Here is a 56,039-nt window from a genome sequence, read left to right as displayed (position 1 = left end):
TTTAAATGGGACAGCAGATATAACATGGAAAGCACAAAGTGCCAGAAGTTCTAGGTTTCTTCAGATGCAACAAAATGATTTTGAAGTTTCTCTTGGCTCTTGAACTGTTCTTTCCCTTAGTGTTTATAACCAATACATTGAAAGGAGCTTTGATCTTTAAAAAATAACAGTAGCCACCCTAAATTGTAGCTGCACAATCCTGAAGGCAGGTTTTTACTGTAGATTACTATAAAGCCTCTACTTAAAACAGTATCAAGAGTGAACTGACATGGCGGTCTTCTGGTTAGGTGAATCTATTTAATAAATAACAGCTATAAATAGACATTCAGTAAAATTTCATATAAAGGCTTAGCCCTTCCCAGGGCAGAGGCAAGGAGGTAGTTGTAATGTTGACAACTGACACAGTGTCTGATGTTTTTACCATTTACTGGTGAGACGGCTCAGTTTCAGTGCAGATCTGAGAGAATTCAGAGTAGCTAGGCATTGTTTGTTTGTTTGTTTTTGTGGTTTTTTTACCTCAGTGTATGTAATTTAAACGTGGAATTCTTCTCTACTAAAAGGCACATCAGTCATTTCCAGGCAATGCAGAAGCATCTATGCAAGATTATCCATCACATCCCCAAAGGAGTGTCTAGGAGGGGTAGGATTGTCCTCCCATGTGTTTATTTTTTGCACTAATTACAGAGGGAGAGTAGAAGATCAGTTTGCATTAGATATCAAACATTTAGGTGGGCAAAATTAGATAATCTCATCCTTGAAAGTCCTTCTATGAACAACAGGGAGAGATCATCAGAACTCCTTTTATGAGGGCAGGTATCATAGTGAGACCTCACATGTAGCTTACTAGAGGTTTGTGGAAAGCCTTTGCCTGCTCTGGCTTAAAAAAATCCAAGTATTTCACGTGGTGAGAACAGAGTGAAGCCCACCAGGTCCTGCTCTGCATTTCCACGGGAAAGAACCACACTGTGCCATCCAAAGGGTGCTGTCCTCCAGCATTTTTGTCACAGCTGGGAAACCATGGGCTGTGGCTGGGACTGCTAGGCATGACCTCAGAACAAATTAAAAGTCAGGATTCAATTAGCTGTAGGTTCCAAGTATCTCGTAAAACAATGAAGCATTACTTTAATAAAATATGAAAAATAAAGAAAACCCCCAGTGATTACACTAATGTTTGTTTGTGCCTGTATTGCTACTGCCAAGAAAAGACAGAATCTGACTGAATGAGGCTGCCAGATGTTGGACTGTTTTGTCTTTGTGCATCGGGGAAGTGTGTGATTTTTTTGTGTCCTTCATAAAGCTTGAGTTTATGCTCAAAAAATCCCAAGCCTGTTTCAGTTGCTCTTGTAAGTGCAGTACTGCCCACCACTCAGGAAAAGATAGGTAAGTTCTGTGTATTGACCATAAAAAGACATAAGTAAAGAGAAAAAATAATAAATTTTTACTTGGACAAAATCAGACTAAGACATCCCTGTATCTTATCTGAAGTTGTAAAGAAGAACTTTCTTAACTCTTCAAACATGATGAACAAATTTGAACAAAAAAGAATGGCAGTTTGGTAATTTGTGATGTGTAATTTGTGATGTGTAATTTGTGATGTGTAGTGTTTTAGGAAGAGTCTACAGACAACTTATCAAAAAAATTTGACAATATAATTAGTTTCTTAAGTAGAATTTGTTTTAATATCTGTTTCCTTTACAGTGTGTTAAACACTGGACTCTAATCCACTGGCAAAAAAAAAAAAAGTCACAAAAACCCCTCAGTAAAATTCAAGCATAGTAAGAATCCAAAGAGCCATATTAAAATTAAAGGTGGACATGAACTGAAATCTTGGATCTGTATGTAGTGAACTATAAATATTTTTACTATTTACATAGAGAAACATCAGAGAAAATATTCTGAAATTTTAATTCCTTGATCTAAATATGTTGGAAAAACTCTCATATTTCAGACACTTAGAATAAAGAAAATTTGTGTTTAGGATCATAAAATGATAGAATCATTCAGGTCAGAAAAGACCTCTAGGATCATTCAGTCCAACCATCAACCCAGAACTGCCAAATCCACCACTAAACCATGTCCCCACATGCCACATCGACACGTTTTTTAAATCTCTCCACTACTTCTCTGGGCAGCCTGTTCCAATGCTTGATTATTGAAGAAATTCTTCTTAATATCCAGTCTAAACTTCCCCTGGCAAAACTTCAGACCATTTCCTCTCCTACTGTCATTAGTTACCTGGGAGAAGAAACAGACCCCCATCTCACTACAACCTCCTTTCAGAGAGTTGTAGAGAGTAACAAGGTGACTTTTTAAAAGGGGTGGCCACACTTTGATTTTGAGAGGAGCCTGATCTTTCCAGGATGATGGTCTTGCTGGCACAGAAAATGAAACTGGACCCTCAGGGGACAGAGCCAGTGCCCAGTATGGTTTCAAAGCTGAGTGAACATGGGGATAAGGTGGCTGATTGCTTGGATAGGGCAGCTGAGTGCATGTGCAGAAGCTGATCAGTAGTCTGATTAACTGGGTGATGATTGAGGATTATTGAACATCCACAGCTGCCAAAGTCCTGTTGTATATATCTCCATCTCTTTTTGCCAAAGGACCATACAAAAATTTTAGGTGCAGTGTTTTGAGTGTAATCTTGAAGCAGTCCAAGCCTAAAACGAGAGTATGACTGAGATTAAGGCTAGAATTGACTGACTGGGGCATGTAAAAACATTTCATTTGAGTGTCTGAGAGTTGCACAAAAACACAGGGAATAAACAATTTGCACTGAAGGATTAAGACGACCCTAGGATCCAACAAATGCCTGACAAGATTAAATTTGATTTTTCTTTCCTGATGTCAAGCTGTTCTTTGTTCCAGTAAATTTATTTAACCATATTCACCTCCTCAGAGATGTGTTTTATGTACACTCTCCATGCATTGCAGCTAAACCCAAGTCATCCTTTAATATTGTATTATGAATGGACAACTCCTTGTTTGACCAGTGAATGACCTCTCACTCCACCCCAAATAAGTATGAAGTATTCTTCTCTGTGGCAAGAGCACTTACTATTATTAGTGCCTCAGAAATATTGCTTTAGTTGTATATTTATGTATGGTGCAGGCAGAAGGGTGTAGCACGTACGTGTGCGTACTCATGTGTGTGCATGCAAGAGAACTCTTAAAATTAATTGCCTTGGCTCACAAAACCTTCTGGATCTGTTTACATTCCTGAGGCAAATTCCTTAATATATCTGTAGTTAAAGTGTTCCACAGCCTCTAAATGCATGGCTTTGGTATGCTACCCACCTTCCCTATGCAGGGAATCGCTGGGAACATTTAGTTCCTGCTGAGAATAAATGTGCCCCTGATATAAGCACAGCAGCAATGTGTTAATATGCTCTGCTGATGCTACTTAATCCTGAGGATAATGTATTGGATTTTCTGCATATTACCTTAATATAGCATGGGAAAGGGAAATTTTTTTAGTTTGGAGTATGGAGAAGTGGGCAGGAGGAGGAGGGAAGGGAGTAGAAAGTGTATAAATAGCTTCAGTAATGACCTCGGTGCTGATGTGACTCCCAGTCACATCAGGGTTTATGCTTAGTGTTTGAATTGAGGAAGGTTTGCCCAGTAATGTCAGATAATATGTAGTGTTATGGGTTGGGCAATGCTCATTCAAGATAGCAGTAAGAAGTGATTGCACTCCTACAGGAGAGAGGGAGGGGGGTTCCTTCCCCAGCCCTCAAGGCCATATCAGTACCATTCCCAGTGACCTTTCAAGGCCAAGAATATTAGCTGAAAGATAAAGGTTTGGAAATCAGCCTTACTAATGCAGTCCTGATTTTCTCCCAGCAACCTGAGAGCTGACCATCTTCCATATGGGTTTGTGATTCAGGATAGGGCAGTTCCATGAGTGCTATGCTGTTCTGTGGCCTTAGATGACTGAAATGGGGACCATCTGCATAGCTGGTAAGTGTGGAGCATTTGAGAAAGGTGCTTGAGTGTTCTCCTGGCTCTGCTGCACGAGAAAAAAAAGAAAGATCTGGAGAAGATGAAATAGAAGCAGATCTACAGCTCCAAACATAGTGGCTCAAAGAAATGCGGGAGACAGATGCTTTTGGGCAGAGTGCTGGAAAGGCAATCATGGGTCTGCACCCCTTCTTTTCTGACTCCTCTTACTTTGGTCTGCAGGATCACCTCTGAGTAATATCTTTTTCCACCACCACTTTGGTAGAGCACATCCTCCATTTGGCCTAACTCCTCAGTAAAGTCAGTAGCAGCATGTTACAACTTCTCAACAGAATGTATGTATGCATGGTGTTTTCTTTTCCAGAGTAAAGATCCCATCAAAAGAGTCAGCTATGCAAGGGATGTTTCAAATGGTGTAGCACAGTGCTGCTACAAATTAACTTATTCAGTTTACCAATCTTCTAGTGTTGGATGCTAGTATTTGGGAATGTGATGTTCACCAAGATGGTGAGTTTATGCAAGTGCTTTATATAATACCTTGCCTGTTTTTTTTAAGTGCAAGGTAAAGAAATAAGAAATCACTTTAGCATGATGGAAGTATATATTTGTTTTCGGGAGCAAAGGTCACATGTCTGAAATTCCTTTTATTTTGAGTTTTTGTAAGACTAACACTTTTTTATTTGGTGTCAATTATTTTCATACAGGCAGAGCTCAGAAACTCCCTCACTGCTGAGGGTTCCAGGGTGGAAACTGCAGAGAGGGCTCTACAACATCTCTCCATCTCCTTTCTGGTTGCCCCACTCACCATTGCAAATCCACAGTCCCGTCTTCTCAAGCAGTAACAAGTCCTGGGGTTTCTGCTTGTGATTACAGCCCTAAGCTGCTTACAGCAGCTCCCTGTGCCTCCTTGACCCCAGCCTGGCGCTCTTTCCCCTATATCATGATGAAAATGGAGACAGATTGAATGTTACCTGTTTACAATGATTACAGCTTGGAATAACACCATGGGAAGAGTGATGGGTCAGAGAAAAAGTACCACAAGGAAAACAAGCAACCAAGTCTTCATCAATCATGGAAATCAAAAGCTCTGATGGACTCTAAATGTACCCTATGCACCACCTAAGGGAGGAAACCTCTTTCACAAGATGCGTGTTTGTAGCCACAACTCAAAGTGCCAAAGGAATAGGAGTTGACCGAGGTCATTACTGAACCTATGAGGGATACAGTGCTAACTACAGACCTGTGCCTCCTCCTTTCGGGATCGATGTCTGCTCGTTTCATCTTGCACACCTCCAAAATTAGCACTACCATACTGATTCCAACAAAGAGATAAACTACTGCTCCTGGAGACACTACTGTTCTGGAGACACTATTTATTAGCATACTTGGACTCACTCCCTTGTATGTGTTTATTCAGAGCAGTCATGTGCTTGAGCACAGATCAGTGGTGATTTGTGATGTCTGCTGAAAACCCCCTGAAAATCAGTTATTGATTAAATTCTCATTATCATTTGTAATATATTACTGTGCTAAGGGAGCTCTCAACACACTCAATGGGATTTGCCGGGGGATATGGCAAAGCTTGGTCAACACCATCCTGAAATTAAGTACTGCTTTACTGTACTTTGCTTTCTGCTCAGCAGGCATTTATGAGAGTTCAAAATGTAAACATGAAGCTTTGACTTCAGATAAGAATGCTTATCCAGAAATACGTGTTAATTACTCAGTTGTTTGCATTCATCTGCCTTTCTGTTCCTTTGTTGCTTTGAGACACGTCTTTATCTCTCCTTTATGTTTTAATAGTGGCCATAATAGTAACCACCCAGCTTACTACAGGGGTGTGTAACTGCAACAATGACAGGGATGAACAAGATAGGAGAAAAATAAAGCTTGCTTGATAAAAGTACCACAACCCAGCTGTTGGTGCAGCAACTTGAACCTGTCACCCTGGGGCCTCAGTGGGAAGGGATGAGGGAGTAAACAAGGTCAGATGGACTCCAATCTGAGCAGAAGCCAGGTTTGTGTCGGTCAGTGTCCCTGCTCCATACAAACAAATATCAGCCTGTATTCGAAAGCCTGCACTGTTTACCCAACCAAACTGCTCATCTGCACCAGTACTGGAGCAGCTCTGCTTCCAAGGGCCACACCATCCTGTCCAAACTGTCAGAGTCTGACCAAAGATAACCTTTCCTGAAGGACGCTAGTATTTTGAAACCTCAGACAGCTACTCAGTCTGCCCACTGACCTTTACTGAGAGGCCGGCCGGGAGCAGATACACATTTATCGAGACCTTGCACTGCATTTCTCAGAAGCTAAAATGCCTTCTAACACGATTCACTATTCTTTAAAATGCTGCCTCAGTTAAGGGGAAGTATTATTTCCCCCACATAACTTGTAATCAAAACAATGAACATTATTATACTGTGTGAATGTGAGTGGGAGAAAGGGAGTCACAAGTTTTACTTACTAGACGAATTGTTTGATTGCCTCTTAAAAACATCCCTAAATCTAGGACAGCAAAGCTGCAGCCACAGCTAGCTTTCAGGTTTTGCATTCCTCTAGAAAAGGATTTATCACTTGAACTGATGGCAGATACATGTCTCACCACTGAGTCACAGAGATTTACTCCTTTTACCTTGTTTCCCACAAATGTACAGGATGCTTTGTATTTTCAACTGTGCCTCTGCCATTTGATTTTTCAGGTGTATTTTAGTGTTTAAAAATAAATAAATTAAAACAGAATGTGGGAAGCAAACAAACCAGTTGAAGACTTCACATGCTGGAGCACCCATTAAAGGGTAGGGGAAGTGTTCTTAGAACTTTCTGTGGCTATGAATGTCAGAGTGTCATTTCAGAAGTGATGTGACATCTATGCAAATCTCTAAATGTGATGGAGACAAAGTCTGCATGAAGAGGTTATATTTCTACCTACTGCAGTTGGGTAAACCAACTTGGAGAAGGGTTTGCAGTCCAGAAGCACCTTCTGCCTTTTCCAGCTGTGTCAAATAAACTGATAAAGGTCATCTCCCCTTAACCTCCTTGTCTCACGATCTAGTTTTGCTGTTCCAGCATCCTTTAAACACAGCTGCAAGGCTGATCTTCTCTGTTTACTGCTCCCTGACCTCTCCCATCATCCCTCACCCCATCTTCGTGCTCCTGCCCAGAGATGCCTGATCCACAGGGCAGGGCAAGCTGGGACAGGACATCACCATGGCATCAGTGGCAACCCTGTCTCTGCTCCTCCTTCAGCTCCTCACTGATTGCCTGCTCACTCTTGCTAGTTCTGTGCTCACAGGCTGCAAAAAACTTCTCTTCCTCTCTCATCTGACACAAGTTTCTACCCACAGGTCCCCCAGGCTAGAAAGTCTCTGCTAAAGTCTCAATGCTGAGATGTTGTCCAAAATCCATCAGGTGTAAAGGTCCCTGGATCTCCTGAGACCTGAGTCCCTTGATCTTTGAGGGCTCCTGCCTGCCCAGGTGCTGCACAAAGCAACCCCAGCTCCACAAAGGAACTCTGAATTATGAAAGAAAAGGCCATTTGTAAGTTAGAGTCCTGATTTTTTGCATTGGAAAAGAGAACAGAACTTTCCACTTGAGGTGATGATTAAGTGAGTTGTTTCTTTCTTGGCACTTCTGTCTGAAATGACAAATTCTTTAATCATTCTTTCCTAGGATACATTTTGAATTTATTTGCATCTGCATTTCCCCATGAAAGATGAAGATTTCTCAGAAGATTACCAGCAGGGTGTAAACACAACCCCACATTACCTGAGGTCTGCTGCAGGTGCAGAGTATATGTAGAATTCCCACAGCATGCACACACATACACACTTCTCCCTTCCCCCCCAGCCCCCAAAAAGGATATTTCTCCTATACACTACAGATAAATAATTAATATTAATATATTATTCATTAACAATAATTAATATTTAATATAATGACCCTGTGAGGATGGGACTAGACTTAAAAAAACCCTGGGCAGACTGCTTCTGGCAGGCTGGATTAGAAGTCTGTGGAGGTGGGCACATCCCACTGCAGTGGGACTCACCGGGAGAAGTCACTGGAGAGAGGCATTACTGTAGGTAATATGGCACCACCAGCACCTTCCTGGCTGTGTTCAAAGAGTAGGAAACCCCAGATAAGGCAAGAGAGGAAGGCACGGGGCAGTACCCTACAGATAACATGCCAGATAACACTGGAATCCTTTACATATTCAAACAGGATGGACCCCAGGATAAGTGATCCACCGAACAACTATTTCAGGAATGCACTTGGGATCCTGCAGGGAATAGCCCAGCCCTCAGCAGATGAGGCCCAACCTACTTTTAATGGGAAAAAAATCCTGAGACAGTTCCCTGGGTGTGAGGCCAAGGCACTGGAGCCTGAAGGAAACATTATACTGAATTGCAAGGACTTGCTCTTTGCAAATAAATCCTGTAAGGTCTGATAGAAGATTATACACCTGAAAGGAAGATTTGAGATGTCCTCTAGGAATTTACCCTTTTGCTATATATTTTACAAAAGTCAGGGTAGGGTACAGCATTCTTGCTTCACTGCAGAAAGCTAAATGCTTATGAAGTTTTTTGGAGTTTTGACAGGGAGGAAAAAAAACCAGGATTTTGTATCACAGTATAATTTCCAGGGCAATACATGATGTCCACAGAAGCGGACTGCTCTGTCACAGCTGTTCTGTCACAGCTGGGCATGGTAGGATGCTCCATGCTAGAAGGAGTGGTAGGACCTGCCTGCTGTTGCGGAGTAGAAGGGAGGTGTGGGGGATTTCTAAGAGCCTGGATGGAAAGCAGACCCACAGAGGAGGGTGGGGAAGGAAGGTTTCTGCTTCTCCTGACACAAACTTTCAATTTCTTTGGGTGGAGCTCTCAGGAGGGATGAAAATAGCACAGCTGCCAGAAAACTTGTGAGAAAGCCTGTTGTAGGCTAGACTTGTTTACTGGATAACATCTAGTGCAGGTAACTTGCAGCCTGCCTTACACTGAAGGTTAAACATTTCTCTGTCTGTCACTGAAATTCAATTTACAGGTATGCTAATTATCCTATCTGGGATTGTCAGTGAGACTTGGGGCCATATTTTATTCCTTTTTACCTCCTAGAGAGTCTTTACATTACAGAAAGATCAGGCTTCTAACAACTACCACTGGGGAATTGCATTTCTGAAGTATTTGAATAGTGCTATTCTAGCCCATTTACTGCAGGTTTTCTTTTCACAAAAATGACATAATCATCATAAATAGCATTTTTTGTATTGCATTGTGCATGCCGTGAATTCATATGGTAATTCCCTGAAGCATCTGTTCTTCCATATTCATAGGTCCTTTAAAGGATCCCAGTCTACTATAGATCTTTGCATCTTAACATTTCCTGAATTCTACCATAGACTAAGAGCATATTTCTTGTATGCATGCCAGTGAAATATGGAATATGTTAAAGACACCTCAGATAGAGGTTGTCTGAAAGATCTTCCTAACTCTGTCCTCTTGAAAGGACTTTTTGGAGGACAGGGCAGAAGGAGTGTGTAAAGTACTTTGTGAAGAGGTAGGTGGTATTGAATCTGCAGCTGTCTTGGGAAAATCTGGCATCAAGAAGCAGTGTTGGCAATGCTGACACAGACTGATGCTCTCTAGAACTTGGTTAAAGTGTTTTCCTCTATAGAAAACCATTTTCCAGGCATAATTTTCACTAGAACTCCTTACACATTTAAAAGAAATCACACTGCTGTGTAACACTGATCTTCCTGATACCAGTTTTCTATGTCACTGCTGTTTTACAGACTTTGGTAGGTTTTGTATGGTCAGGCAGCTGGTCTGAGTTGGGCCCTGCAGTGCTTTAGTGAAGAAACAAAAGGAAAGAAAACACTTAACAACTGACAAGCTCCTCAGAAATCAATTGTTAAACCCCCAAGTTTTATGCCAATAGCTTCGTCATCCTGGGCTTGACTGAGTTTAGCTCTTCTTTGATGGAGTTGGTGCTATCCTTATGTGTTTGGGCACTTGTATAGCAAAGGGAAGACCTGGGCATCAACCTGGACTCCACTGACTGCTATTCAATTTTATATTGCCATTTCTGAATTGCAGCAACATCCAGTCACTCACCTAGTCTGATCCCATCCCAACTTACATAGGATCTCTGCTTTTCAGCAAAAAAGATTCTTAGTGCGGGACAGTAGGACAAGTGGTAACAACATGAATTTCATCTGGAGAACATCTGTTTCCCTTTCAGGATGCAAAGATATAGAGCTGGGCATGTGAGAACAGACACATCCTCATGGTCTGTGTCTGGAGCACCATTAATCTTGTTGCACTCTGTTTGGGGATGGAGAGTATTCGAGACCTGGAGAAGCCAGGAAGGTATTTTCTTTGTACAGCGTATTACAGCTGATTCATCATGAACTCAGAGAGCCCCAGTTTAAAGTTCTAAAATCAAATCTACAGTGTGTTAATAATTCCTCAGGCTCTTCATAAATTCCTTACTCCTCTGCCATACTCAGTCTCCCCACTACTAACACAAGACCCTCCTCTTAGTGATAACCCATGAGGATGCACTGTTTGCATGGGGAGTTCATGTCACCATTCTCTCCTTTTTACTGTTCTGTGAAGATGGTGCCAAAAAGAACAGTTAACCTATTCTATGTTGCTTTACTGCTTTTCTACCAAGTGATCAATTTTAATTCTTGTGAACCCACAGCAGGGATTTCCCATTCAAATCCTGGGCAGGTCCAAGCCTAGTTCCTATTAGCAGGAGTGTTCAGACCATTAAATATAAGAGTTTATTTGCTTTTTTTGATACTAAAAATAGCAGTAAAATTGAGATGGTACTGCTACCTCTGTGTGTGAAGTGTGATACCGTTGGCACCTGTACAGTCCCTGTGTGACTAAGAGAGACCTATATCCTGGTCCACACTCATTTCCTCGAGGTCATCACCTCTGTTCCCTTTTGTCATATGCTTAGGCTGATTTTTTTTCTCTTCTGACCCCGGGCCTGCTGACTTCAAAGGAAGGATTTTGCAAAGTGACCTAAAAGAGTTTATGTCTTGAATAACCCTGACTCTCTTAATCTCTCAGCTCTGAACTGAGACATGCTGTGCTGTTTGAATATCAGCACATTTGCACCACACAGATTACAGGCATGATTCTGGTATGACGAAGCTGATGTGCAAATCAAGATTTTTTCTTTGTAGCCATCCTTGATGACAAAAGAGTGTCTCACCTTTCGTAGAGGAGCAAGGTGAGTCATCAAATCTGATGACTTCATCCTACCCACACACGAGGCAGGGTGAAGTTCATGTCTTTTCCTTCCCTTATGTGCTGGAGGGCATTTTGGAGGGTGAAATGTCTCCGACACAAGCTCAGGGAAATACAGGATGTTTTAAAACAGAAGAGAGGTGGAACTTGCCAAGATTCACAGAAACCACTTAGCAGGAGGGGGAAGAGATGGAAATTGTTTTATCAAGATGAAGAACTAATATCACAGAAGGAGAAAGGCACCTGAGAATTCAGAGAACTGCCACAGAGGACATGATTGGAAGCGCTTAATTTTTTATTTTTTGGGGGGTCTTAGTTTGTTATTATATTGATACATGAAGAGAAATGATGAATTCAGAAACCTAGTGTGAAACTCCCATGTGTTGGTGTCTGTGCATGTCTGTGTGTTGCATACTGCCCTTGTGCACCTCCCAGAATGGCAGTGGTGGTAAAAGCTGCACTGACTGTACAGGGAAATCTGAGATCTGCTCACCAGGCACAGGAGGGGGTGTATGTACAAATGCTAAGATTATGTTAGGCCTTTCCAGGTTACCTGGAGTCCAAGACAAGACTAATGTTGAATTTCGTCTGAGAATCCCCATTGGCTTAAATGAAACTGAGCCTTGGGAATGCCTTGGATCTTATGAGTGTCTGCTCTGGGGAGGAGGATGAAAATTTGACCTAGAAATGCCCTCTGGGTAGTTATCAGGAGCAGTCATCTCCAGCCTCCTGCTCTTGGACTTCTAGTCCTTGTACATGTAAACACACAGTTAGGAAGTTCTGTGTCTGGCATTGGCAGGAACTGGAATATTATTGCTTGATTGGTCACTTTTCCCTATGTCTGGTTTCAACTTTCCAGAAATAAAACAACGATTAGTTGCAGAGGACAGAAGTGGAGGCAAAGTTGAAAGTTAGCAGATTATAAATCTTGCTAGATTTGGTGAGTTTCAGGCTGAGCTGTGTAGTGTTAGGAAAGTAAAGTAAAATTTTAACTCAGACAAAAATCCCAGTGGTGAATCAGCAACTGATTCTCTAAAATCACGTCCCTGCAAGCACGTCCATAATGTCTCAAAGGAGTGGGTGATACCTTTTCCTGGGACATACACCTTCCATGTGATATTTCTGAGTCTAGTGCTAAAAGAAGAACAATGCTGCCTGGCATGTTTTGACCTGTGTGAGCACTGAGCACGTCATTGCCTCTAATGAACTGTTCTCTTTCATCCTCCCTCTTCCATTCTTAATTGTTTTTGAGAATTAAGGTCGTGGCCATAAAAAGTGCTTCTGCTCGTATCTGTTGACTTCAGGTCTGGTGTGATTTTTTTCCATCTCAATATATTGTTATGTTTCTGAAAGATAATGCCTTTTCTCACAATGCAGATAAAAAGAGTATCTGTCTTCAGGCAAGATAAACTGTGAAGAAAAGCTTTCCAAGCACAGCAAACTAGCTTTCCTGATTTACAGGTCATATGTGCCTGTAATACCTGGTTCTGCCATGAGCAGTGTTTATCAGAAGATTTCAGAAGAGATTACAATGTAAGGGCATCTACTTGGGAAAACTTAATGGGAAATAAGTGGGAAACTAAGGGAATTTACTGTCTTGCCCCTTGTCTGTTGCAGCCATCCAGTCATCTCCTACAGGCCTACAGCCTGTGTGTGCTTCTCTCACCTGCAATCATTTGACTGAAGGTACCCACCAGAAATGATGACATGCCACTGACTGAGCAGAAAAGATAAATTGGTTGCACAAGCAGTAGCTGAATGTAGACAGAAATGTACAAATTTGTTACTGACTTGTTAACAAACATTGAATGGGGCAACATGGTTGTGGCTTGGTCACAGGTTTTCTTGGCATGTTCTGTGGAGGCTGATTTCTGTTCGTGCTGCAGAGCATGGACCTCTGCTTGTTTTTATTGTTCTGTTCTTTGAGATCAAACTACTACTCTATCTCCAGCAAATGGCAAATGGAAAATTACTGACCCCCTTTTTTGTGAGATCTCTCCCTCCTTTGCTATTCCTTTCTTTTACCTCTTTCACCTCACTGCATATAACTGACAGAGTTAATAAAAAAATTGGTAACACAAAAATATTGTTTCCTCTTATCTCACTAGGGAGCTGGGGCTTTTCAGGCAGTTTAATAAATAGTACCACGAATGTAGGGCTGTTTTTGCAATAGATGACTTTATTTAGTGTTTAATTTAGGCTGGAAAGAGAGAAGAGAAGAGAACTTCAGAATCAATGCTAGGGAGCTGGTAACATCATTGCCAGGTCAAGAGAGTTTCTTCTCTCAAAAACAACCATGAAATTTGCCCAGCACAGTTCTGGATTTGTTGTTTCTGACTGTCTGTGGTTAGACTTTTCCAGCTTACAAGAAGAATATGCCCATCAATCCATCCTTCTTTTCCCAGTACCACTTCTTTAAACTCAGCCTGGGCTGCTGGCATCCAGCTCTGTGCTTTCAGGCTCGGCCAGCATCACCAGGAGTACACACTGCAGAAGCATTGCTGCCTTCATTTGCATATGTGCTTTTGTTTTGGGTGAGCTCAGGCCCGTGTTCACAGCCCGCTCTGCTGGATGTCATGTGACTGAGCAGAGGCTCTGGGGAAGACAGCCCCACCAGGAAAGTGGAATTAAGTTAAAGAGAGAGCTGTAGCACTTCTGCTGAGCAAAGAGGAGTTAAACCCGGACTGTTGCATGTCATTATCAGTAGTGAGAAAAGTGCATTATGAATATACACAAAGCTTTGACACCATGAACTTTTTAACAGTTGATTTAAAAGCTGTATTTTGAAGAAAGAGAGAGAGAGAAAAGCAGCCAAGAACAGTGAGGACTTGGGGAGAAATGAAACACAAGAAGGAATCAGAATGATAGAGTGGAAAGAGGCATGGCGATATCAACCCATTCTTCAGGAAGAATTGCATAAAAAATGCATAATATTGCTTATTGCTGCCTTAACACACTTTTATAAATGTTAAAAACCTTCATGCTCAGCTGATTTACCATTGCAGTGCTCCTGGACCACATTGCTTCAGGTTACATATGAGCAGGCAGAGTTCTTGATTTGCAGCCCTTCACACACGTAGCAATAGCAAAACTGGGAATAACAGGTCCTCCTCTATAGAAAGCACCTAATCCAAAATTTACTCTACAATAAAATTTTTCACCTCCTTGCTCCTGTCCCAGTAAATGAAAACACTGACATAGAGCAGAGGGAAGATGTGGGCCACAAAACCTCTGGAGATCTCTCTGCTCCACAGATTTCTGTGGTTCTGTGTGAACAGATGGAAAGGAAAGAACAACAGCAGATGTTGAGAGAATATATAATGGAGAAGTCATACTGGGGTGTGCATGGAGATTCATGTCTACAAAACAGCACTGAACTAGGAAGTTGCCAGACTAGACAGTGGAACAGGCTGATCTGTACTGAAGAGACTCAACTCTTTTTTTCTCTAGAAACACTTGAATTTTCCTTTCCATGTATTAATGAATGTGGGATACAGCTGCTTACAGTCAAAATGGCCACCACTAAAAGTCCCAATATGTTGAGAGAACAGGTGTATTTAATCCCCTTCTTAGTAGTTACTCATTAAATGAAGGCAGAATAACCCAAACCAGCAGGTATTGCAATTGAGGAAAAAAATAGTTAAACATGCAAGTGAAAAACATCTGAGTTACTGATTAACTCCTGGCTTTTGTAACCCCAGCAGTTCTTCAGTTGGTTTACTAGGAGACCAAAACACAGAACTGTGCCACTTTAATAACTCATCGTGCACTTTATCTCTCCTTGGCACAGGTGTCCCTGGGCTGTGACAGTGAGAACAGCACTGCCCTCTCTTGATGGAAAGAGTTCAGACCTTTTTCAACGCCTGCAGAGCCTTTCAACGTGAGTCAAAACAGCAAGAGAAGTCCACGTAGGACAGAATGGATTGAAGTATAACCCCTTCTTTGGTGTGTCAACTGCCAGAAGTTGAGAGAATAGAAGGAATAATTGACTTGCTGTGTGTGCACATTCTCAGGCATCTGCTCCAGGATGTCCATTGCAGATGGGATGCTGGGGCAGCTGAGCCTTTTGTCTGTCCCTCTGTGGCCAAACTTAAGCTCTCAGGGAAAAATCTGGGCAGGAAGGGAACATGGAGGCTTAAGACATTTCTGGAGCAATCAGAGTAAAAGCAATGCAACATGCTTGGCAGGATGGAAAACAGGCTGATGCTCACTGTGAGGAAGAAAAGGGTGATTTGATATGTCTTCTTCCACCTGCAGTGTCTTGTTTGCCCTCCTGCTTCCAAGCAACTCCATTCAGTCCGGAGTGTTGCCTCAAGCAATATCTCTCCCTCACTGTTACTCCTGATGTATTCACTTGTTATTGCAGCCTGTCACTCGGTTTAACTGAGCACATGCTGTTTGCCATCTGGAGGAAAGTCTGAGAAGTGAGGTGGCAATACTCACTGTGATCAGGGGTTAAGCTGAGTCTCCTCAGAAGTTGGCTCTTCCATATCTTGACTGACTGGAACATCCTGAGCCCTTGCAGGGTGTGAGGAAACTCCTGAAGACGTATGACCCTGAAATGGGACAGCCTTGCCCTGTGGTGCAGAGGAAATTCTTCCAAAGTTTAATAACTGTGTTTTTCACTAATACAACTTGTGCTTAAGCAAAGTTGCTCTGGAAAGGAACTGATCCTGCAACACCACAATCTCTGTTTCACTCAGAGGAGGTAAATTTGAAGAAACAAGCAGAAGCACTCAGCACCCTCAGCACAGATGGACATAGGATTCCTGGATGAGCAAGATGTCCAGCAGTGGTGGAAGTCAGGGGCCTGGCAGGCTGGGAGTGGATGCTAGATTGTGGTGAGCTAACCCAAGGAGGGTCTAGCTGTGTCTGTGGGGACAAAGACTGCCCTGTGAAATGAGCCTGAAAAGATGCAAGCCTAGTTTGTGTTCTGTCTTACTTCTGCTCAGACTCTTATAAAACCCCTCATCTCTAAGCAAAAAATAACAATAGCCACTAAAAACCCCAAATTCTTGTTTGTCACCATCAGCTGTCACAGAAGGCAAAAATGGCCATTTGCTGGACCAGCTCATTCTGCTGCTTGACCTGCCTTTGGTATGCTCAGTTTTAATCTTTTTCACTTAAAATTTCACAGTAAGGCTCCATTTTCCTGGTCCCAAACAAGCAGCAGGGTGCACGCTGAACAATAGCAAAGGGTTTGGCAGAGTGCGGATTCCTTGTCTGTGCCAGAAAAGCTTCTCTGATAGCTCTGAGTTCCTCTTCACCCCCCTCTACCAGGGGCTGACATCAGGGAAAGAGAAAATACAATTGAATACCATCAAGAGTAGTGTCCTGTTTATTTTCCTGCTAACAGAATTATTTTCAGGACATCTCAGAAGTCAGAAATGGGAGCAAGGAGAGGGGTGAGAAAATCAGAACAAGCCCACACTGGGATTTCATTAGCTGTTACCAGAGAAGAGACTACAATCAGGACCAAAATGCAGGTCAGGGACAGAATAAATGAAGCTGTACATATGCCACATGTCCTTGCCTACCCTTCTGGAAGAAGACCACAAAGAACTGGAGAGGTTTCTCTGCCAGAAGCAGGACAGTCTAATCTGTTAATTATGCTTGTTGGTTATTGCTGGTTCCTATAGCTGTGTGGGACAGCCAATCCAGAGCAGCACTGGCACAAATATGGATTTACTAAGGGAAAAAAATCCAGTAGATATGGGCTCTTCATGAGCAGTGGCTGCTGCTGTTTGCTCCTGTGTACAGAGATGTGGTTATGCAGCTGCACAGCCTCTTCCTTGTGACACGAAAAGGGAGTCTGGCAAGAGTCTGGCATCTCTTGGATCTTGAAAGGGAAGATTTCACTCTCTCTTTTCACATTCCCTCCTTCCCTTGCCCACGGTTGCAACATTACACTCCTGCTGCCTTGAACAAGCTCTGGTTCTAATTAGATGGGAAGGGTTAAAAATCAAGCATCAGTTGGTTGGAGCTCTACCAGCTTCTGTAAAACAATTTTTTTTTTTGTTCAGTAAGACTGCTGTGTGAAAACCTGTTTTTTTAGCTCTTAACAGTGGAGGTCCTAGTCTGTTCTTCTTCAGAAAAAGTGTTCTGACTTAAAACCTGCTTATTTATCCCTTAAAATGAACGATCTTAGGATTCTGAGCTCTCTTATCCAGCACAGAGCAGAAGGACACATGGACTACCCAGATCATCTTAGGGTTAGTGGAATGTGCTGCATGTCTTCTTGCATGAGCAGGGGCTTCTTGTCCAAAAGCTATGTGGCTGTCAGAGATGCTCAGTTCTGCCTTCCAGGCTTTTGAACAGTCCTTAGGAGTTCAAGTGATCTGTTTCTTTTCAGGCCAGGAGAAATGAGGTGAGACATACATGCAATGAGGTGTGGGTTGAGGAAAATGGGATGACCTGCATGGTTTGAAAAGTGGAAATCAGAGACCAATTATACTGCTCCTGACCACACAGTCTCTGGATCAGCTCTGCCCACTCCTGCATGAGAGATGTGCCTCTTCTGGAAACCACCACAGGTTACGCTGTTCCCACTGCTCTAATTGTGATTCCCATCTCTGCAATTACAACTGCTGTAAGTGACATGGATCAATAACAAACTGATGAGCCAGAGACTTTCCTGAGGCTACTGCATGGAGCAGGGGATGAGGAATGGAATAGGAGGCTTTGCAGCTTTCAGTTCACTCCCTCCTGTCTCAGCAAGGTCAGTAACAACTCTAAATCAGGTGGAGTGAAGGGCTGATTCAGCAGGACATCCTGATGGGGCTGCTGCCTGCTTACCTCTGAGCTGACCACACTGCAGATGATGGGGAGGGGATGTTGGACCTGTCACCTTCTCATGGCAGGCTGGTATCAGCCGTGGTCTTAACTGAGGATGGGATCATGTGTAGAATAGGAATACCTGATGTCTCTCTCTCTTTCTCCATTCCCCAGGTCAGTTCAGGGTTAGGGTTAGGGTTAGTTCAGAGATGTCTTTCCACAGCTAAATGTGCAATGAAATGAACAGACTATTTTCTAAAAGAAGTAATTCTTTCCATAGGAAAGAGTGAATGAAGCCGTGAAATGACATTTCTGTCCTTTATACATCATCGAGACCTACACCTCAATTAACCTTCCAACCTGGACAATCTTTACTAATCTGTGTAGTGTGAACTCCCTTCCCTTACCCATTCCCATTTTGGTAGAGACTACATTCATGGCATCTTTTTCTTCCTGCAACTGTTTTTCAGCATAAATCTCTTTTCACTGTTCCAGCCCAACCACATAGTGGAAAAAAAAAAACATGTATGGGCTTTGATTTTCATCTGTCTTGCTAGTAAAGGAGAAATGCCAAATCCGGTCTCTGAGTGGATCTAACAGTGAGATCTAACAGAGCCAGCACCTGCTCTGCAGTGGGGAGGAATGGTGATGGTGATGGCAAAGAACATGGGGGTGGCTCTTCCTGCCCCTGGCAGAGTGGCACTTCCCACAGCTTAGTAGTGCATTGGTGGGACTTGGGTTTGAGCTCGAATTGAGCCCATAGTGATAAATAAAAGAAAACACAGACTAAAACCCTGCTCACAGTTGTCCCTGCTGCTTGGTTGCTTGTGCACTTTCTGGACTGGTTTTGGGGGCCTTTCCCATGAGGAAACACCTGGTATGTGGATCTAAATGCAGCTGGGTGGACGTGAGCTGTGCTGTTTCATAGAAGCAACAGCAGGGAAAGTTCTGTGGATTATGACACAGACATCACCTGCAGTCCTTATCCAAATGTGTCACGTCCTAAACTGAATTCAGGCCAACATGGGATCAGACCAACCTCACATAAGCAGCTTTAGGGTGATGTCAGCAAAGCGGTTGGTATGAATTCCCAGCAGCAGCAGGGTCAGTGCTGAGGGGTGAGGGCTTCCTGAAAGCTGGGAGAGATGCTAGGGGTCCCATCCATGAATTTACAACTGTGAGCATGACACAGTCCAGTCAGGGTACGTTTTAGAAGAGTGGCCTGGATAAGGGTTAATGACTGCTCTACAGAATAAATTATTTCAGGTGAAATGCATTAACCCCATGCTTAAAGCAGCCTCGTGCTCTCCCTCCACAGAGGAGGGTTCTTTTAAAAGGGAATGGGACTTCACAAATGATTATTTTTTCCAGGGAAAATTTTCTCTTTGCTCCGGTGCTTTTTTCTATGTTGTAAAAACTGGTGGTTTTTACTCATTTCTCTGACCCTCAAAATTATTCCACAACTCCTAAAAATTTGGAATGGGGAAAAAAAAGGATTAGGACAACATGTTAAACAAAATTAAAACTCAGGCTTAAAGGATAGGTGAACTTTTGTTGTGTAAATACATATGTATTTTCATGCATCTCACTCTCTATATACAAAGAAGATGAGTTTTAAGAAAATTTTGAAAATTATCTAGTCATTAATTCTTTTCTTGATTATTCATGGTAGAATGGTAGATATATTAAATACTTATCTGGCCTGTGTATCTTGGGGATAGGAATATTTCTTTGTTCTGAGTTTGTACCTCTTCTGGTACTAGGGACAGACACTACATTACTGAAGGCTCTCAACGCCTGTGGTGCAGCAAGAAGGACTCACCATGTCGCTATCATTTCAGTGACCACCTGTGACCCTGCTGCATGCCATTAAGTGATAGGATTTTTAGGAACCTGTTGAGGTGCAACATAACATTTGACTGGCCGGGTTTTGCCCGGTATTTTTTTTCATGGCTACTGAGTAGATCAAAACTGTCTGGTCAAGGCCCAGACCCTCCTGTGTTAAGCACGAGGCAAAGGTCTGATAAAAGACAAGCTCAAACAGTTGGATGGAAAGGAAGACAGGGTATGGAATATGGCATTTCCATAAGTCCAGATCCAGAAAGTTAAATTTAGAAAGAGAGTTCAGGTGATGACAAAAATGGATTTTTTTCTTTTTTTTTTTTTTTTTTGGAAAAAAATGGAAAATGGAAAATCCTACTGACTGGTGTAAATTGATGTAGCTTTGACCTCTGGGAAGAACTAGTCTACATCCATGAGAACATGGCCAAGTAATACTGTGCTGTGTGACTGCACAGGAGAGGAGGGTCTGAAGGGCACTGTTATCAAAGGAAGTGAATACCTGAAACACAAAGATCTAAAGTTTTTCTGTACCAGCCATGAGGCCAACCTTTGTTCCTGTAAGCACAGTAATCTTTCTGTCCTTCCTGCAAAACACAGCCTCTCCCAAAAAAACTGGATGACAGAGACTCTTCACTGATGGGTTTAATTAAATCTTTCTGTGTTTTGTTCCCTGCATTGACCCTGCAATGTCACCTGGTTCAACAGAGCCATTCTCCAACTAGGGAAGCCTGCTGCTGTAACCCCACAACCCCAGACTTGCAAATCAACAGAAAAATGCTGTTCACCAGAGATTCTTAGACACTTCAGCTGAAAGGACTCCCTGAAGGTGTTTAACCCAAGATGGAATCCACGGTGCTCTATCAGACCAAACCTGGCTTTTTCTAGCTATACCTTGATGTCCTACAAAGACAAAGGTACCATTTCTTCTCTAGGCTGACCCATTATATTCTCACCCTGCTAGTGAGAAAAGCATTTTGCCTAATGTCCAGCCTGAACTTCCCAAGCTGCAGTGCATGGCCATTGTTGCTTCTACTGCCATTCGATACTACAGAAATGAACTTGTCTCAGCCATCTTCACCTCTTCCCTCTCCTTAATAGAAGGGCAAGGACATCAAAGGCAGATAGTACTTTTTGGCCCTTTATTCACTGCTTGCTCATATTGTACAAAAGAAAGCACAGGCTACATATGCAGGCTAGAGAGTAACTGGGACCTGAGATCATCCATGTTATTAAGTCCATAGTCTACTTCCTGGCACTGTTTTAGCTCATGGATTCTCATCCCCTCAGAGAGCATGCCCTGGCTTAGCCTGGGACACAGCATGAGCCAAGGACTGTTCCCAAAAGACAGTATAGATAAAACCATCCAGTATTTTTAAGACACTGAGGTTTAGCTGTACAGTCATACACCATGCTACATCTGTGCCCTTGGTCACAAGAATGTGACCTGACCTATCTTATTATATCCTATTTTTATGTTTGCATATCTCTATATATAAACACCTCCCAGAATATGCCTACTCTTAAATGCCAGCTGCCAGCTCACCCTTCGCACTCTCCACTATTCCCTTCGTGCCACCCTCTGGGGACACAATGTAAACATTCAGCTTTATGTCATAGGAATCGCACTCTGATGGCGCTGCTGCAGTGCTCTTACATTATTTCATATACTTTTATTTAAATATATATGAGTTTAAGTAAGAACTTTATTTCAAGTCACAGGAACAGTGCTTGGGGACTACAAGAGATGCAGGATCTGGTGCTCAGCAAAGCAGATATGGTCAGTCAGCTGGAGAGAACTAGTCCTCATCAGTGTGGGTGAGACCAACTCCAGAAGATGATATATCAGCAGTGCTGTTGTAGCCACAGGAATGAATGGCTCATTATTCCTGGAAAGATGTCTAGGACTGGAAGATGAGCCATACTGTGTTTTCCATTATTATGAAGGAAGCACTGGGCAAACTTATTCTTGTGAATGCAGGTCAGCATGGTCATGAAAACACATCACAGGTCTCCTGAGATGCAGGTGATCCAGGACAGGATTATTCTCAAAAAGTGTCCACTCAAAAAGGAAAAGTCACATTACAAACCTCAGCACATCCTTTCCTTGCCTGCTCTGGGATTTTGCTACTCAGGAGATAAGAGTAAGAATGAGCTGCCATGTCATTGAAAATAGCAAATGTCACTGGAAGTAGAGCAAAGCAACAACAGCTGCAAAATCTGCAAGCCAGGCTGGTGAATTTTGCCCTGGACTGTAATTCTGCATCACCCCTGATCAGTCATGAGGATTTGGCCAATGAGATGGGAGTTGTTGGGCTTGGTGAAGGACCTCACACTCATCTCTGACATGGGCAAAGAACAAGAATAATAAATAAAAACTCTTCAACTTGAAAGGAACGGACTGTGGGAATATTCATCACAGGAGATGAAGTGGAACAATTATTCACTGTGCTAATATCACAATATTGAATACCTGGGAGCCTGATGAAGCATTTGGATAGGCAATTTAAAACTGAAGGCAGTAGCTGTTCAAATAACACAGTTTCAAACAGGGGAACTTACTGCCTCAGCCCAAGGCAAGGGTCTGGCATTGCTATGGGAGGTGCAACTTTCCCGTGTGGGGTGAGTGTGCTGTACTGAGTCCCTTTTGCTGGATTCTCAGCCTGGCACAAGCCTGGCACAAGCCCATGAGATGGGTGGGAGGCAGCTCTGCAACCATCTGGGGGATGATAGGCAATGCTGGTGTGGCCCAGCCAGAGCCACGTACCAGAGTGCCGGGGACGGGAGCACCTTCCCCCACGGTGGACAGGCAATGGGATGTGGTGTGATCACCCAGCAGAGCTGCCCTGAGAGAGGAGTCCGGATGGATCCCTGCCATTGACCATGGCATGCTCCCCTCTACCTCAACTCTAGGGCATGAGCATATGTGCTGCTGGCAGTCAGCAGCCAGATAGAGCCTCTGCTTTCATTGAACCCTGCTAATTAATTTACAGCATTGATTGCTTTTTACAATATATCTGTCCCTCATTTAACATTTGGGTACTACAGCTGAGAACAAATAAATCCAAAACTGTACAAGCTGATGATATTGGTGGCATAACATGAAAGTCCTGTTAGAAACAACTGAGTTGCCTTTATGGTCCACAAAGGACATTTTGATCTGCCATAACTAAAGCCTTTTACATCCTAAACTAAAACGATTTGAGCATTGCAACAGAGCCAGGAGCCCCACATATTTATCCCTTGTTAGGAAATTAGGTTTCAAGGGAAGAATTTTCTTTTTCTTTTTTTTTTTTTTTAGTTGTGAGTATTTCTAAAGGGTCAGTAAACACCACCCCCTCCCACCCCCCCTTCCCTAGTTGTCCCCTTTCAAACAGGAAAGAAAAACTGTAGAGATAGCAGGACTGATGTGAACCCTCAGAGTATGAAGCCTTGAAGGACTTCTCCCATCTTCCTTCTCATCCCTTTCATGGCTTGTGGGCTCCTGCGTTTAGTTCTTACCCAGAGGCCAAAATGGAGAGATTTAGCAAATAAATCCCAAGCCTTATAGCTGTGAAGATAGTAGTGCCAGGAGGGAACAAGCTTTGAGTCTGTGATGTGACACACACTGCTGTGAGAGAGCTGAGTGCACCAAGAGTCACCGGATAACTCATGGGAACAGGAAAACAGCACGCTCTAGTGGGGAAATTATTAAAGTCTATTAGAAAAATCTAGTAGAAAACAAATCACTGCTCTTCGAGTGAAAGCAGCCATTGCTTCCTATCTCTATCCAGTGTTTCTTCTCTCATCGCTGTGCATCTCACATCACTCGTTGCCCCTGTTACCCACTAGCCCAGGCAGGGGGACAGTCCTTCCAAGGTTCTCTCACCTACTGTCTCAGAGCTTGGGTTGACAAAATTGGGTCCATTCCCTCTGACTTGCTGAGTGCACTTGGCACAGTGCATGTTTTTCTGTGCCAGTGTGGCAGGGCCAGTTCCCAGGGTGCGGGAGGGCAGTTGGGTCAGTGACAGGCAATGGCGAGGTGCCCCATTAGCATGGTAATCAGCGGGCTCCTTCCCTCTCCCTTTCACTGTCACCCACTGGAAAACTCTCCATTAAGGAGAACTCATTACTGGCAAAACAGACACTAATCAGGTATTAGTTGTAACCATTAATGAAAAAGCTAATGAGGTGCTGAGATTCCCAGCGCTGACTGAAATGAGTTAATCACATCTCACTGCTCAAAGGCCCGTTAGTCTGCGTGCATGTTGATGTTTCCCATTCCGTTGCTTATGATAGGAAATAAAAACTTTGCTCTGGCTTCATTTACTTGCATCTGCTGGATCTCTCTGCTAAGCTGTAAAGTCATGTACTGTGGGCCAAACTTGCAACTTTTGCTGCCAAGCAGCAAAGTTCCCTTGGCCCCCACGAAGCCACCCCAGAGAGAGCTCTCACTGGTGGAATAGCACCCAGGGAAGGAAGTGTTGTGCTGACCCAGGGAGGGAAGCAAACACCATGCCCACAGCCACATAAAACAGTGATTTCTCATGGCCTCTGGCTGTTGGTTTAAAATGTTATTCCAGCTCCCACAGTAACAAGAACTGAAGTGCCACCAATGTCCCAGCTGCACTCCTCCTGAAGCAGCTCCTGGTTTTTTTTCAGTTAGTATCCTGTCATTCCTGCTAGCGGTGAGTAATAATCTCACCAGAATCCAGTGCTATCTGGGATGAACGAGTCATTGGAAACAACTAGCAACTGAGGTAATTTGGTTAAATTTGACCTAAAGATTTATCTCAAGTGTTGTTGATAATACCAGCTCTCAGACTTCAGGAAAGGTCTTAGGACCCCTTGAATTCACAGGCATCATTAAGGATCTAGTTTATTTTAATCTGGTGGAATGGAGGTAGGTTTCTTCCTAGCAGCCCATATAGTGCTGAGTTTGAGATTGGTGGTGGGGGAATGTGAGTGAGTGGCTGTGTGGGTGCTTGGCTGCTGGCCAGGATCAAATCACAATGCGTGCTCAAAAGCATCATGAGCCTAATTCTCTCCTGGCTCACCAACTTTGATGGACTAAACAAAGGGGTAAAACCCTACTTTTCTTCAAAAGGTTTCCTAGAAGATCCATTTGGCTTTATTTTTATGTATCCTGTCTTCACCCTGACGTCTGTTTATTTCTATTTCCTTACCTTCCTATTCAAATCAAACTCTTAAATGACAGAGCCTGTCATCTTGCAGAATTTATCCCTGCAGCCAACTCTTTGATGTCTCCCACGATGAACCATCAGTCATCAGTCTCTCCTATGACTTTTCCTGTAACTCCACCACTGCAGGCAGAAGCTCATCAGCATCTTAGGGAACTTGTTCACGCATACCCACCTGATATCAGAACGTGAGGATGTGTTGTACAAAATCCTTGAATGTTTAAAGGAGAGTGGAAATAGTGATAGGAAAAGGGGGAGCCATTTTAATTTAAAAGACTGGAGATTTACATTAGATATTATGAAGAAATTATTTACCTTGAGGATGGTGAGGCAATGGTTACCCAGAGAAGTTGTGGATGCCCCATCTCTGGAAGTGTTCAAGGCCAGAGTGGATGTGACTTTGAGCCACCTGGTCTAGTGCAAGGAGTCCCTGCCCATGGCAGCTTGATTGGAATGAAATAATCTTGAAGATCCCTTCCAACCAAGCCATTCTATGATTCTGGGATTGATTCTGTGCAATCACTCTTTCCATTTTTTTTCTGCCGTATGAAACCCACTTAGGTATTTGCGCAGGCTGAACACAGGCTGTGGCTGCAATCTGGACATGCTTCAAAGCACAACCCAAGTATGGCCAATGCATTCAAATAGGCAGCAGGATGGGGCTGGGGGAGCAATGTGCAGCTCCCCTGGGTGGTGGCAGCTCTTTGGGGCCAGCCCCGGGAAAGAAAGGAGGGGAACAAAACAATCCACATGGGGAGAAACTGCCTTAAGGGTGTCCTTGACATAGCACTTGAGTTGAAGGCAGTTGGGCCATTCTTGGAGGAACATCCTGCATGGTGCTGCAGGATGCAGCATTAGTGGCACAGGTTAGGACACTTTTCTCACTGACCTAGTGTCTGGGTGGACAGGGAAGCAGTTGTAGTTGCTGTGTAAATCTGGAGTCTCTGATTATGCGGGAAAAGTAACTATTGTGGGAAATGTACTGTCTGAAAACACAGAGATTTACCTCTGCATACAAGTACCTAAGAAATTTTCATTTTGTGAACCATATTTTATTTCATATTGCCTGATAATAATAAAATGTAGTGAGATCTGTTCCCTGAAATTCTGTAGGAAAGAAAGTGAAAACAGAGATTTTTGCCTTTTCATTTGTTGAGTTTAATTGTTATTCTGACTGTGAGCCATCAGAGGAACCCACACCATGAACTGAAGCCATATACTTCCCCTGTGGGTACTTACTTTCTTCATTTGATGCTGTTAGCAAAGTCCAAAGTCCTTTGTCCAAGTCCTGTGGTCGGTCCATCTGTCTGCGTGTTGCTGCTGTTGCTGCTGCATGTCTTACTGGTCTCAGGCATTTTTTCAATTGTAATTTTATGCAAATTACTTTCCTGACAAAATAATTTCAGACCTGGAAGCTGCATTTCTTGTGAGTGGGCATGAAGCAAAATGCAAAATGATTTTCAAGAGCAAGCTGTTACCTGGTGTTATTTTGCTTTGCTGAGGATGACAGAGGAGCAAGGGATTTGCATCTCCTCTGCAGCTGAAGTGACTGGGACAGCTCCTCATGCTTCTGTGCCTCTGCTTCCCACTCATTTTCAACAAGTGTGATTCTGGCTTGTATCTGGGTTGTATCTGTTAATGGTGGTTAATATGTCAGTGATGTAGCATGTCCAGAGCCTGGGTTAAAAAGCAAAATGTGAAGCAGCTTCTGAGAACCTGATCCTCTGAAGGTCATACTGCACAGCAGCTCTTACTGTGGCCATCAGATCATTGCCCATATCTGAATAGGAGCTTCTCAAACTGCCCTCTGATGACTTTTTGACTTTCTTACCACTAAGCAACCAGGATGGTTGCATTTCAATGGGCAACTTGTATCACTGCTAGATCATCTACCCTAGACACTCGATTAAACAATAAAAGGAAACAACACATAAAGAAAGTGAGCTATTGATGAGGTCGATAATAGCTCAGGTGGAGTCTCCACATGTAAAGCAATGGTCATGCAGATGCAGTGGTGTGGCCTGCTGAAGTGATGCCTGATCAAAGACATCATCTCCTACATGGAGCTCTTCTAATGCATATTTGGCCCATCTGTGACTGAAGGGCTTGTGTGATCACAGCAGATGAATTAGACCCTTAAAACAGGGATCTGGTGTGGATCCTCAGCATCTCAGCCAGCTCTGTGGGTCACAGAGGAGACAGACAAGTTGAATCTCTTCTCAAGTAACTGATTTCTGAGCTTGCCTTAATTTCCCTTACATATTACCTAAACAGAGCACAGATCCATCAGGAGACCACAGGCATATAAAGCTCAGGTTTTTTTCTCCAGAGAGGCCTAGAGCTGCCAGAAGATGAGCGGTGTGATGCCCAGCAGCCTGAAACATAGCAAGATCACCCGAGGGATCGCAGAATCATAAAAGTAGGAAAAGACCTCTAAGACCATTGAGTCCAACTGGATGGGAGGGAGGGAAGTCATATAAGGCTTACACTGTTATGTGACAGAGGAGGTTCTAGGAGATAATGAAAATACTGTGGAAAGAAGAAGTGTGTACAGAGAGAAACACCTTTGATTTGATTATAATAAAAAATTTATTTTGATTCATATCATACTGAAAAATTAAATAAATAAAATGACAAAGAATGATCGAGACTCTCCACCATCAGAGAAAAAAAAAATCATAATGAATTGTGTAGTCAGACAAATTTAGGAAGAGAATCTGGTCATGGGAGGAAAAAAGTGCTCAAGATATTTGGCTTTGGTAAAAAACATAACACACACTCAAGGAGTGCTTCAGAGACTTTGCAGTGGTGAAAAATACAGTCCAAGAGTTTGTGGCTGAATTTTTTCCTTGGTTGTTCTTTTAAACAAAATAAACCCAGAAAGTTTCTAGCAGGAACACAGTCTTCAACAATGGCAGTGGAAATTAATTCTTCCCTCAACATCATCTGTTGGTATCTCAAAGGCATTTGAAAGAGCAGCAAAATTGTGGAGAAACTGAGACAAAGATCTAGCACCACAGTTAGCTGCCTAAAGAACTCTAGAAAATGTTCCTCTGGAATAGAATGTGATGGCACAGACTATTCTTCATCCTACACCTGGAGACATCCACTCTCTGCTCTCCTCATACTCTGAAAAATGGACATCAGTGGTACACAGTTACTGCTTGCTGTTGGCAAGAAAATTAAATGGGAATTGCAGCTTGTTCCATGATGAAGACACGAAATTTATCTGCAATAGTATGAGCCATAAGGTTTTATATGTGCTGTTAGAGGCAGAATATTCAGGGGAAAATGGGAAATTTAATTAGAACAGGAAAAGGAAACTTCCAAAACAACACAGACTAGAATATATCTTGGCTTCTTTTACCATGTTCTTTGATTCTAAACTGCCTCCTGTAATAAAAAAATATATCAACGGAATATGGGTACTGAACCACCATGAGTTTTCTTCTAAATCCTTCTAAAAATGACTGAAAGAGCACTTTCTGAATTCCTGACATCTTTCCATGAAAAAAAAAAAAGCATTTTAAGGATCCAAAATCCAGCCACAGTGTGAAGATACCACCACTGGGGTCTTCCATGTAGCCTTTTTCCTTTTAAAGTTGTTTTGCTTGTATTACTGCACCATCTCACCAGAAGCATATTGATTAACATCAATTTAAACAGCAGGAATGCTTAAAGCAAACAAACAAACATGGCTCAGGTAGAAATGTTTCATTCTTTTACATAGCACATATAGAAGACAGTAAGCCTGTTCAATTTGCTGTGCCTATGACATGCAGGTGAGTTCTGCTGGCTACCATGCTGGGAAAGGGCTTCTTGACATAAGGATCATCAACAAGGCTCAACATGAGGGTTTGAAAATCCTACTGTTTCCATATTGCTAAGCTGAGGGGTCACATGTAGAGCAAAGGGAGCTCAATTATTACCCACATGTTCATTTGGCATCCTTGGCTGTTTGTACACCAAGGGTGCACATATACCCACGTGGGTAAAGTAGTTTATGTTGGTGAGTGGTGCTGTGGCCCAAAATTCCAGCTGACCATGCCATTGTGCCATGTACTGCTGCCTTGGAGGGCACCTCCCTCTTACCAGCTGCCACAGAAAGACAAGGGGATAAGTCTTGGATGAAGCGTGTCACTGGTTCAAGGGCTTTCACTGAGCTCAAAATACTCATTTGCTTGGACATCCTGCCACAATTGGTGCATGGAAGAGGAGACATTTAGATGATGATTTCTTTTGCCATAAACCCCAGCCACTGTGATATATTAAAAATTAAATATGCCATTTTTAACAAGCCTGATTGGAAGTCCCTTGAAGTCTCTGGCAGACTTCACCAGAGCTGAAACTGGGTCAATAACCCATGAGTCCTGTTTTCATGAAATCAGAAAGAAAACACCACTGTTTTCCATTCTTCACTGCCTGAACTTGGATTCATACTTTATCTATCCTTGAGGCTTAAATGTGTTGATTCCAGCAAAAATCTGTGGATATAAAACCTCTACTGTAACCTTCCTTCTCTCACTGCCTAGAGGTACTGACATTAACATGCTCATTCCTCCAGAGATGCACATAATTTTAAAGTCTTATGCTGTAAGATCAGCTTCCACTGATTGTGTCTTTGTAGGTGCTGCTACAGAGCAAATGATTCTAGTTGGTGTCCCAACCCATGATATTTTTCCCATTTCAAATAGAGACCTTGTAAAGAGATAACACTTTTTTAAATTTGTAAAAAAATAAGAAGAAAAGTTTCCTTGGGACTTTTGGATATTTTCTCATAAAAAAAAGGTAAAAGCTACCTTTAAAAATTAGTCTTGTTTGTGTTTGCTCAAATGCAACATAGGAGTTGCTATTATTGGTTTTGGCTACAAAAGTGTACCAGACAGAAGATAAACTTTGGTTAATTTCCCCCCCTTTTATAAAAAAGTTTAATTTAGGGTTTGTCATCTAAAAAAAAATCACATTTGTTGCACAATTATAAAAGGCACATATAAATGACTTAAAGAGGAAAGTCCACTTTCCCACTTAAAATTGATTAAATAAAAAGAGCATTCCAGAGTATTTTCCACCAAAAAAAAAGAAAAAAAAAGAAAAAAAAGAAGAACAAAAATCTCATATAACCAAACAAGACAAATAAGTGGCTAAAAAGGCCATTTTTTTTTTCTGGAGTTTTCAGTATTGTTTTCTCCATCATTATGGCTGTATAGGAAGCAATATTAAATACTACAAGATAAGAAATGTTTTGATTCATATTTTCTAGATACTATCAATGCAGAATGAGGCAATGGTTCAAATATTTACTACTCCAGGCAACTTCATCATGTTTTTCCTTAATACAGCATGGAAACAGAAGTAATAGAGAAAACAGAAGAAACAGTTCAAAAGAAGATCAACAGCAGAAGTGAATTCATTTCTTTGAGGTAATCCTTACTATGATGTTCACAGCTGCCTTAATGGGTCTCAGGTCCCCAAAGTCATTTTCACTCTTCTTCAAGGATCTCCTGCCTTGCTCAAGGAAAGAATGGACACACAGACAGCAGTTCCTGTGCCCAGGTTTCCTCTAATTGCAACAGGCAGATCTTTCATCAGGAATTCAAGAATCAAGCCGTAGAGCCTAAGCAGAGACTAATTTATTCCCACAACTGATTGATAGCTCCTGGCTGTTCGTGGATAGGAAATCATGTGCAGCGTGGAGGCCGGTCCTCGGTCCAGTTCCTTGCAGTCTGAGATGCTCGGATTCCACCGCAGGTCCACGCCTTCAAACCTGGCTGGCGCCCAGATCATCTTCACTGAGCTTTGTTCTGCTGCATGTTGGAAATTGCAGCCCCCACTCCTCCCCATGGCCAGGGTCATCTGCCCTTGAAAAATTTAATTTTTTCAATGGAGGCAAGAGTCAAAGTTATATTGAACTCAAAATCCCCGTCATGGACGCCTGTCTTCCGGAAAGCCCCACCTGAAGTGTTGTTTTCCCAGTAGTGATGCCAGTGTCCTTTGCTGTCTGCTCCAAAGCCGTACACACTCACCTAGGATGTAAGAGACAACTAGTGTTATGGACTAGAAAGCAATCGGTCTTCATCTGAAATGTTGAAGAAACTCTCTTAATTCTCAGTGTATTTATAGGCAGCAGCACCTGAGGACATCAGTGGTATGCCAAGTTCTTCTACTGCATGACATGATGCAACCACAGACTACTGGCCCAAGGCCTCCTCAAGGGATGTTACATCCTAAGCTATGCTGAGACACCACCATACCTGGATTCAAAGAGAAAAGGAAATTTCTATCCATTCATTCTTGTTTAGCCATATGAAAAACACATTTCTACCCCTTAAGCATGATGTTTGACCTCAAGACATCAGTGGCTTGGAATGGGAATGTCTTTTTTAGCTGATAAAGGCCACAAAGAGTGAAAAAATTTTGGTTTGGTCCTAGTCTTCCAAGTAATTACCCATGTTGACCCCACTTACATGCGTAATTATATGATACTTGCAGTTACTTCAGAGACAGATGGATATTATGTTCCTTGTTTGTATACACCTACAACCTTTCCTCTCCCAGAGGCTTGTTCATCAATGGCTATGCTTGTCTCCTCTGGTGGTAAAAGTCCAGACAACACAGTTAATTTATTTAAACTAAAAGTGATGATATAGCTGGGCTTGAATGGGTCATAACCACAAAACAAACTCCCTAAACCACCCACACATGGGCCCACCCAAATATGAGCTGGTTTTAAGTCATTTTTGCTAACGTCAGAGCCTTGTTCACTGCCTGCTCACCAGAAAACAGGCTCCACCCAAGCCACCCATACTTTCTCCTGGGTACCGTTTCTTCCAGCATTTTTAGTATTTCCACCACCTTTCCAAGGTGCAACACAGTCCTGGGTGACCAAAACTCTTTCATCAGCAGATCAGTATCCAGGACAGAGATTTTGCCCGCATAATGATTTTTATCCCCCATACTGACAAGCCCATGCTTGTGGGATTTTGCAGAGCTGACCTGGCCTTACTCTAACTAGCTGAGTCTTCGGTCACCTAGGAGCATGTTACCTCAGTCAAACTAGGGAATTTCCTCAAGGAACTGCTGAAGTAGAGGCATTTTCTATAACCTACTGTATAAACCCACAAGCTTGAGTTTAAAAATAGACCAGGGCAACAGCAATGGTTCTTAGTCCTTTAAGAGCTGGAAAAAATATAATTCTTCACTAGCAAGATGGGCACAGACACCCTCCATGTTTAGACGTCTTTTGATACCAAGTGGAATCTCTGTTTATGTTTAATTATATTCTCCTGGAATGCATCTTAAACTCTACCACTTGCTGACATTAAAAAATCCATCAGTCAGTTGAGTGTGTCTGCATGTTACTGAGGAGTTTGTATATGTTTGAATAAGTAAATGGCAGAGAAGGTGGAGAGGAGAAAACAAAGGCTGAGTCAGTGCCCAGGGGTTGTTCCTGGCTCTTCAATGTGAAATGTCCTGATTTTCTATCCACATATCCAAAACACAGTCAGACTTTACCTCATCGCATACGTGGAGAGCAAACATCAAAGACAGAAGGCCTGTGGAGGGATATCTCCCATGATGCTCGAGCCAGTTTTCATAGATGTATTTCATAAAAGCTGGATTGTAAACCAGGATCTAGGCAAAATTGCAGTGAAAGACTTGTTAGTAAAATACCCTAGGGAAATTAGGGCGAGGGAAAAAACAATGATTGCACATTATTCCTTAGGGTCACTGGGATAAGGGATTGGGTAAGAAAGTAATAGTAGTTATTCCTTGAGGGCAGGTGAAAGGGAAAAAGTAAGATCCATGTAAAGTGCATTCAGAAACACTTCTCATGTGCAATTACATATGAATAGTCCTTCTTTGGTCTTGATATCCCACCTGCCTACATTAATGTAAATCCTGGTGATTCCTACTGAAAGCAACAGGTATGAAATGGCACAAGGGAGATGGAGATTAGACATCAGGTATTCAACTCTCCCTGAGCTCTGGGAGGTTGGAGTTCTGAGCAAGGCAAGCATGAGATGCCGTGACACTTTTCATAGAATTACAGATTAGTTTAGGTTGGAAAAGACTCTGAAGATCATCAAGCTCAACTGTAATTTGAGTTTTCTGCACAATATGCCAATCACGTCTTGGTATCTCTATAGGTACAGATCTCAGGAAACCAAGGATCAGGTGTAAACTATAAGGAAGCCTGTCAGGTAGTGTCAGCTGCTTTCCCCCTGTTTCTCAAACATGCAATTTTTCTATGCTTTATACTTTTTCTTATGAGACATAAAATGCACTTGATTATCTCCTGGGAAATTGTGAGTTATCTCACAGAGATGGAACACTTAAGATCAGACATGAGCATACAGTAAATCCAAGGAATGGTGGTATTCCTTGGTTTCAACGCCCTCCCCTGAATGAGGCAAATAGAGGCTTATCCCTCCCTCCATGCTGTGTCTTTAATTAGAGTGACAGCATTTCAGTGCTATCTGTTTAGCTGCAGGGTTTTTCCTTTTACAAAGTCAGAAGTTAATTGCTGATATTGCATCCGTGTATAATAGCCTCTCACAGGGTGTTTTGCATTGCACAGTGTGGGAAGAGATACAAGCTTCTCCTCTCCCCATTTGGGAAGCTGCTGTGTATCACCAGCTGCACCCTGGGCTGCTGCTACTCAACAACTCACCCTAGTGCATCTCACAGGGGTTTTGCAGAGGTTATCATGTTCATCACAACAGTTGGGATGAGCTAAGGGATTATTTAATGCACCCTAGAAGTCCATGGTTTGAAGCATAGGGATATAAACTTGTTCTAGTTCAAGGTCTCATCTGAAGCCTTTGGCAAAACCTGGTTTCTTGAATGAAGGGTGTATGCTTTAATCTGTAATTTTAATGCTCTGGAGCTAATGTCATATTTTATGAGCCCTTGAGACATTAGACTCCTTTTGAAAATCAGCCTGTCCAAAGGCTGAGAGAGTGAGATTTTTATTTTGCTGGAAGCTCTATGGAAGATGTTTTTCCTCTCCCTACACAGCCTGCCTTGTTTATGTCCTTAAACCAGGTAGCTACAATAACAGAAGTCTTTGCAGGGTGGCTTAGGGTCCAACATGGGAATTAGCATCCTGCCTCATGGGAAATCCTACCTCCAGCCTATCCCTGTACAAAGCGGGGAATACTCCCTGGTCTGTACTGTTCTTCAAAACATGCTCCAAACTTGTTTAGTTGGTAAAGGTAGTTATTACAGCTTAGCTGTGGGCTAAGAGCCTACAATCAGGAATTTTCCACTGACTTAGAAACTCATAGTTTTATTTGTTCAGAGTTCACTTAGCTCCTTATTACAAGGAGCAGACCTGGGAATGAGAAACATCCTTGGTGTTCAAATAGTAACATGATTTAGAAAAAAACCCTCCAAAATCTCTCCACAGTGCCATTACATCCAAACGACTGCAATGGGTGGCAACAGAGCAAATGCTGTGGAGGACAACGATGCACTTTTTACGTCCCTGAGCAGCACCAGAGGAAGTGATGCAACCTTCAGAACAGAGTTCGTACAATGGAATCATCACAAGAGCAATTTCTTTCCAACCTCAGTTATTTAGTGGTTGTTCTATAGCCTAAATGGCACACAGGAGCTAAATCTTTAGCTTAGCTGAGCCTTGTAAAGTGTCTGTATTTGGGCTGCAACTTTTTATGAATGTCAAGGGCTTGCTTAGATTCTTGCAGTCTCCGAAAGAGGTAAATGACCTACAAGTGAATTAGCAGAACGTAATGCCCAAACCAGCATCGCTCACCTTTTCTTTTTTGACTTTGATCTTCCGTGGAACTGGAACATATGTGCTGTTAAAAGAAAAACAAAAACAGTAGTAAGATAAATAAAAGCCCAACTTATCAGTATTTTCAAGTAATTCCAAATAAAGAATATTCTTTATGCACAATAATAAATTCAAATTAATTGAAAGTAGTAAATTCAAGGAGTTGTTGTAAAATGAGGCTGCAGTTAAGTAACACAGCATGAAAAGAATTGAGCTGTCACTGAAGCAAGTTTATAGGAAACCATTTTGTTCTTAAATTTTCAAACTAATTATTGAAAGTAGGACAACGAAGATTTAGTTAAGAATATACCGTAGAGCCAATAATATGTGGAGCTCAAGACTTCTAATTCTTGAATTGTGACTGTTGTAGTCTTTGCACTTTGAGGATGGGAAGGACTTTCCATTTAATTTCATGACAGAAAAACCTTTTTCCACCAGGGGGAGACCTTTCCCCTCCTAATATTTGGAGGTACCTCACGGTTTTCCGAGTCGGTGGCAGCAGAGCTCATCATTTCTGTGGTTATGTGCAACTCGGCATTCCCAGTACGCAGCCCCTCACCAGCAAGCTACTCCCCTCCTCCCCAGGGTAATGCTGAAGGCTTCCTGCGGTTCCCAGCATAAAAATTCCAAGTTATACCTTATGACTGGATTGAAATCACAAGTCATGACTTGAAAACAAAAAACTTTTAGTCCCCATATCTCATGCACAGTGTGTGCTGGCATTGCACAGGTCATCACGAGTGCTGTAAAAAAAAAAAAATCTCCCTGAGTTCGTTTCAAGTAAAAAAATTCTGGTGAACTGGCCTCATAATTGAAGTATATCCCAAAATATACTCTGCATACTTTTTAGATGTGTTGTGGTAAGTCACCAAAGCCATTAGTTTAATGTAAATGTTTTCACTTGGTTTCTGGTAACTACAAGACTCCTGTCATTAATGTTTTATTTTCTTTGAACCGTGGAACATAAACACTTTGAAACCTTAGTCTAAATCTTCCCAAGCCAGTGGTGACCTGTCAATGTTCTTGTCTCCTTAGGTACTTCTGGGCATCCCTGACCTGCGATTCCTGCTTTAGGCTGGATGCACTGAGAAAGATGATGGGTGGTTCCTGCCCTCCTGAGAGGTGACACAAGATGCTAATGGGGAAAGGGACACTGATGCAGACTTCTTGATCTGCTCTCAGAAAAATATGCCCTTGAAGCTGCTTCCCGTGTCTGACCTTGGTTAGCAAATCACCAGACATAGTCTTAGTGATCCCATGTCCTTTTTGTGGTTATGAAGACAAAAAGGGCTTCTTTCAGAAGAAATACCCCAAGTTCTGTTGTCACTTCGCTGCAGAATTTCATAAAATTGCACGGAAAATATTGGTACACTGATAAACACCAAATGGAGACCTATGCTCTTACGATTATGTAAAACCTGGGCTGCAGGGCTGCCAGGGACTGAGTGACCCAGTAAGTACCACACAGGAGTGAGAGAGAGTGTCCTGTGATGAAGGTGGCTACAGATGGTATAACATATTCAGGAAACACCTTCTAGGAGCCACTTTGAAGGGCTCTAGTGAAGCCTGGCATTGTTCCTGGACACTTTGCACAAAACATTTGCTGAACCCTTGAAGCAAGAGGAAGATGTGCATCATTTCAAGGAATACAAACATAGTCCTTACCAAACCATGTGGAGCTTTTTTTTGCACTATGCAGATTTCTAGAAGACGCAGAAGGCAAGTTAAGGCAACTAGGCTAAATATATGGCTGATGAAGGCCTGAAGGTTTCTTATCCCTGAAAAGGCTTTTCTTAGTCTTTTCTGGGATAATGCTTAGTCTTAGAGAGACACTTTAAGATGGGACATATATCAGTCAAATGGGATATGGATCAGAAAATCATTCAGCTATCAATTCAAGGTAATATTAAGACAATCTGCGGTTTAGATTTTGGTTTGAACCATAAAAACTCTTGGTATATTACCGGGAGCAGAATATGTTTAATTCACAAGTTTTGAATTTTAGGAAATTATTCTTTCATTTGAATGGGATACAGAAAATTAAACCCTGTGTAAAAGTCTAACCAATACAGGATGTTTATTTTTTCTGACTGTGACTGTACTTAGATTCTTATTAGCCTAAACTCAGTTGACACTATGCAGCCTGTGCACAAGGCACGATGACCAAGCAGGTCAGGGAAGGGAGGTAAGTACTTATTTTATTCTGAATTGCCAATTTTCAGATGTGTTTTATTTTTATTTCATGCCTTCTCCCCTTTAAAAACATACATTAAACATTTTCCTTATACACAGTGTCTGACGTGGTGTGTTTAATGTGTGCTCATAGGTTAATTCTGCTAGCCTAAAATTATGTTACATATATTGCTATGATTTGTGTGCTTATGATTCCCTGCTTTTATTATTCTAGAATTATACCAGCTTATTAATTATGCAATTTCCCTGCTTTGAGTATGGAAAAAATAATAAAATACTGGTATTTCTTCTGTGTGGTTAAATACTCACACACTAATTTATACCAGGTGCTTAACAAGCCCATGTATACAGTCTACTTATAAATATATAATATATCCTGTGATTTATTAAGCAAAAATGTTTTCCCTTTCATGTGCTGTGACTGCATTATAGTCAACCAGTTATATCTTCCTAACAGGCTAAGGGCTCACTCGACTTGCAGTGCAGACCTCAGAGCTCAGGAAGTGCCTAGAGCTTTCTCCTGGGGCAAGGATAGGCAGTAGATCTGCTTGCAAAAGGTGTGCCCAGGTGAATTATAGAATCATAGAATCATTTAAGTTGGAAGGACCTCTAAGATCATTGAGTCAGAAGTTAATTCAGCACTGCCAAGTCATCACTAAACCATATCCCCAAGTGCCACACCTACATGTCTTTTAACTCTCTACAGGGATGGTGGCTCCACCACTCCCCTGGACATCCTGTTCCAATGCTAGACAGCCCTGTTGGTGAAGAAATTGTTCCTAATGTCTAATCGAAAACTCCTCTGGTACAGCTTGAGGCCGTGTCCTCTGGTGTTATCAATTGCTACGTGGGAGAAGAGACTGACCCCCATCTCACCACAAACCTCTTTTCAGGTACTTTCAGAAAGCAGTAAGGTCTCCCTTGACCCTCTCTTACTCCAGACTAAACAATCCCTGCTATCCCAATTGCTCCTGATCAGACTTGTGCTCCAGACCATTCGCCAGCTCCATTGCCCTTCTCTGGACAGGCTCCAGCACCTCAGTGTCTTTCTTGTAGTGAGCTGTCCAGTTTTCTAAGTGGGCTGATTTTTCCAAGTTACAAGGGTATCCTGAGGGTGGATTTTTTTCAAGACAACTTACCACTATATAGATTAAATGCTGGTGGTGAAAAGGGTAAAAGGAAACTAACCCAGATTTGTTACAAGTTAAGAAAATCTTAATAAGAAGTGAAAATAATCTAAAATGAAAATGCAAAGAGAGAAAAGAAAAAAAAAAAGAAGATATAAACTTCATTTTTTGTTCCATCAAAAAGCTTTCTGTAAAATTGCGAAGTGGGTCTTCTGCCCAGTCAACATGCCCAGGACGTATTTTTCCAAGCTGTAAATGTTCTGAGACTTTGAAACTGGGAAAAAAGTTGAAATGTCTTGAAATACTTCTCTCTGGAATCAAGTAATCTGATCTGCTCTTTTTGTCTGTGTGTTACAGAGTGCCACCAAGTAATCCCACAAGGCTGTGGTTTTACATCCAGCAGATAACTTCACACACAGTACAAATGTCACATACTTCATTCTCTGGATTAGGAAAAGCCAGCTTATGGGGAGGGAGAGAATCTGGTAGTAGGCGTCCAGCAGAAACATGCATTTTGATTGCATTTCTAATTCTGGTGCTGCCATATTAAGCAGGACAACCTTTACTTCTGACAGCACTCATAAAGAAGTACTGGAGAATAAATTCCAGTGTGGCACATTATTGACAAGAAGAACACTTGAATTTAAGGCTAAGACATGCAAGTGACACACAGAATGTTGTCTCCTCTGCACAGTTCTCAATCACATTCCACCAGGAAAGACAGACCAAACTCCTGACCAACCTGTCCAGGGGAGAATGCCGTGGATGGGGCACGAAGTGCTGCAGTCTGCATCTGCTCTCACTGCTCAGGTGAGCAACCTGCACACACCTCTCCCTCCTAATCCTCTTCTACAAGTGGAATATTGTGTGTTGGAGGACCACTTGGCCACCCAAGTGTCTTGGGTGGGATAATGTAGGTGTCTAGGACACCACTAAATGAATAACCCACCAAACACTTGACTCTGCAGATGGCTTTCTGATGGGTACATGCTGGCTGCACTCATTGTACTCCCAAGGGACCAGAGACAAGGAAAGATGAGCAGAAACCCAAAATGAGGCACTGAATCCCAAAGCTCAGGAGGCTTCTGCTAAAACTGGCTGCCATCAGCAGCAAAAACTCCCCTTTTCATATCTCTGAGAACACTGTGTGAGAACATTGTGAAGAAATGGGTCTGGATCTTTGCCTCAATGACTGCACCATAACATTAAGCTTTTCCTAGAAAGTAAGTGTTCAGGGCTGAACTCTGATTTGAGAGGGCTGTAAAGCACCCTTAGGCCTTATCAGAAGCAGGGATTTGTCCCATGTAAGCTATGATCTCCTACAGCAACATGAAGCATGGAGCTCCCACCCTCTGTGCCTGCCCCTACTCACAAGTTGATGGTGCCTGTGGTGAGAGCGGTGACAACCCAGCGCAGGTCCAGGGTTTTGAAGGGGATCAGGATCATGCTCACATTTGCTGCCAGCTCTTTGTAGCTCTCAGGATAAATAAAGTGGTGAGTGGTCTTGCTCCCAACATCTGATTCATAGCCAGCAGTGGGGGCACGGTTCATTCTGCAGCCAAAAAGTAAAAAGTGAGAAAGCGAAAAAACAGAAGAGGAATTAGGTAGGTACAAACACATGTGAAAGTCATTGGCTTGAGGGACAGGAACATGCTCCTATGGCTCTTCACACAGCCTTGACTGGGTGTTGGGGTCCTCAAGCAAGCTGGAATGATCATCACCCACATGGATAAAGAGTAAATGAAAGCTCAGCTTTGGTGTGGAATTTCTTGATTGAATAGGAGTGTCTACCAAGAAGGTATATCTCTGAGCATACTCCTGATTTCCCTTTACAGTCAGAAGAGAGCTGATTAAAAGAGTGGTGAGTCCAGGAGGACATATCTCATTTCATCCTAAAGCTGCATCCTCCAGTTGGTGAGAAAAACATTGTCCTCAAGTACATCAGCTTGACTTCTAGCAGTTTCTTTTCCCCCACCTCTACAGGTGTATTTGAATGTCCAGGGTCGAGATAATAAACTATGTTATGTGTGATGAGGAGCAGCCAGTATTCCTTATGGTTGTCCCATGAAAAGACATCAAAGCCACAGTGACAAATACAGGATCTGCTGCTGACCCTTCATGTACTCAAACCTTACTTTGTAGTGTTTCCTCTAACACTGATACATCCACTCAGGGTGACTGTGCACACATGTGAGCTGCTTTAGGCAACCCTGGGGTCAGTGCATGGACATCTGCCCAGAGCCACCAGGGCTCAGTCAAGACGTGTTGGCCAAACAGGGCTACCCCACCTTGTGTCATGTGTATCAGGAAACAGAGAGGGAGATTTTGAACTCAGGGGGTTTTTGAACTGCAGAAATGCCTTTATGCTTGTGTTCACTTCTGAAAGCAAATCTGGGAACACATCAGCAATTCTTTCCCCTGATGCTTTAGCCCCTTGGTGGTAGATTTGCATATTTCTATGGTGCACCAAAGTGCACATCAAAGATCACATGAAACACCAGGGAGAAACCCTTCAGCTGTCTCTGAGCACAATGGGGTTTTTCTGCAGTGACATTAGCTCACTCCTGGCAGAAGCACAAGGAGGACAAGGAAGGATGTAGCTGATGAGGTGATGAGGAGCATCGTATGTTGCCAGATAATATGCTGCCCTGGATGCTGCTAACAGAGGAGGCAAAATCTGCTTATCAAGTCTATGCCAGGCTGTGTTATTGCAGTGCTCTCCCAGGTGAATTACTTAAGTTTCTTCTAACTCCCTATGAGGGAGTTATTAGCGTAGGCAGAATAGCCTGCCAGCCTACGTGGATTTCTTATTGAGTTCTCTGTTATTGGTTTCCCTGCCAGCGACCCTTATCAGTATAAAAATACCAGTAAAGCTTGAGACTTTCTATGTTTTATCTTGAGATTAGTCAGTTGAAGGTATAAAATATGGAGGTTTGTTTCTATCAAGATGAAGACAATGGCGACATCTTAGTTATCTTGCAATCTTGCAACCTGCCCTCAGATCTATGTACCTTTCCTACCATCCATGGTGGGGCTGCCTGTGCCACATGGCAGAAGGCAGTGTTCACACCCAGTCTCAGCAGGAAGGACTGAGCAGGAATTTCCTTTCTGTCATGAAAGTAGATAGTTATGCAAATAAAAGTGGGCTGGAACACGCTGTAAGGTCCCCTCAGACTCTCTGGCTCTTCCTTACACTCGGCTGTATTGCCAGAGCATGTGGAAGTGAGTATCAGGTCACCAGAGATTTTGTGTTTGACGCACAGAGGGATCACCTTCTCTGCACAAATTCCCATGGTGAATCCTAAAACCTTGCGCAATCCTTTCAGATCTGGCTTAAGATTGCTGAAATATAAATCCAAGTCTGGAAGGTTCAATTTCAAGTCACAGAGAGTTCTGCCCTTGCCACGGATGCATGGCTGTGGGATGGGCAAGGCCTCAGAGCAGAAACATGCACCTGAGTGTGTTACTCTTTAGTTATCACTTTAAGTCAAGCAAGGCCTTTTCTGTATCAATCTGGAAACATAGGTCAGGCAATATAAGAAAGTCCATGCAGGAATGAGACGGTCTCCATAGGGATGGACACAGAGTTTGGCACCACAGCTTCCCACATTTGCAACTGCCCCACATTTGCAACCTGTAGGACTAGTGTTGAGGGCTCTCCCTTTCCCTTTGTGGATCTCAAGACCAGGCTGGCTGCCTCTGCCTTTGGGGAGGTATTTTTGGCAGGGAGCAAGATACACAACTGAAAGAAGCAACTCCTGAAGTGATTTGTTGTGAACATTTAGATGTCATCTGAAGACTCTATGGCATGTGTGAGTCACATTGGAAGCCAAGATGGCTTAACAGTTCAAATAGTGCTTATCTTTTGTTGATTTACTCTTGGTTTCAGTGCACAGCTTCCTACTGAGTGTTTTGTTGTTTCTGAGAGTATAATCCCACTTGTGGTATTTTCAATCCCTCCCTTCCTGCCCTTTATTTCTCCCCAAATTGTACTGTACTGGTAGGTGTGGTGTGAAAGGCAGACAATATGTTGGAGATTAATTTAGTCAGTCCAGGAATCTTGGCTGCCATCTGGATGATTAGCTCTGCTTACCTAGTTCCCACTTGCATCTCAGTGAGACAAAGTAGCCAACTTCATTGCCTCAAAAGGGAAAGGAGATGTGATCCTTTAAAAAGTACCTGCAGCCAAACAGCTGCCTCCTGTCCACTGAAAAGTGATTTTGGCTTCCCCACCCCACCATTGTTTGAGAACGGACCAGTGCAAGAAAGTAAAATCTGATACAGTCAGTTAAATGTCTAAAAGATCATTTGTGAGTGATAGCTGCAGAAGTAGTTTTTATTCAAAACTGACAATTTCTTTTTCATCTCTGTTTTTATACACGGATGATTATGGATCATGCGGAACAAGCTACAGTATCAACAGCTATTAACACTTTTTTTTCCAAGGTAAAACACGGGGTCATATCTCCAACACACATAATTTATATTCCTGGAACTTAGATTTGACTTTAGCACCAGATTTCACTAGATAGCCCCTGAAATCTTGTTTTCTCACTTGTCACCCAAAATACTGGTGAATTTTAGACAAAAAAGGGATCTGGAGCTGAGGTGGTTTTTACTCACCTGAGCACAAAGTCATGGGAGTCAATATCTCGGCCATACTGCGACTGCCGGAGGTTCCCAGAGTTGCCCACGACAGCACATCGTCTGCACGTGTAAGTACCTCTCTCCTGCAGGGGATCCCCGTCCCCAGGAATGACCCCAAACAATTCTGTGAGAGTAGTGTTCAAATTCCTCGGAGCTTTCTCTGCTTGCAATTTCTGTCGGGGAGAAAAATCATTTCAGGTTATCAATACAGAAGCTTTTCTGTGAGCTAGACATAGCTTCAAATGTCTCCTCAAATATCATTCTTGGGTCTGCCTGAAGACTGCTTTCTGCAGCACAAGGCTTGAGGTTGGGAGCCAAAGTGTGAAAAAAATAAAGTAAAAACCATTTCCATTAACTTTTTTAACTTGACTCCCCTTTTCTCCTCTGTCTCCTCAGATTCCCACACGTCCTCAGACTCTGTCTAGCCATGAAGGAACAGATCATGCATTCTCCCCAAGGCTGGCCTTAGCAGAATAAATGTTCCTCTGGTGTCTGTAAGCCTACATTCACCCTGGGCCAGGTATCTTCTGGTAGGACTTGTATAACGTCTTTTAGCTCTTCTAAAAAGGACAGAAAAGTCTCAGGAAACCTGATGGAACAGAGAAATGGCTTATATCGTTTCCACATATTTTGGCATATGCCTGAAGTGGGAGAGGGAGATGGGAAGTGAAGTGTGGAAGAACCAGCTGCTTGTGCAATAGAAAACTACAGTAGAGTTAGCCCTGAGGGCTGGAGATGCAAAGTCATCCAAAAAAAATCTCCAGGATGAGGAAAACCACCCGGACCTTGGTCATTGTGTCTGTTGCCATGGAGGGAAACTGTTTTGTAGCAGCTCTATGGTGCATGGTGGAAACAATGGCTGGATTGGGAAGGTACAGGCAAGGTGCAGGGTGAGTGATGGTCAGACACTCCCTTTCTGGGGCTCAGCTCTCTGAGGTCTACAAAAAAGTTTGAGAGTGCTGGCAGGCTCACAGACACCATTGCCCACCCTCGTGGTGTTACTTGCTTGCAAGCTCACAAAGGGAGAATGGCTCCAGCACAAAACGGGCCAAAAAGGCTCTGTCTTGCTCTGCCAGCCCAGGGCGAGGAGAGACAGGGAGAAAGAGAAGAGAAACACCTTTTCCCATGACTCCCAGGAATGGCCTGGGGGAATTTGGCTTTAGTTTCCAATGTGTTTCCCTTGGCTGCACCAGGAACTATTAATTTGTCCTTGTATCTCCCTCTCTCACACAAACAGATGTAGTACTGTAATTTTTGTTTAAATTCTGTGCTGTCTCCTTGCAGAACGTTATTTGCACTGAAATGAACAACAGGTCTGTGGAGTTCAGAGCTACAAGGCGATGTTAAGACCAAAAATTTGAAATAAAGAAGACAAAGACATTTGTTTTCATACACAGACTTTGCATACATAGACTTAATCTTCTGACTAATCCTTCCTAGCCTATATACTTGCATATGGACTGCAGAAGGTGATTAGGATGAAAGGTATTTAGGATGTCCAAACAAATACTACATTAATGACCACATATGTCACTGTTCAGTGGATGGCTCAATTACTTAAGTGAAAAAGGTTGTCTTCCAAATTCATGTGTGATAATAAAAGCACATGGCCACATATCTAAACTCTTGTGTATTCTTTGTGAATCCAATCTAACCCGATATTACTCTAAATATGTGAAAAACAATGTTAGAAAGCCTGCAGCCTTCAAAATAATTGGAGACTTCATAGATGTCATAGAGTGTAGTAGCAGGTGTATAATGTAGTAAAATCTGACCTTTTTTAAAAAAGGAACTTGTTTTGAGTTATTTGAATACACATTTGCACACACCCACGTATACTCTCTCTCTGTAAAGGTGAGCTGATTTTAACTGTATTTAAGAAATGAAAGGCAAAACCACCAAAATATTATTCTTGAACTGATTTTGCCTGAGAAAATTCAGATGTGGAAGGTAATTTTGAGAAAATTCTAAAATTCTACCTGGGCTCCCTTTTTAGGTTAAATTGCCTTTTCATCCAGAATGACAGAATCATAAAAGGAGTATTGATGAATTTTTTATGCATTAAAATGGTAAGAAACATCCTAGATAGGCACCTGTATTTGCACAGCACAGGCATCTGCCTTTCTGTTATGCTGCTGTCAGTGTAGAGTAACTACTGCAAAGAAGTTGAAACATGGGCACCAACATCAGCCCAAAAGCAGGATACCATCATCCTACAATCCCTCAGTTGTGCACAACTCCAACAGGAAAAACTGTTAATAATGTTAGAAATCCTCTCAGTGACCTCAAGTAGGATGATGACCTTACTGCACTGTGTGCTGGACATTCATACAATGAGACATTTGTGTTTAACTCATTTCAAGTCCTCTGCTTAAATTTCCTCAATGATCATCTGATTGAACTTTTCAGGCCTAATCTTCAATTAACACTAGTCAGTCTTTGATTTTTCAACAAAACAGAGAAGAGTAGGGAACAAAGGTGGTTAACTCCAAAGCACATCTAACTTCTAAAAGTTCAGATCTAATGCACAGCCAATGCCTTATTGCACAATGTTTGCTTGGTTTATTGAAAAAGACCATTTTAATAGCATTACAATTACAAGCCGATTATAGTTCACTTTCCCACATCAAATTTTTGTCCTTTTTTTTTGAGTAATGTAATTTTATTTTTTTTTTAACAAAGTCTGGCCTTTCCCATAAATCAACAGAAGCATTGGGTGAAAGTCTGTCCACTCTGTGCAAGGCAGAGCCATAGCAGTGCTATGTGGCATTGCTGGGACAACATCCTCTCACCAAGTTCTGTAGTTGACAGGGATATGCATATGGATATAGCTGCTAGAAGTGGCCTTATAATGGCCAGTCTTCGCGAGCGAAGATTTGGGAAAGGTCATTGACCCTTCGAGCCTGCGCAGTGGATTTTTTTTTTTTAGGTGAGACACAGCGTGCGCTGAACTGAGCCCACCCTTTAATCCTGAGGTTCATCTGCCGGGGCCGAGCAAGCTTGGACAGTGGCAGTGAGGGTCTCAGAACGTAGGTTTGTTTAGAGTGACCTTCTCTTAGATGGATTGCCTTACAAGGCTGACGAGCTCCATCTGCCCGGGGGGCTGGGAATCGAACCCGGGTCGCAGCGGTGAGAGTCCTGCACCCTAACCACTAGACCACCAGAGGCCCCAGAAGTGGCCTTATACACACTGAAATACCTGACCCCTGTGTCCTCAGTGAAGTGGCTGCTTTTCTCAGAGGTCTGTGCAAGTAATACCTGTGTCTAAAGAAGCAGTTTAACCTCTTGCCCAAGATCAAAAAGCATCTTAATCCACTTTCTGTCCACATATAAAATATTAATGGACCACTTAACTGTCCACCTTTCCTGCATAAAATATTTGCCTGGCACTTGAGAATTAACTCTTTACCTTAGATTGTTAAAAATCGTAATCAGGAGTTCAGATTGAGAAGTTTTCTAATCATCTTCACAGGGAAGATGTTATCTAAGCTGTTGTCCAGCCTTAAAAACTCCCCATTTCACATACAGAAATTTACTAGTTGGATTTACATCTTCTTATTTTAAAAAAATCAAGCAAGAAAAAAAAAAAAAGAAAGCAAGAAAAAGAACCCTCAAAGTTTATGCACTTTCTTTCTTTAGCCATGAATGGCTTTCCAAGGAAGTGCTTGTTCCTACTCTCATCACTATGCATGCACCTTCATTAAGGATGACAAGGGATTTGCTGCTTTTAAAAACTGCTCAGAAGGCTTTACTGAGCTCTCTGGTACCATCACATTGACAGCTACTGTAATACCTAAAAACTTGGCTAAGGGGTTGCAAAGGGAGAGTGTAAATTCAGCCGAGGCTGCTCAGAACTAATAGCTTGGAGTGGTGATGATACAGCTACAGTCATTGAACCATAGAATACTAGAATGGGTTGAGTTGGAAGGGACCTTAGAGATCATCTGGTTACAACCCCCCTGCCATGGGCAGAGACAGGTCCCACTAGATCAGGTTGCCCCAAGCCCCATTCAACCTGGCCTTCAACACTACCAGGGACAGGGCATCCACTTCCTGGGTAACCCGGGCCAGTGCCTCACCACACTCAAAGGAAAGAATTTCTTCCTAATAACTAATCTTAAACCTACCCTCTTCCAGGTTAAAGCCATTACCACTTGTCCTGCCACTACATGCCCTTGTGAAAAGTCCCTCTCCAGCTCTCTTGTAGCCCCCTTTAGGTGTTGAAAGGCTGCAATAAGATCTCTCTGGAGCCTTTTCTAAGTTCAACAACCCCAACACTCTTAATCTGTCTTTATAGGAAAGGTATTCCAGCCTCTGAGTATCTTCCCAGCCTCCTCTGGACTTGGCCTAAGAGATCCACATCCTTCTTATGTTGGGGCCTCAAAGGAGTCAGGAGAACCTCAAAGGAATACTGTCCTGGTGCCTGGGCACCCTGCACAAATGGTCAAGTTTGGCAGTGTATTAAACACAACATCAAAATCCCAAATTATTAGCAGGTTGAATAGATTAACTTGTAATCTTTGGTGTGATGTGGATGCAGGTAGAACACATATCAAGGCAGACAGGTATAGGTGTGGGTCTGGCAGCAGCCAGCACTGATGAGGCATCACTGCCAGCATACAGCCAGGCTGCTGGGGGAAGTTGGTGTAGCAGTACTGGGGTTTGTGGCTTTTCTAAATTTTTGAACTGTTTTTAAAAGTTTAAGAGGGAATAAAGCCCCATGAGAACCTCTTTTGCACAGCTACTAATTGCCTTGCTGCAGCAGTTTGGAGGCATTACACTCATGCAACACTATAAGACATTATACGTTATATGAAGATTAATCCTAGCAACTCTGGTGGGGCAAACCCAGGTAATCTCCATTTTGCAGACTGAAGGGGAGGTTAAAAGGAAACCATCGATTTTTAAAATTCCCCCTTGATCTGGAAAATATGGCATTAATATTGTCCTGTAATTCCTATGCATCAAAGTGTTGGAAGGGGAATAATATGGATGCTTTCATGAGTCTGGTCTTTGTTTGATGATTTGTGTCATCAAAAAATTTACGCTCTCACGTATGAATGCATATGTGCATATATTATGTAAATAGCACAGGATAATACGCGTATGCCAAATTGTGTGATTTCTGACTGCCATGGCTGATATGAGTCACCTCTACGCCACTCTTGTGTCAAGACAATGCCTGTGCAAGCTCTGTGTGCCCTTGTTTCTGGCTTCAGGGTGTTTGCAGCTCAGGACAGTGCATCACAGTGCTTAGAGAGACCTGTGAGCTTGGACCACCTTCACATCCATCTGTCTTCACCATAGGAGGAGCAGCTCCAGCCCAGCAGGACTCGTGTGGTGGCTGCCAGTGGGGGTAAGAGGTAGTCCAAGGTCAGGTTCTTCCAGTATGCCCAAATCTGATCTAAATGTCATGCTTCCAACCAAGCAGTGCAACAGCAGGAGGGACTGGCACGTGGCAGGTACTGAGAGCAGAGCCTGGGACCTGGCCTGGATTCGGTACCACCTTCTGCAGAGATCTGGTAGCTACACGTTTCCTTCAGTGTGCTGAACCCTTCAAAGTGTCACCGAGAGCATCCCAGTTTTAAAGAAAACTTCTGGTGATCAAAGCACTTGGGCACATTTTCTACAAAGAGCATTCAAAATGCATGACTCAGGTGCCAAGGAGCTCTGCCGCTGTCTTAAAAATAAGTGCAGCATCCACAGCTTCCCCAGGGCACGTGTTGGGGATGCCCTTTTGTTCACTAGCTGGTTAGCAAATTTTTAAGCCATATATTACATTTTTTCCTACAAACATAATGATTTAAAACTAATATTTTCTTTTAGATACACCAACAACATGGCCTCAAGAGCTGAGCTATCTTCCAAAAAAAAAGAAGGCAAAACTCTCAAATATCATAAGACTCAAGATAAAAAGTGCTATAACACAATAGTTTATGAGCAATGTGTTACAGATAAAATTGCCAGGAAACTCTGAGCCTGAATTTACTTATCACACCTTTAATCCATCAACCTCAACACGTTTATTTTGAATTTAGAACAGCATGTTCTGATCTCATATTTTTAATACTTTATGACCACTAAGAACAATGCATCCACCCCTGAAAACAAAACAAGAAAACTATAAATAAATGCTGTGCTGTGTTACAGCATGTAATTCTTGATATGTTTCCTTATATATGGGTTACTAGGTTTAGTGAGAACATCCACAGCATTTGTGTCATAGTAAAACAATGGAAAACTTGCAGGTGGACCAGCTCAGGAAGGTGAGAAAGAAAATATAAACAGAAAGGAATGTATCATGTAACACCAAGTGCCACCTTCCAAAACAGTCCCTGAGAATAAGGTGAGGGAAAGTAAAGAAGAGAGAGAGGAGGTGAGAGACAAGAAGGGAGGGAAGGAAGCGAAGGAGGAAGGAAAGAAGGAAGGAGGGAAGGGAGGAAGGAAGGAAGTAAGTTCTAACAAAATGGTTACAGCCTGGAATGTTATTAAGGCCCAGATCCTTCCCTAGAACGGAGGACTTGAATTAAACTTTAAGTCACAAAGAGCAGCTGCAGGAGTGTATCCAGGAGGAGAATTTTGGCCATTATTTTCTACCAGACAAAAGTGATGAAGACAGAGTTTATCAGCTGTGTAGATTTAAGCAAATGAAAAGAAATGAGCAGTCCTGACAAAATCCCTCTTGTTTCCGTGAGCACAGAAACAGCCAGGTATGTTTTCAGGTGTTTCTCCAGAGCAGCCCTGCCTCGTGCAGCAGGATGAGCCACTGCAGGGATGGTGGCACTGACCTTCTCTTCCCTGCTCCTTCTCACCTTCACAGGTGGTAGCACTAAATCCAGTATGGACAAACAACTTTATTCAGAGCAGGCAGGAATATTTCCTTCCAAAAGGCCACATTCCACCAAGATAAGAGTTTAAACCATATATTCTCCAAATAAACCATGAAGCAGCCTGGCAGCCATGTAAGCAAGTGAAACCACCCCATTCTTCAGCCCCAAATGCCACTTTGTCTCCAATATTGGCCAATAGTCTCTGAAATCAGTCCTCACCATCCTAGCACTGGAGGGATACTAATGCTGCAGGACAATTTGGATGAATAACATTCACATGTACAGCAACAGAGCTAAAGGGGGAGGGACGGCAGACCGAACTTGGTAGACGGGCAGCTCTCCAGCAAGGGCTCTGCCTGCATTTAGTCCAAACCCATCCCATGACAGGAAAAGTCACAGCCATGTAATTAATAACTCCAGTGAAGTCACCATCACCTCAGAGTCTCAGTTACAGCACAAGGAAACCACCACACTGTCTGAAGGCAGTTCCTGAGAGCGAACACAGTAATTTCTCCCCTGAGTAGAAGTTTGAACAATCTCAGGTTTCCTCATGCCTCATCTTTATGTACAAATATAGTAAAAAGTGACAAATTACTGCGTTGGCAAAGCCCACAAGAGTAAAGCATGGCCATGAGCAATGTTTTCTTAAAGACTGGCTGAAATCTCAGGATCGCTTTGAAGATGAACCTAAAAATGAACAGTGAAAAGGGAGTGCCGTCAGGATGCACCTGGGACTTATTTACTGCAGAAATGACACTGACTGTCTTGAAAAAGCTTAACCAAAACAACATGTACATTAGAAATCAGTAGCAATGAGGAGGTGAGGCCACATTGTGTCTGGGTTTACCCAAGACCATCTTTCAGAGGAGTCAGGGCACTTTCTCCATTTATCATGGGTTAGGCAAAGATTTCCAGTAAGTTACTGACTTCCAGTATACAATGCAGTTTTGGGGGTCACCAACAAATTTCACACATCATGGTGGAAGATACAAAATGTCTAGAAATATTAAAAGATTTATTTTTACCATCTGAAAAAAAAGAATGCTTTGATTTTGTATTCTGAAGTGGTATATTCCCTTTGAACTTGATCTGAATTTAAAAAAAAAGAAAGAAAGAAAACACTAAAATAGGGTTAGACAGCTCTGAAAATTAATGAACAGCTTTTATTTGGGGCAGAGGAGGGAAGACTTTTGACTGTTCTGAAAGTCACTGTTTTTTTCATTTTGCTGAAAAAGAGACAGACCTTCCCTGAAAGAATCTGTTTCAGGTTAAGCTGAATTTTTAATGCACTGGTGAGGCCACATCTCGACTACTGTGTCCAGTTCCGGGCCCTGCACTTCAAGAAGGACACAGAGGCGCTGGAGTGAGTCCAAAGAAGGGCAATGAAGCTGGTAAAGGGTCTGGAGCACAAGTCCAGTGAGGAGTGACTGAGCGAACTGGGGTTGTTTAGCCTGAAGAAGAAGAGGCTCAGGGGTGACCTTATCATTCTCTACAACTGCCTGAATGGAGGTTGTAGCCAGGTGAGGGTTGATCTCTTCTCCCAGGCAACTAGGGACAGGATAAGAGGACATAGTCTAAAACTGCACTGTGGAGGCTTAGGTTGGACATTAGGAGGACTTTCTTCGCAGAAAGGGTGATTAGATATTGGAATGGGCTGCCTAGGGAGGTGATGGAGTCACTGTCCTTGGAGGTGTTTAAGGAAAGCCTGGACATAGCATCAGTGCCATGGTCTAATTGACAAGGTGGTGTTCTGTCATAGGTTGGACTCAATTATCTCAAAGGTCTTTTCCAACCTAATTGATTCTGTGAATTCAGATAATGGCTTTTTTTTTTTTTCTCTCAGTTTCACTACAAGAAGGAGAATCACAAATTTCGTGTACTGAGTGTCCCAAGCTTTTTCTTCTTCTTTTTTTTCTTTTTTTTTTAGAGAGAATGCATTTAAACCTCTTGTTTAAATCAGTGAGTTCTCAATGCAGAATGCAGTGTGGCTTTACTTGGGGTGCTGTGCAAGTGATCTACTAAGCTCAATTTGGGGTATGCCCCCTCCTCTGAAAACTGCCAGTTGTTAGCTCAGCTCAGCTCCCTGATGAAATCTCAAGCCAGGGCAAGGGGAACTAGGACCTCAGCTTGCCATGTTCCCTTCTCACAACTTCAGCAGAGCCCAGCTAGGAAACCCCCACAATGGGGACCACAAGGAAAAGTGTCTGGAGGCTGCAAGAAAAAACACAAGCAATGGGAAATCAGAGTCATGGCCAAGGAGCAGGTGAAAGGATACAGCACCTGGAGTACACAAGACTCATAGCAAAAACAATGGTTTCATCATAAAATGATCGTATCATTTGTACAACAATTAAAAATATCAGAGTTCAGTGGCATTTCTTTTTCACCAGTAAACGCAACAGCCAGAGGAGTGAGAAGTGATAAATCCAATACAGCCTCATTCCCACAGCACTTGACATCCCCTCCAAAACCTAAATGTCCCCACCAGAATAGTGGGTGCCAATCAGAAAGGCCCCCTCAGGGTGCCATAGAAGGGCTGAAAGCCCTGGATTCAATAACAAGGATTATGATTGTCACAAGACACTAAGTTGGAGGCTGTTGTGTGTTCAAAGAAAGGCACAGGGGACTATTTTTCCCAAAGAGGGGGAAAACAAGTGCAATACAACTGTGATTTCACTGGGGTTGCTGCAGCCGGAACTTGTGCTTTAGCAGCTCGGCAGTGCAGGTCACGAGTAGATCATTCAATTGAGGTCTTGTTTCAAGAGAATATAAAAGGGGCTTTTACTGGGCAAAACATCAGGATGGACCTTTTTCCCTTTTGTGCTTTTTGAACAAGGTATCCACTAGCTTTCATGGTACTTGGATCAGGCTCCAAGGGTGGTTGGACCATCCTGCTCAAGGATATGCTGGGGCTGCTCCTTCCCAGCAACCCACAGCCACCCACGTGCTTTCCAGGCCTGTTTTACATCATCAGCCATAATGAAGAATGTTTTCATACACATGCAATTAATCATTTTTCATTTAATCCTCTAATTATTTACACATCTTATGTTAGAGAGAGCCCAGGAGAATTACACACTTCTCAATGAGTTTGCTTTGTTACCTCGGCGGATGGCAAAAAGCCTATCTGACGCAAAACCAGCCGGCTTACGAAGTCCGGTCTTTCAAAGAGAAGGGAGAAAATGGCAGTATTGACATTTGCAAATTCTGGATTTACCACCTAACTCTGTCGGGGACTTTTCTAGCTTGAAGCAAGCGAACATGCACTACAAGCCCCTCTGAGCTAAACAGCAGCGCAAACACCCAGTTCCTCCCACCTCTGCCTTCCTTGTCAGCTGAGACAGCAAATGCTTTTGGCAGAAACCATCTCTTGCTACCTGCTCAGCATCACTTGAAGCCTGAAACCGTGACTGACACTCAAACTCTGGGCTGTATCCACAAGTCCCACTTACCAGCCACCACCTGTAGCTGTCTTCTGGGATCAAGGCATTTTGTGAGGTCAAGAAAGGTTGCATAGTTGAATTAAATCTCTGATCGAACCAGAGGGAATGTCCCATCTCCGAAATGCACGTGTGACAGCTGCAAGGTCTCCTGGGGTACTTGAAGAGTTTTTGGACTTGCTCTGAAAACTGCATGACGAGATGCCTGGGATCCCAGGTGGTCGTGGTAACTTGGTGTGTGTAGTTCAGCAGAAACGATGTTACCGTGATGAGCAAAAAGGCGAATGTAAACATTTTCACATTTCTCCTCCTTACAACCATCTTTCCCACTCAGGTTCTGCCACCACTGCTGATCAAGTACAATGTAGGGTCCAGTGTAAGGCAAAAAGGAAAAGGTGCAGCAGGCACCGATCAGTTACTACTCCGGGCTTAGGCTGAACAGACTAACTCCAATACCTTCATCCATAAGGGAAGAAGCTTCATCTTTCCCAAACGGGCTTAAAAAAGGCAAAGCTGAGTATTTCCTTTCACTTTCTCAGAGTGCTTCCAAGTTCCTTCCACCTCTCTGTGTCCTGCTGCTACCCTCTCCTGAGGAGAGTTTAATGGACACAACCCTTGTCTTTCTGTGTACTAGAATATTCAAAGGGGAGTAATATCAGCATTAAAATTCAGGTTTTGAACGTAAGAGTAAGCCAGACATTAAAACAAGCAAATTGTAGAAAGAAGAGGGTGGTTATTCTTTTTCTTAGAAGTTATTTCTTGAGGGATTGGATCATTTGGGGATGTACATTCCATCAGAGAGACATGCTTTGATGCCCATTTAAGCCATGGAGAGCAGTTTGCAACCTAGAGACAAACAAAAAAAAAAGAAAAATAATTTTCAGAATTTTTTTTGCATTCCTTCCAACCTATTTTCTCTGCTTTTCTCAGCCAATCCCAAAACTTCTGATCAGCTCAGAGACCTGAACACAGCAGCAGCAGCTTCCAGCTCTGCTGTGGTATTTGCATACTGAGAAATTTCAGGGTGAAATTTCGGAAAGGGCAGAGCATCGACCTGTGGACATTGAGTCTCTTTGTATTGAATCAGCCTCCTCACTCTGCTCTGGCCTTATTTGAATTACAGTTTGTAGCTATTTGAATGGCAATGACTCACCACCTTTCTTCAAGATGACCTTGACAGCCACAAGATACGCAGCAAAGTGTTCATAACTCAGAGCAGCTGAACAAAAAGCACCCGGCAAGGGAGGGAGGAGCAGGATAGGGAGGATGAATTGCTTCCTTTCTCTTGCTCCCCCCCCAGCTTGATTTCTTAAAGATTGGGACTAGACCTGTGATTCAGAGAAGCCAAGCAAGAACAGCTGTCATGTCCTGGGACAGAGAGGGGAAATCAAAGTATAAAATAGCCTTTGTTTCATATGGGTTATTGCTGTTTTTCCTGCCAAGGAAGGGTAGCTGACGGCAGCCTGTGATCTCAGAGAGTTCCTATGAGACCCCAAGAGAGAGGTAGAGAGGCATGAAGCTGCCTTGGGGATACAGAAGAAAGAGCTGCTCACCCTTCCCCTCTTGCTGTCCTGGGCCTAGCAGCAGTGATTTAAAGAAGATTTTAAAAGTCAAAAAATTAATCCCTTCCTCCCACAGTGCTGTTGTTTTGTGGGAAGAAAAACATGTTACTGTGTCAGAATATGTCCAATTTACGAACAAGCAAAAGCCCAGAGAGATAAGTCTCATTCACTGCTAAGCTTCAGATTTCACACCAACAAAGAACAAAACTGCAACTTTTACCATTAAACCCCACCATTTTAACCCATTCTGTGTGCCACATTGATGCAGAATCCCCCTCATTGCATCACTCAAATGTGATGCTTATCCAGATGTGGGGGAAGAGTAGCTGGTAGCCACAGCATCCCCAGCTTTGCTGCTGGCTCCTCTTCTGGGGATCTTAGAGGAGCTGCCGCAGGCCAAACCGCTTTTCCAAAGGGTTTGACAGGGCATCTTGGAAACAGCATAGACTTGGATTTTCGAGGTGGTGTGTAAATATTTACCAAGTCCCAAAAAGCTGAATCCAAAGACAGGAGCCTCAGCCCATGGTCTTGAGCCTTTGCTCCAGGTTTCTCCCTGCATGTGATGGGCAGCATGTGCCCTTCAATTAGCTGCTGATTGCCAAATGCCTCAAGATTTAAGTCTGGCCCCTCCAACTGCATTTACAGGGGCTCAAGGGCTGATGAGTGGGTCAGACTGGATAACAAAAGGCTTTATTAACCCCATCTGCTCATACTCCTTCCATGGTAAATCACACAGCACCAGGAAATCATCAGGTGCTTGCTTTAATATTTGAGGGAAGTTTTTGGACTAACCAGGAATCTTCAGAACTATTCCCAGGTAAAGTTCAGGAATTGCATCCTGAGAGGTGATGAGGGTGCTGCCACTGTGACTTGGAGATTTAGAAAGGGAGCTTAGGAGAACAGCCCCCGTACACAGCCCCATCCACACCAGCTGGTCTCTGTGTCACAGAGCAGCCCCAAACACATTTGCTTTACTAGCCTGGATATAGTTGTTAGTCTAAACAAAAACACAGCCTCTATCACCTCCCAAAATATGCCAAATCCCAGAAGCAAATTAGTTCTCCATTTATGGAGTAGATAATTCAAGAGCTGTGATGCTGGGGGGGGTCGAACCCCCACTGCTGTCAGCGCTAGGCCAAGTCAGTATTTGTAAACACAACTCCTGCTCTTCTGTTATATTTTTCAGAGGAGGAGGGAGAGGGATTATCCAGCCTTTCTTGGAAAAAGCCTATAAAATTGAGTATTGTTCATAAAACAGTTCTGGCCTCCAAAACAAGCACTTATTTCATCAGATTTATTTAATTTCTGTAATTCAGCTAAGGTTAAAGTTATATTTACAATTTGGGAAAGAAAAAAAAAAGAAGACCCAAACCAGTGTTTACACAGTGGACTGCAATGTTTTCAAACTTCTAATCATCCTGTCTTTTATAACATG

At 42.7% G+C, this 56,039-nt stretch overlaps 1 protein-coding gene and 1 long non-coding RNA gene across 4 annotated transcripts; one reads left to right on the top strand and one right to left on the bottom strand.

Moving 5' to 3' along the window:
• The first annotated feature begins 18,997 nt into the window (after positions 1 to 18,997).
• On the top strand, positions 18,998 to 22,187 carry LOC108498973. 3 transcript variants are annotated; one of them, XR_001875367.1, is made up of 3 exons: positions 18,998 to 19,192; positions 20,555 to 20,746; positions 21,546 to 22,187. It is a non-coding gene; the product is annotated as an uncharacterized LOC108498973 (long non-coding RNA). The 3 variants fall into 3 exon arrangements; XR_001875366.1 differs by having other exon boundaries at positions 20,538 to 20,746; XR_001875365.1 differs by having other exon boundaries at positions 18,998 to 19,256; positions 20,538 to 20,746.
• Positions 22,188 to 27,606: 5,419 nt separating this feature from the next.
• On the bottom strand, positions 27,607 to 53,905 carry ST3GAL1 (ST3 beta-galactoside alpha-2,3-sialyltransferase 1). The gene is made up of 6 exons (XM_017818335.1): positions 53,055 to 53,905; positions 42,749 to 42,945; positions 39,498 to 39,677; positions 34,785 to 34,830; positions 32,522 to 32,641; positions 27,607 to 31,032 (listed from the first exon to the last, which is right to left on the bottom strand). The coding sequence occupies exons 1-6, from the start codon at positions 53,361 to 53,363 to the stop codon at positions 30,859 to 30,861; spliced, it is 1,026 nt and encodes a 341-aa protein (XP_017673824.1). The 5' UTR covers positions 53,364 to 53,905; the 3' UTR covers positions 27,607 to 30,858.
• Positions 53,906 to 56,039: the final 2,134 nt, after the last annotated feature.

This window comes from Lepidothrix coronata, unplaced genomic scaffold (assembly GCF_001604755.1).
Source record: "Lepidothrix coronata isolate B3197 unplaced genomic scaffold, Lepidothrix_coronata-1.0 Scaffold67, whole genome shotgun sequence".
Classification (NCBI taxonomy): domain Eukaryota; kingdom Metazoa; phylum Chordata; class Aves; order Passeriformes; family Pipridae; genus Lepidothrix; species Lepidothrix coronata.
The sequence above is the reverse complement of the archived record's forward strand: the minus strand, read 5'-3'. Positions and strand labels throughout refer to the sequence as shown.

Bases quoted from the DNA above. Each gene is read 5' to 3' on its own strand.
- ST3GAL1 (XM_017818335.1), bottom strand. From the start codon at position 53,363: ATGGTTGTAAGGAGGAGAAATGTGAAAATGTTTACATTCGCCTTTTTG. The intron at 32,642-34,784 runs GTGAGCGATGCT...AATTTTGCCTAG, and splicing joins TCAAAGTCAAAAAAGAAAAG to ATCCTGGTTTACAATCCAGC. The intron at 31,033-32,521 runs GTAAAGTCTGAC...CTTACATCCTAG, and splicing joins CTCTCCACGTATGCGATGAG to GTGAGTGTGTACGGCTTTGG.